Source organism: Mobula hypostoma, chromosome 10 (assembly GCF_963921235.1).
Source record: "Mobula hypostoma chromosome 10, sMobHyp1.1, whole genome shotgun sequence".
Classification (NCBI taxonomy): domain Eukaryota; kingdom Metazoa; phylum Chordata; class Chondrichthyes; order Myliobatiformes; family Myliobatidae; genus Mobula; species Mobula hypostoma.
Window position 1 is genome coordinate 76,810,272 of NC_086106.1, and position 72,089 is coordinate 76,882,360.

Genomic DNA, 72,089 nt, shown 5'->3' on the forward strand with positions numbered 1-72,089 from the left:
TGCATCCTATCAATGTCTCTCTGCAATCTTCAACAATCCTCTACACTATCCACAACACCACCAACCTTTGTGTCATCTGCAAACTTGCTAACCCACCCTGCTACCCCCACATCCAGGTTGTTAATAAAAATCACGAAAAGTAGAGGTCCCAGAACCGATCCTTGTGAGACACCACTAGTCACAACCCTCCAAACTGAATGTACTCCCTCCACCACAACCCTCTGCTTTCTGCAGACAAGCCAATTCTGAATTCACCTGGCCAAACTTCCCTGGATCCCATGCCTTCTGACTTTCTGAATAAGCCTACCGTGTGGAACCTTGTCAAATGCCTTACTAAAATCCATGTAGATCACATCCACTGCACTACCCTCATCTATGATGAGGGTAGCAACCTGGTCACCTCCTCAAAGAACTCTATCAGGCTTGTTAGACACAATCTGCCCTTCACAAAGCCATGCTGACTGTCCCTGATCAGACCATGATTCTCTAAATGCCTATAGATCCTATCTCTAAGAATCTTTTCCAACAGCTTTCCCACCACAGACATAAGGCTCACTGGTCTATAATTACCCGGACTATCCCTACTACCTTTTTTGAACAAGGGGACAACATTCGCCTCCCTCCAATCCTCCGGTACCATTCTCATGGACAACGAGGACATAAAGATCCTAGCCAGAGGCTCAGCAATCTCTTCCCTCGCCTCGTGGAACAGCTTGGGGAATATTCTGTCAGGCCCCGGGGACTTATCCATCCTAATGTATTTTAACAACTCCAACACCTCCTCTCCCTTAATATCAACATGCTCCAGAACATCAACCTCACTCATATTGTCCTCACCATCATCAAGTTCCCTCTCATTGAGGACCTCACTCACTTCCACAGCCTCCAGGCACATCTTCTCACCTTTATTTCTAATTGGTCCTACCTTCACTCCTGTCATCCTTGTAATGAGGTAGCAGTACCTTTATCCTGATAACAGCAGTGAGAAGAGACCGTGGCCTGGATGGTGGACATCCTTGATGATGGATGCTTCTTTCCTGTGACAGTGCATCATTGTGCATGGAACTAGAATATTTATAACTCTCCTAATTATATCTTTCCCATTATATATTATAAATACTTTTGTGTAGGGATGAACATTTGAGTTTAAAAGAATAACAGTTTGGAATTATTCATTGTGATTGTACTGGAGCTTGGATAAGGTCCAGACATCACCTCAGCATCTCAAGAAACCAAGCATGTATATACTAAAAAGCATTCTCTCATTTACATGAAGAGCTAGATAAGTATTTTAATATATTTACTTTAAAAATGTGAAACAGTGAGGCATTTGCATTTAATGTGGCCAACCTTTGAACACTTTTGCAGTGCTCCCAGGAGAACTTCTGCATGCCCAGTGGAAGGAATCCTTGGTGGTAAAGCATTGCTGTAGCAGAAGATTATTCTAAAGGGATTATATGGAAAGGAAGGAAAGGTATGTCGCATCCAGAGTTTCTCCGGTTAGCGGATGATTTCCCTCCACACCTCTCTGATGTAGTGGGGAACTGCGTACGAGGCAAGTTACAGCAGTGGTTTGCCATTGCCTTTTGCCAGGTGAGTTTCCAAAGACATCACCAGCTTGTAACCCAGCACGGATGGAAAGCATGCAGGGCAGCCAGCTGGATTCGAACTCGGGACCTTTCATCCCGAAGTCCGACACTGATGCCACTATGCCACCAGCCAAGTCAGAGGGATTATATAGAGTGACTAAACCAAGCCACATTGATTAAAAGGAGAAAATCTAACAGTTAGAACTGGGTAAGACATTGTTAAATGTTGTCAATTATATAAAACTTTCTAAATGTTTCCAATATATTCCAGAACACTGAAAATAAAATAGTTTAAAAAACTATAAAAAAGGAATGAAAAGTTGTAAATATACTCCAAATGTTTAACTACATGTAATCTCCTATACACGTTTTAATAGCTTAAATTTACAATCCATTAGAAATTTAAATGTATTTGCTTAAAAAGATTAAAAGGTGTCTTTTACAACTGAATCTGACTAAATTAACATTAGGATAAGAACTGTTTCTTGAGGGCCATGTTTGCCAGCGATAAAAAACAGTTGATCGTTTTCTTCCCTATGGGAGATTTTTGATGAGATTGGAAAATACAAATGGCTTTGCTTCAGTTCCCACTCCCACACTGAACTGAATGAAGAACCTGGTGACAGAGCACTGCTGTCTAGCCAGCAGTGAACTACTAGATATCCACACAGAATTCTGTTATTGCTGCTGCTTGAATCTGTCAAAGTTCATGGCCAACAGGAATTTCCACAAAATCCAGGTTACCACTATTGAGATCAGCAACTGGAATCCAAACTAGGAACAGAGTAAAATATTTTAAATTTGTGTAGCAGCTGCATAATTTTAAAACGTGTTATGAATTCCTGTCTTCTAATCAAGCCTCAGAGTTAGAATTTCTCTTCTTCGGCAAAACAATTTTAATTTCCTTTACAAAGAGACAGAATCGCTTAACTTTATAGCCAACCATCCTTGAAAGGACGTACAATGAGGAATATTCTATATTTGTCCAGCAGCTTGTCCATGAGTGGGAAGGATGCACACTGATATCCTAAATGTTTTAAAATTTGAAATGCCCTCTTTGAAATGCGGCCAAACATATGTGAAAATCTCCAGTGAGTGCAACATAAAAGTATTGGTGTTGATTCAGGAAGGAAAATGGAAGAGGATCAGATGAACACCCCAGTAGAAAATACATTTGTTTAATGGCTTATTTGAAAGATGATGTTTTCAATACTTTTAGACAGTGCAGAGTTCATTTAGTTCTGTGTTGAAATCAATCCATAGTCCCTGATTCAGTGGCATAAATGGGGATCAAGTATCGTTAGAATTTTTTTATACCTCTGACAGTCTGTTCCCACTGTAATAAATGAGATCCATGTAGATATTGTATAAAACAGAAAATTCTGAACACATAAGTTGTTCCATAGTTCTAATCTCAATCTTTTATTGTCATCAGATTGAGGACATTAATTCTGAGGTGGGAAGATTGTAGTTTTGTCCTGCCCACAAAACACCTCTGTTAGGTTTTATTTTTGACTTCAAGGTGGCTGCACAATAGAATTAGACCAGGCTAATTTGCAACAGAGACCAAATTTTATTGAGATTAATTGAATGGCTAAAACGCAGGTGAATCTAGATTGGCAAAGAATTAATCTAATATTTAAATAATGAAGAAATAGGAACATGGAATTCCAAAGAGATTTAAGGTTGATACAGATTCATTTAAAATTGTGCAGTAAAATACAAAAAAATTCTGAAGAGGTCTAATCAAAAAAATTTGATGGGATTTTAACATCTGAAACTCATTTCTGAATATAAAACTGAGGAAGTTTTCCTAGAGCTTTAGAGAGCTATATGAGATAACAGCTGGAGTACTGTTGATAATTCTAAACATTTTATAAAAATACATTGATCATATCATTACCATGGAGAAATTACAGAAACTGGCCTTGTATTTTCTTTATAGTAATGAAGATAAGACTGTGTAATAATTGCTGTTGATAGGATTTTGAAAGGTGTCTGAATAACAAATGGAAATAAACTTCATTTCATTGATGATAGAGCCTAGAACTAGCTGACTTAATTTAAAACATAGTGGCAAAATGTAAAACTGTCTCAATGCTTGTTCAATAGTTTACAGTCCGAGAATGTGAAATATTTGATAAACTAGGATGTGGTAGATAAAGCTAAGATACAAATCGTTTATTCTTCCATTGATAGAGGAAGAGATCTGCTTCTTTTCCTCCTTTCTTACTGAACTTATCACAATTAGTTCTGATCTTTAGGATCTTTTACAAAGAAAGATTGAGATACCAGTGAATGTTTAGATAACTTACTTTAACATTGCACTTTGTGCAAAAGGTCGCATCTTCCTATTAAACACATTAGGCAAGACACAAAGAATATAAATTCAATAAACAAAGACATGGAAAAGCATAAAACAGTATCGTGTCGTATATAAAAGTAGAAACTGAACTTGAGAGTGATAATGGATCAGGGTCTCTCAGACCTGTATCCAGCATCTGACAACACTTATAAAAACAAAATTGTTACAGGTATTGATTACTCTGTTGCATAATTTGTCAGATACTTTCTAGATATGCCACAGAGAAGAAAATGTAATGCGTTGACTGACAACTTTCCTTCCTATCTATTCATGCTGAAAAATGTTCAAAAAAGTATGGACTTCAAATGACAGTGACAATTGTTCCAATACAAATAATACCAAATGAGTTAAGAATCCAGTTCATCAGAAAAGCTACAGAATTTTTTTTAGTTGTTGGCTTGAGGTCTGGTCTTTAGTGCTTGGAGTGCTTTTCTGTAGAGATCTATAAGGATAAACAAAGGAAACACATTGATTAGGAGACAGTGTACACAAGATTATGGAATGCTTTGTATCCTTTGAATAGTTAAAAATAAAATTTACACCAGAATTTTGTGCATACTTATTTCAACAAAAAAACAGAATCAGTTTTAAAGTTACAAAACAGTCGATTGTCCCCTGAGTTACATGTTGTTTGAGTGACAGTAATTACTTATGTCCAGGATATTAGGCACCATATAGGAACATCAGAATCAGATTTAATATCACAGGCATATGTTGTGAAATTTGATGTTTTGTCGCAGTAGTATCTTAAAATATATAATAATAATAAACTAAAAATTACAATATGAAGTCTACATATATATACAGTATATATAAATGAAATTAAATAAGTTGTGCATAAAGAGAGGAAAAAACATTGAGGTAGTATTCATGGATTGATTGTCTGTTGATAAATCTCATGGTGGAGGGGAAGAAGTTGCTGCTGAAATATTGGGTGTGTGACTATGTGTCTTTGTGTCTTCGGGCTTCAGAATCTCCTTTCTGATGGTAGCTTTGAGAGGAGGGTATGTCCTAGGTGATGGGGGGGGGCCTTAATGATTGATGTCACCTTTTTGAGGCATCACCTCTAAATACTCATATTCAGAGTTTACATTTTGTGGCAGATTGTGGTTTGTATATGGTTATTGTTTAAGAAAGGATTCCTGAATGTTTCTGCTGTGATCTCCTGGATTATAATACAGAGGTAGTTGATGCCAGCCACAGTTGGTTTCTGTTATATCTAATATGGATGATGTAAAGATAGAAGGTGTCCTACCCTTCAAATGAGGTTTAATATTCATAACAAACTTTGTGACATGAAAAAATAGATGTTTTCCTTTTCTCTTATTGGTCCAAAAGGTTCAGGAGTTTTTCTGCCCAATACAGGGGTGATTTAAGAGCAAGAAACTGCTAATTGGTTGTTTGATTTGCATTTTATTGCATTTTGTTTCATTTAGCCTGTTAATCCAATTAGCTGTCACGTTAATTCTCCATGTTATTTCCATTGCTTCAACATTGCCCGACATGAGCTCATGAAATATTTCAATAATGTATCTCACCTTTTGTCTAGGTACATTACAGAAATTGGGATTCAGAATTTAATTTAACAAATTCATTATTTTGTCTCTCCTCCACAGATGTGGCTTGATTTTGATTCTGTAAATTACAATTTTCCTTACAGTCTCCAACTCTCAGTGTTAGAACAAAAATGTTACCTTGACAATTTTAGCCTCATTCTATCACAATTTGTTATGTTCTTATTTTAAATATTGAACCACTCTTAAAATGCAGTGGTTTTTTAAAAATCAAAATTAGTATTGCTGAGGTAACCAACTGTTTATGACTGAACATTTTTGTGGTCAATTATTTAGACCACATGATCTTCAAATACATAAAGTTGCATGTATTTTCACTGTTAAGGTAAAACATATGATGGCACTTCACAAAATCATAGAGATTGGAAAGCTGACAAAAAAGAATGATAAATGGTATAATTTTAAAATACAATCCATAAAGGGGAACTAGAAAGTCTGAAATAGTTAAAGAGCAATTTCCAAACATTGTTAAGCAAAATGCTAAAGAGAAGTATATAGAGCAAGGAGAAAAGACGGGCAATGCAATTGGGTAGTCTGTTGGGACTGCAAAGTGCTTGCAACTGTAGTCTTGGCCGCTAGCTGGTTGTGGTCATTGACAATATTTTGATCACAATGAGTTTTTAGTGGATCAGTGCATGCTCACTGAGGTCAGTATCACTCTTGAGCATCAAGCAGTTCTCTGTAGCTGATTAAATATCGACAGTGAATAGTGAGAGTTTACTTACAATGACACAAAACTTAGCTGCTCGGCCCATTGGCTCCCTTCCATCTTTCAAAAGAGCTATAGAACCACATCAGTCCTATTCCCAATCGCTTCACATCCCTATAACACTGCCTTTTACACGTTCTCACATACTTACCTACTCTCATTTCATTCTTCTGCCACTGAAGGGATAACTTACTGTAGCCAATCTTTGGAATGGCGGGGGGGGGGGAGACCTGAGCAGCTGGCAGAGTCCCACATGATCATGGGAAGAACATGCAAACTCTACATAGATCAAATGTAAGGTCAAGGACAAACGTAGGTCAGTGGAAGGGTAGCGGACCAGTAACATTAACTTTGATTCTCTGGGCATACTGACTAATCTGCTGAATGCTGCAAGTAGATTTAGTTTTCATTTCAGAATTTCAGTATCTGCAGTTTTTTTGATCTGATACGAAGACAGCTTTCACTAGAAGACACAAGTAAGAGATAAGACTTCAGAGAAGATTGAACAAATAACTTATTAAAACCTAGATTACATTTGGAACATGGAAGGCAATGCCTGAGGGTGGTGTTGCAGAGAGTCCCACAACATTGAAGAACTATCTAAATGAGTAGTTCAATTGCCAAGACATATCAATGGTCAGCATGGATGTGCCGGTCTATAAGAACTGTTTCAGTGACTTTAATTTCAACTGCCTTGTTCAAATCTCGCTGACCTTGCTGGTCAACGTAATAAAGCCCTAGCAATGTTAGGGGCAAATACTTCACTGAAGACCCAATAGAAGAATTTGACTTACTTTTAAGGTTGGACAGATGTAAATCATAACTGCAATGTTCAAACCAGATACAGTTACCTGCTACATGAATGATAGATTACAGGTAATTCCTTGTGTTGCTTTGTGCCACAAAACAACAAATTTCACAACATCTGTCAATGATAGTAAACCTGATTCTGATTCTAACTGTGGACTTCCTATGAACAATAAATCACATTATAAATTCAGGACTCAAATAGTACTGTTCAGAAATTTTATGACTTTTACACAACACTGATCTCTAAGTAGCTCTTTTAATGCTTCAAAATATACAGTGAAAATGCAGTTAGCCAACATTCATGAAGTGAACACTAACCATTGTTGGCACTTCAGAGATAGCACATGGTTTGATATTAAGATATTGCAGAGGAATTCTGAAGCTGATATCAGGTGAACTGGTATGCCTTGTTCACTGACACCTATCATGTCCAGCAGGTACTTGATCTTGTCATGTTCATAACTTAAGCCTGTGTATGTGAATTTAATTCTTACACACGAGATGGTAAGAATGAAGGTAGTGCTGTTGGACGAGGCGTTAATAAGGAGGTCATGGTATAGGATGTATAAGGGGCAGTTCTGAATGAGATAAAGCCTAATGAATGTGAGCCAATAGAGGAAAATTGGGGAGGAATTGAATCTATAGATGGGAAAGGTTTGGAGTGGTAGACATGTGTACCAAGAAACGATTCAACGATGAACTTTGTTGCACTACATTACAGGATTATTAGAACCACTTGCCTAAGATCAGCAATTTCAGGAAAACATAGTATCACTCATTTCCAAATTAAGCAACATATTTGCCAACTAAATCTTTAAGAAGGCATTATCACAGGAAAGGTACATATTAATGATTAAAATTCTAATAAACCATTGGGGAGTAACTTACGAAGCTCCTAAATCCCAATAAACCTAACTAGTATGTCCTGGATTTCAACTCTTACTTAGAATCACAAAATGGGTTCTTAAACTTCTGTAGGCTTAACCAGAATGATTAGAGTCCTCATGGATACACGGGATTCACTTTCTGCTGCTTATGTACTAGGCATTTATATCAAACTACTGTACTGGAGTTTTGAGCATGTGGTGGGTCCTTACCCAGAGGTGCTGTTAAATCCACATTTCTGGAAAAGTTGTCTTCCGAGTCAGCTGAGTTGATCTTGTTTGTGCATTTCTTCTTTAATTTCTTTCCTTTATTTTTCTTTTCAGAATCTAAATCAAATTTTTTTAAAAAACCGAAATCACATCATTTTCCATTACCTCAAATCGGAATTGAACAAATGACATGGAACATACTTTTTTCCTCCAGTTTTTTTCAAACACTTTCAGACATAATTAAAATAATTGTATCTTATCATCCATTAGTTTCAAATAGCTCCTAACCTTCATGAATTCATTCAATTTACAGTACATTCCCTCTCAGATGTTATTTTAAGCCCTTAATGTATAATTGAGTGGAAATATATAGAACCATCCTGTTAGAAATATGTTATGAGCCTCTGAATAGAATGATGCTATTAAACTAGAATTATGAACACTTACAACATCAATATAGATTTTCACTATTAAGTTGATTATTTGTCCACACTCTACGCTGAAATTTAAATGGAACAACAAGCAAGCAGGAAACTTCCAAAAGAAAAGGAAATAGTTTTATCTTATCTATCTGTCTATTTATTTATTTAGCTGGTTAGTTAGTGATACAGGCCTTCGAGCAATATCGCTCCAGCAAACCCTGAATGCACCGATTAACCCTAACCTAATCATGTGACAGTTTACAAGGACCGATTAATGCACCCGGCAGTTCTTTGGACGACAGGAGGAAACTGAAGCACCATGGGGGGGGGGCAGCGGCAGGGGATGTACAGACTCCTTATAGATGATGCTGGAATTAAACTCTGAACTCCAAACATCCCGAGCTGTAATAGTGTCATGCTACTGTGGCACCCAAGCTATCAAGATATCTTTACACTCACGTATTGAGGGTGGATAGGAGGGCTCAATAAATACAGACAAACAACAATGAACATAAACTTCCTCAAAGTCAGTGACAGCAATCAACAGGTTCCATATCCTAAATGTGCTGCGTCTACTTGCTACCTGCTTTCTACTCTGCGGTTATACAAGTTATAAGCATCCCTTCTAAAAATGCTTGGGGTCAGCAGTATTTCAGAATTTGGAATATTGACATCTATATAATGAGACACCCTGTGTATGGGATGCAAGTCTAAACATAAAATCCATTCACATTACATATACAGCTTATGCACAGCTTGTGAGAAGCCAACAGAGTGAACAGTCGACAGCTGGAGCACAGTCTGACATGATGGAGCTGAGTTCTCAACAGACTATTAGATTTGAATGACTGCCCCTTAATGAGTCGATTACTGTGTTCCAGTACTGTAATTGACTTCATATCTGTCACTGATTTCAAACAGCCGATCGTTCCACAACAACTATGGAAGGGAGCAGTGTCGTTTTATCTGATACTTTTAACAATTTTGTGTATGAAACAATTACCTTCAATTTTCAGTTTGTCATGATAGACCTTTGCTTGTTTCATGATCAGCGTACCGTTAGTAACATATGTTAACTCCAGCATTGACAAATCCACTCTTTCTGTACATAATTGAGATATTCATTTTTCATTTTACACAGTGTTTTTCTATTTCTTATTATTTCAGTTTGTTACATATGTGAGGTCACTTGTCAGAATGGTCTGCAGAGCACAAAGACCTTGCATTACCTGGGAGCCTTCTCAGCACATTGTGGAATTTTCTATTTGTGACATGATATCAGCACTCAAAATCATTTTAGATTTTGGGTTTTTTTTCAGAGTTTGGAATTTTGGACAAGGGGTACTCTACCTATACCTGACAAGTCATTTTATTTGATTACTCAATTTATTAATTTGATTTCAGCAACAACTTGCAATAACTCCTTAAGCACAGGAAAATCTCCTAAATTGCTTCAGAGGAATGGAATAATAAATATCAATCTGAAGATAAAGATTCATGTGGAGGTCTCAGAGGGAGGTTTGAAGAACAGGTGAGAGGGATGTAAAAGGAGAGAATTTTGAGAAGGCATGGTTGAAATCATGACCACTATCGCTGAGCTAAAAAACTGCAAATTGCACAAGAGGAGTAGCAGGATAATGGAGAAAGACCATGGATAGTTTGGAAAACACTCATCGTAATGTTAAAGTCCTAAGACTGGTGGATCAACCTTAATATTTCTAGTTTAATGTTGTGAGCCAATACATCATTAATAATTGATTGGGACTTGGTGTCAGGTAGAATATGGGCAGCAGATCTTCAGAAGCACTCAAATTAATGAAGAGCAGGGAACTGGGGAGCATTGAGATAAGTCATGTGGGTATAACAAAAACATGGATAATGGTTTCAGCAGAGACAAGCTGAGGGTGGGAAGGAGTAGATATTATTGACCTCTTGTAATGAATGTACCACATACTGATGTTTCATTCTGAAACCTTCACCAAGAAAAGGGATGGAAAAATGGATAAGTATTTTTGAGGGGGATAAACAATAAATATGCCATCCCATCTTTATTGGAAATAGCAATTATGGAAATTTTCCTGGCTGTGACTGAGCAGGTGGCAGTGGAACTGGGTAAGAACAGAATGATTCAGATGGAAGATGGACCATTAGCATGAAAGGAGGATAGAGTGATCAACTATGCCAATATCTGCAGAAAGACTGAGCAACATGAGGAAAGATAGTGCAGCAAGTTTGCGCATCTTCATAGAGAATGCCATTTGTGGCCTTGGTTAAGGATGGATTTTTTAATGCTTCTACACAAAGAAAACTACAAGTAAAAAAAAATTAATAAATCAGTATCAGGCAGGCTTACATTACAAACTGCCTCACATTTCCAATGGATCAAACTGTTGCTCATTCTGGAAAATAGTTTCAAATCAGTCTTATTGTATAGTATTATATGCTGTAAGCTTTGCTCACTGAAATCAGTTTGATTTAATGGAGTGATCTCAAAAGCTTTTATTTAGTATTTCTTATACCAAAGGGAAATTTCTTGTATCAAATGTCTTCCTGCAGATATTGGCATAGTTGATCACATTATGATCCTCTCATGCCAATGTTCCCTTTTCCATCTGAATGGCTTTGCTATTTTATAAAATGAATTTCTCGTTGCATTTCTGATCTTCATCAAGAGAGGAATATGATTATACCTTTAGCAGCTTCTGTGTTCACAGAGCATGTAATCAGTGTGTTTTTTTCTGCTTGCTGAGAACTAGCCAACTGATGAGCATTTCCATCATCTCCCTCACTCCTCTCTTTGCAGGATCCAAGAGTATTGTTAATTGTGTCTGAGGAAGAAGTGTTTCCGCCAAACGGCCTCTGTCTTTGAGACAAACGCAAACTGCTGCCAGAGGACTTGATTTTCTTCTTTCTTTTCTTGGTCACGAAAGCATTCTTGATTTTTTCTTCATTCTGTTGCAATGGCAATGGAGAATTATGCAGAATTGTGGTTTAACAGTGGCTTCAGCAGAGGGATATATCCCAGTTAACGTGCAGCTGAGAGGTGGCAATACTTAACTTAGAATCATGAATTTACATGACATCTATGTATATCAAAGTGACCGGGAAAATATCAATATAACTGGAAATAAATTAAACCTGAATTTCTATATAAATTATTGGTTAGGAAGTTATGATTTTTTTCAGGTTTGTAACATCAATTCAAATTTCAAGTCCAAAGTACATTTATTATCAAAGTAAGCATACAGTACACAACCTTGAAACTTGTCTTCTTGCAGGCAGCCACAAAACAAAGAAACACAAAAGAACCCATTGAAAAAACCCACACAACAAAGACTATCAAACACCCAATGTGTGTAAAAAAGAACAGATCGTGCAAACAGTAAAAAAGTAAACAAATAACACAAAGAACATTAACAGCAGAGTCTCCGAACGTGACACGACAGCCCCGGAGCCATTTCGGAGCTGAAGTGAGCGAAGCCGGTCCAGGAGCCTGATGGTTGCAGGCTATAGCCCGGAGCCATTTCAGAGCTGAAATGAATGCTGATGGTTGGAGGCCACAACTGCAGAGTCAGTTCAGCGCCAGTCTATCGTGAGGTTAATTTTAATGCAAGGAGTATCATAAACAAAGTGGATGAACTTAGAAGGTGGATCAATACATGGAACTGTGACGTTGTGGCCATTACAGAGACTTGGATGTCTCAGGAGCAGGAATGGCTGCTGAGTGCGCCAGGCTTTAGATGTTTCAAAAAGAACAGAGAGGGAGACAAAAGAGGTGGGGGCATGGCATTGCTAATCAGCGATAGTGTCACGGCTGCAGAAAAAGAGAAAGTCATGGAGGATGTTCTACTGAGTCAGAGTGGGTGGAAGTCAGAAACAGGAAAGGGATAATAACTCCACTGGCTGTTTTTTATAGGTCCCCTCCAATAGTAACAGGGATATCAAGGAGCAGATAGGGAGGCAGATTCTGGAATGATGCAATAATAATAGGGTTGTTGTGATGGGAGATTTTAACTTTTCTAATATTAGAACATAGAAACATAGAAAACTTACAGCACAATACAGGCCCTTCAGCCCACAATGCTGTGCTGAACATGTACTTTTTTTAGAAATTACCTAGGGTTACCCTTTACCCTCTATTTTCCTAAGCTCCATGTACCTATCCTTGTAAATCTCCCCTGCACCCTTTCTATAGTTTCCAATTAGGGATAGGGATTTGGAATAGTCAGCATGACTTTGTCAAGGGCAGGTCATGCCTTACGAGCCTGATTGAACTGTTTGAGGATGTAACAAAACACATTGATGAAAGTAGAGCAGTGGATGTAGTGTATATGGATTTCAGTAAGGCATTTGATAAGGTTCCCCATTCAAGGCTCCTTCAGAAAGTAAAGAGGCATGGGATCCAAGGAGACCTTAGTTTGTGGATCCAGAATTGGCTTGCTCACAGAAGGCAAATGGTGGTTGTAGATGGTTCCTATTTTGCATGGAGGTCAGTAACCAGAGGTGTTCCGCAGGGATCCGTTCTGGGACCCCTCCTCTTTGTGATTTTTATAAATGACCTGGATGAAGAAGTAGAAGGTGGGTTAGTAAGTTCGCTGATGACACAAAGGTTGTGGGTGTTATGGAGGTTACAGAGGGACATCGATAGGATTAAGAACTGGGCTGAGAAGTGGAAGATGGACTTCAACCCAGATAAGTGTGAAGTGGTTCATTTTGGTAGGTCCAATTTGAAGACAGAATATAATATTATTGGTAAGACTCTTGGCAGTGTGGAGCACCCGAGAGATCTTGGGGTCCGAGTTGATAGGACACTCTAAGCTGCTGCGTATGTTGACAGTGTTGTTAAGCAGGCGTATGGTGTGTTGGTATTCATCAACCATAGGATTGAGTTCAAGAGCTGTGAGGTAATGTTACAGCTATATAAGACCTTGGTCAGACCCCACTTGGAGTACTGTGTTCAGTTCTGGTCACCTCAGTACAGGAAGGATGTGGATACTATAGAGAGAGTGCAGAGGAGATTTACAAGGATGTTGCCTGGATTAGAGGGCGTATCTTATGAGAATAGGTTGAGTGAACTTGGCCTTTTCTCCTTGGAACGACAAGGGATGATAGGTGACCTGATAGAGGTGTATAAGATGATGACAGGCATCGATTGTGTGGATAGCCAGAGGCTTTTTCCCAGGCTGAAATGGCTAACATGAGGGGGCATAGTTTTAAGGTGCTTCGAAATAGGTACTGAGGGGATGTCAGGGGTAAGTTTCTCACACAGAGAGTGGCGGGTGCGTGGAATGCACTACTAGCAGCGGTGATGGAAGCGGATACAATAGGGTCTTTTAAGAGCCTCTTACATGGAGCTAGAAAAATAGAGGGCAATGCACTAGGCAAATTCTTGGCAGTCTCTAGAGTAGGTTACACGGTCAGCACAAAATTGTGGGCCGAAGGGCCTGTAATATGCTGTAAATTTCTATGTTCTATGTTCTAGCTCTCGTAAATCCAGTCTTAAGCTGCTTCCCAGCCACCTTATAACTGTCTAGAACCCTGTCTGATCCATGCTTCATAAACCTTAAGTATGCTTCTTTCCTCTTCTTGACCTGCTGTTCCACATGTTTTGTCAACCACAATTCCCTCACCCTACCATCCCTTCCCTCCCTCAGTGGGACAATCCTCTCCAGAATCCCATGTAACTGGTCCCTAAGCAACTTCCACTTCCCATTGTGCACCTCTCTCAGAAAAACTGTTCCCTATTTACCCTCCAAAGTTCCTGCCTAATAGCATCATAATTCCCCCTTTTCCAATTCAATACTTTCCCATACCATATATTCAGAGAGCTGTCTCCGAAGTGCTCACTCTCTAAAGAGGTCTTTCACCTGACCTGGTTCGTTGCTTATTCCCAGATTCTGTCTGTCCTCACCTCCATGTATTGTGACAGATTGCTCCTTTCCTGTTTCTGACCTGCCCTTGTCAAGCGCCTATTAATGCAAACAACCTCAATCTCCGCAGAAAGTCCTCTTCTTTTTTTTAAAATCTGGTGCTAAAATCCACAAGTAACTATCGTCACAATCTCAGTCTCTGAAGAAGTCCCGAAGGTCCCACTTGCTTTGGCACTGCCAGCTTGAACCAGGTTTATGATCTATAACTGCGAGGAAACCAAAACCAGATATCCTAAATGCAACAGGGAGTTGAAGGGAAACTTCTTTATCCAAAAAGGATTACAGCATGGAATTTGCTACACAGAAATACTTGAGAGTTGCTGAAGGGAGAAGCATACAGAAGGTATTGTTGATGAGATGAGACGTATCATTAACATTGGCCTGCACCTGTTGAACTGAATAGTCTGTTACTGACTTGTACATTCTATGTAAACTGGTTAACTAAATTAATGTAACAGACTAAGCACATAGACATCAAACTGACACAGGGCCAGATCATGCTGATGGCTTCCTGGCTGACTGGGGTGGCTGCACCTTGTGGGTATCGGTGTTCCTTACATCTGTGCTTATGCATTGCAATATAGAAACCAAGATGTGCTGAACATCACATGCCGAAACATCTGACTTCTTGTACCACCGCTGGACTCATTACCAGAGACATTGAATAAGCTTCATGACACGAATCAATTAACTATACTATATGGAAAAATGAAATACTTACATCAATTGGTAAATAATCTTTTAAAACACTTTTCATACCTCAGCATTGATGACATTATTTATACGCTTAAGTGAGTTAATTTTTGTGTGTGGTGTGGCTTCAGGATCTTTCAGATGTCTACTCTTTTGCTTCTCCAGGCCAACTTTGGTGTGTCTTTTTCTATAAAACAGAAGACTTATTGCTTAACTGCTTATTACACGAACGTACCTAAGAGATAGCTGTATAACTCAAGCCAGTAAAAGCCCTGGAATAATTACTATGCATTATGTATTTTGTAAAGCCAGATAAGTGGTTGCTCCAGGATAAAACTATATGATGTACTTTTCAGATTTTCACTTTCTCAGCTCATGTCTTCTACACCAAACAGCATAGAAGGCATTTTTTTTCACAACTTTTACTTCCAATAGTTTCTGGTCTGAGATGTTTTACAGTGAAGATCACTTTTGTATGTGTACGTCCTGACTCAAAACCATCTAAAAAAGGACTGGATAGATAGGGAGAGGGCCACTCTACTTCCATCACATATGTATACCTCTGCTTTACAGCACTCCCCAGGGTTCTGCCATTCACTGTGAAAGTCCTACTTGGATCTGTCTTTCCAAAATATAACACTTAACCTTTTGTCACTTATCAGCCCACTTACCCAGCCGATAAAGATCCTGCTATCACTGTTGATGACCATCTTCACTACCTATGAAGATCATTTTAGTATCACTTGCAAACCTACAAATATTCTCATCCAATTCATTGATATAGATGACAAGTAACAATGGGACTATCACTGACTCCTGAGGCACACCACCAATCATGTTTCTCTAGCCTGCAAAACAACCTTCCACCATCACTCTCTGCTTCCTACCACCAGGGCAACTGTTACTCATTTATTAGCTCTCTTTTGATCCTATGTGATCTAAATTTCCATAGCAGCTTATCATGCAAAAACTGATCTTACTGCCTTACTGGCGCCCATGTAGATTATGTCTACTCTTCTGTCCTCATCAATCTTCATGGTTGCTTCTTCAAAAAACTTAATAAAGTTCATGAGACATGATCTCCCATGCACAAAGCTGTGCTGACTATCCCTATCCCTAATCAACCCTGTGCATGTATATCTTATCCCTCAGAATCCCCTCTGCAAACTTCATTACAAAGTGGGAACAATTAAGTTAAAACATGTAGAATTGGGCCCAGTTTCTTCAACTCATTTGTTTTTCTTAATTTCTTAATATATTTTTATCTGTTAATTATAGAACTATTGGACAAGGAGAGCATGGTTTTGTGATTGGTTGGGATGGCAGTTCATGCCATGAAACCAACAGCAAAATATCCCTTCAGAATTTGCAACTCTATCCACTGGAAACTTCAATCTCCTTTCATCTGTGTGTGTCAATTAATAAAAAGTCCCTTTGCGTCAGAAGTTGTTATTGTCTTACTGATTCTCAGTGACATTTTCTGACAATTCCAAGTGGCAGCCTACACAGTCACAGATTTTTTGGGCAGCAGATAAACCATGGTGCCAGCATCCCTTACTATAATGAACCCTTACACCTGACTCACATAAGGTCAACACCTGTGATATATTTAGTTTTATAATAATAGCTTTTATTCAACTTGTTATTCATTTCTAAATGAAGGGTTGTCATCCCTACAAAAGCCATTGAAGGTAGCAATCAGATTATATTTGTTAGTAGATGTCCTTATAAAACGGAACAAAAAGAACAGCAAATGCGAAGTGGTAAAAGGTCATTCTTAATTCCCTGAGCATGCATCTGAGTCACACGGATTAAACTCAAATGGAGTACTTTTCTGAACAATGGCTCATAGTTTATACAGTAGATTTTCTACAAAGCCCAAGCAAAGCTAATATAGGGTAATCCAGCAAATCCTACTCCTGCTTGTTAATGCAATATGCAATGCAGCAAAAATAAGATGTACTATTCATGCAAGTAAAATATTGAGTTTCCAGGGTCTATTTTCGGTATTTTCTAACTCCTTTTCAAGGATGTGAAAACTTGCCTACGGAGTGGTGACCAGCAGATGGAGCTGTCTAACAACAGTCTAGAAAAACACTGCCTAGAATACAAACCACACCTTGAGGGGTCAAATCAGTCTCACTGACAGCCGGTTGTTTTGTAGGGAACCACTGGCTATTGGTCACTCATAGTTGTAGCTTACCTGCTCTGACAAACACAGAACTCTGAGATGGTCAGACCGCACTTGGAATATTGAGAACCATTTTGGGCCCCTTATCTAAGAAAGGATGTGCTGGCATTGGAGAGGGACTAGAGGAGGTTCCATGATCCAGGGAAAGAAAGGGTCAACATAACTGTATGATGAATGTTTGATGGCTCTGGTGCTGAACTCACGAGAGTTAGAAGAATGAGAGGAGATCTTTTTGAGACCAAAAATATTGAAAGGCCTAGAGGATGTCTTTTACTGGGGACAAATCTAGGCCAAGAGGGCACAGCCTCGGAATACAAGTATGTCCCTTTGGAACAGAGATGAGGAGGAATTTCTCAGCCAGAGGGTGGTGAATTTGTGGAATTCATTGCCACAGACAGCTGTAGAGGCCAAGTCATTGGGTATACTCATAGTGGAGGTTGATAGAATCTTGATTAGTAGGGATGTCAAAGGTAATGGAGAAAAGGCTGGAGAATGGAGTTGAGAGGGATAATAAGTCAGTCATGATGGATTGATGGACCAGACTCAACGAGCTGAATGAACTAATTTTGCTCATACTATATGTCTTGTGGTCTTAGGGTCAGAAGTGGCACATTTGACCTCTTGCTCTGAGTTAGAAGGAAGTTTGGGATGTTGGAATCAAGCCCGCTCAGTGTTATGCTAAAGCTGGCTGGTAGAGATGGCAACCTCATTATCATCTGAATGATCCAATGGAGAAAGACAAGTGCCAGTAAGCCTTACTGTATTTTAATGTCTAATCGTTTTAGTACTGTATTCAGGAATTTTAACTTTTTATTTTTAATTCATTTTTTAAATTGCATAGGTGTATCTGTATTTTGCATTATATATATGATTATGTCAGATGTCAGGTTATTCCAGGAGGAGAGCTTCACAGTGGATTGACATCCACCCATTGCTTGGAGCCGGCGCTGCATTAGGAAACTGCTACCAGCTGAAGAAAGTCAGTTCATTCAGCCCTCTGTATCCAGAGAAGCTACAGTATGTCCAAATGGGCAGCAGGCCAAGGATTCAGCACGATCTGGCCCATTGACCTTTATTTTTAATAAAATTATAACAAACTACTATAAATTTACATGCTATTTTTGAGTTTTAGTGAATTAATACTGCAGTATTTATGTTTTTTGGTAAGTGAAACCGTTGCACAGAAACTTTAGTTCTATTCTGAAAACTAATGGTTTTCACTTTACCACTCAGAAGGTTAGCCTCAACTTTTCCACCCTTTCCAGTTATTGGCCTTGCCTAATACCTGGTGCTTATACATATAATCATACTCTGTATATACTCCATGAATCCTGTAGAGATGTTGAGGGGAGGCGAAAGGAATGAAATAGGGTAAAACCGGAGTGGCCATGGGGATAAACTGTAAACAAGGTTAATGAATGAATAGAGGAAGGTAACAGGTGAAAACAGAGATAGAAGAGCTTAGACACAGATGCAAATTGGATATGTTCTCCCCTTCCAGAGAGAAGGAACTGGAAATTGAATTGGAAATGGTTTACCATTGTCACACGTAACAAGGTAGAGTGAACAGCTTGTCTTGCGTACCGTTCATACAGATCAATTCATCACACAGTGCATCAAGGTGGTGCATGAGAAAAACAATAACAGAGTGCAGAATAAAGTGTTACAGCTATAGAGAAAGTGCAGTGCAGGTAAACAATGAGGGCCAAAATAATAATGAGGTAGATTATGAAAAGGGGAGAAAAAACAAGCGGAGTTAATATTGGACATGGATGACTGACACAGACCAAGAAATCAAGTTACTGGAAGTTTTAACTTGAACCTCTAACTCCCCTCTACATTGTTAACAAAACCCTAGACTCTCTCTCATCCATTACCCACATTTGTGCTTTAATCTCATCCCCCAACCCCCCCCGAAACAGACTGAGAATAGAGTTTCCTAGTCCTCAGTTTGCACACCAGCAGACTCTGTATTCAACAGACCATTCTCTGCGACTTCAGCCAGCTCCAAGAAACTTAAATTCTCAATACAACCTTCTGCTAGGATCTCCAACCTCTCTTTCTCTTCCCAAAGCTGCTAAATATTACTAGTGTTTTATGCTTTTGTTATAAGTTTCCAGCATCTGCAATTTTTCAATCTATTTTCATCTATCTATAACTTGAACTCAGATTGGCTTTTTTCCCCTTCATTTTGTTCTCTCTCTGGCAATGGAGGACATGCCCAGCGTGACCTGCTGGGTATATCCTCCTGCTCTGCATTTTTAAATCACATTTCTTTTTTTATCTATGTTCTTTTGTCTATGTTGTTACCCTTTAACTTCTTATGTTCACTCACTGACCAGAACACCTTGCTTATGGCATATTCCTGTAGGATTTAGCCTATCAGAGCCATTCCTCTCACTCATCCTCCCTGCAGCTGTACAAGCTTCAATAGAGTCTCTGACCTGAAACATTGCCTCCTTGCCTTCCCATAGGTGTGGCCTGAGCTAGAAAGCACTTCCTGCTTTTGCTGTTGTTATTGACTTACGGCACCTGCAGTTTTTATAAATTTAAATTGAAAATATTATTTCTTAGACATTAGCCCCTAGGAATTAATACGACTAAGTATACTACATTTGCGAAGTACCTTCCAATTGCTTGAATAGAACTGAACTTCAGAGACAAATCGCAAGTACAATAGCTGCATATTATGTATTTAGTGGTCACCAAACAGAAATAAATTTCTGGACACGTGTAGATGTGGGGTGAAGAAGCCTCTGTGAAGTCAGTAGGAATGAACAATTTTCGCATCTTCTATTCAGAAAGTTGAAGGATTTGCATGTATATAATGTCTTTTTAAATCCCAGAACATCAGAAAGTGCTTTGGGCAATATTTAGTCACTGGTATAACATAACAAACCATGTTGTAACCAGATTCTTGGCACACATTTAAGAAATGTACAGAAAAACAAACCCTGGAATGATTGGTGAACGCAGCAGGCCAGGCAGCATCTATAGGAGGTACAGTCGATGTTTCAGGCCGAGACCCTTCGTCAGGACTAACTGAAAGAAGAGATAGTAGGAGATTTGAAACTGGGAGGGGAGGGGGAGATCTGAAATGATAGGAGAAGACAGGAGGGGGAGGGATGGAGCTAAGAGCTGGACAGTTGATTGGCAAAAGGGATACGAGAGGATCATGGGACGGGAGGCCTAGGGAGAAAGAAAGGGGGAGGGGGGAAGCCCGGAGGATGGGCAAGGAGTATAGTGAGAGGGACAGAGGGAGAAAAAGAGAGAGGAAAAAGAATATATATATATATATATATATAATAATAAATAAACAACGGATGGTGTACAAAGGGGAGGTGGGGCATTAACGGAAGTTAGAGAAGTCAATATTCACGCCATCAGGTTGGAGGCTACCCAGATGGAATATAAGGTGTTGTTCCTCCAACCTGAGTGTGGCTTCATCTTGACCGTAGAGGAGGCCTTCCAGGTGAGGCGACTCTTCACCTGTGAGACGGCTGGGGTGATATACTGCGTCCGGTGCTCCGGATGCGGTCTTCTATATATTAGCAAGACCCGACACAGGCTGGGAGACCGTTTCGCTGAACACCTACGCTCTGTCTGCCAGAGAAAGCAGGATCTCCCAGTGGCCACACATTTTAATTCCATGTCCCATCCCCATTCTGACATGTCTATCCACAGCCTCCTCAAGATGTCAAGATGAAACCACACTCAGGTTGGAGGAACAACACCTTATATTCCGTCTGGGTAGCCTCCAACCTGATGGCATGAACATTGACTTCTCAAACTTCCGCTAAGGCCCCACCTCCCCTTCATACACCATCCGTTATTTATTTATTATTATTGTGTGTGTATATATATTTTTTTCTCTCTCTCTCTTTTTCTCCCTCTGTCCCTCTCACTATACTCCTTGCCCATCCTCCAGGCTTCCCCCCTCCCCCTTTCTTTCTCCCTAGGCCACCTGTCCCATGATCCTCTCATATCCCTTTCGCCAATCAACTTTCCAGCTCTTAGCTCCAGCCCTCCCCCTCCCATCTTCTCCTATCATTTTGGATCTCCCTCTCACCCTCCCACTTTCAAATCTCTTACAATCTCTTCTTTCAGTTAGTCCTGACGAAGGGTCTCGGCCTGAAATGTCAACTGTACCTCTTCCTAGAGATGCTGCCTGGCCTGCTGCATTCACCAGCAATTTTTATGTGTGTTGCTTGAAATTCCAGCATCTGCAGATTTCCTCGTATTTGCCCTGGAATGATTCCTGGGAAGGAGGATTTCGGTTATATGCAAAGTCTGTGATTATTCCCTTCAGAGCAACAAAACTTCATTGCACAAATCCATGAAGTGTGTAGAAACGTAAATAAAAAGAAGTTGCTTCCACTGGAGGAAGGAGATATAGATTTTAAGTGATTGGCAAAAAAAAACATGAAGGAAATAAGTGGAAAATCTCTTTACACAACTAGCATCTTTGACGGAAAATGAACGTTGGTGGAACCCCCTAGAAATAATGATGACTTTCAAAAAGGAATTGGAGAAGTATGAGATGGGAGAAAATAAAATAAGGTTTACAGGAATAAAGACAAGAAAAAAGTATTTTTCTACAAAAAAAAGGGCAAATTGTCAGTGGAAGACTGTTGAGACACAATGGCATCCCACAAATATGATTGAAACAAATGACCAAATTACTTGGTGTTTCTCAACATACATCAAGGAATAAATGTAGGTCAGAATGGTAAGAGAACACTCCTGGTCTTTAAATAATGCAGTGAGATCTTTTATTTCCATCTGAGAGGGCACATAGCACCACAATTTAATATTTTATCTGAAAGCCTGTACATTACTCTTTCAGTACAGCACTGAACTACTAACTTTTTAAGTTGCCCTTTAGTCTCTAGTGCAGGAAATGAATGCTTACCCTTCCAAATGAAAGGTGAAAGAGCTCTATCTATGTCATGGTTAATTCAAAGACTCTTACCTTTCTCTTTGTATCCTGCATATTGACTGCTCTCCCTCTTGGTGTTCTTTTACTTTGCTCTTCGATGGTGTTGTATCCTGGAGCACTCTTTTGCACAAACTGGTGTAATCTTTGGCAATTGCACGTAGAAGCCAACGAAGCCCTTTCAGAATGGTCTTGTCAAGTCTTTTTTCAGCATAGTCCAGGGTAGCTGAACATGGTTCCTTTAGAAATATTATAGTCACAAAGAATTCATTAACAATGGATTCCAGTTAATTGGGACAGCCGCTTGTTTGGGATAACTCTTGAAGAAATAAAACTAATTGAGAAGAAAGCTGGATTCCCTTCATTTATTTGGGACACAATGCCGCTTAATTGCGACTGTTGCTGAACAGTTTCTATCTAGCGTCAGTTGCGTGCATTTGTGTGGTTGTTGGACATTTCACCGTGCTTATGTCATGGTCCGGTCCATGAAGTCCATATTCTGGTTCATGGTCCGGTCCAACGACCCTTGCTCCAGGTTTTCCTGTCTACCCTGTTTCTGTTCTTGTTGAGCTCTAACTGAGGCAGCTGATGCTCGTTGGGGCTGGCTGCATAAATACCTTCAGAGACCAGGGCGTGGCGGCTGGATTGTTCTGTCATAGGGTGGTGGCTGGTAATGGACCCAAGTGCAAGACACAGAAGTACTAGGGACAGGACTAGGATACAGGGTGAGGGCAAGGACATGGACGCAAAAACTAGGAACCAGGAACAGGACTGGACAAGACAGCTAGGAGCCCGGGCTTGGACTCTGAGCCAGAGACTGGACAAGGACCCAGTACCTGGGTCTTGCATCTGGCTCGGACCCCAGAACTAGGCAAGGACGAGGCTTGGCTGGCAGGCAGAACGAGGCTGGAGTCTTCAGGCTTGAGGCTAGAGACTAGAGGCGAGGCTTGGCAGGAAGACTCCAGCCTCCTGCCTCCTGCCAAGCCTCGCCTCAAGTCTCTAGCCTGTAGCCTCAAGCCTGAAGACTCCAGCCTCCTGCCTCCTGCCAAGCCTCGCCTCTAGCCTCAAGCCTGAAGACTCCAGCCTCGTTCTGCCTGCCAGCCAAGCCTCGTCCTTGCCTAATTCTGGAGTCCAAGCCAGAGGCAAGACCCAGGTACTAGGTCCTTGTCCAGTCTCTGGCTTGGAGTCCAAGCCCGGGCTCCTAGCTCTCTTGTCCAGTCCTGTTCCTGGTTCCCGGTTTTCATGTCCATGTCCTTGCCCTCACCCTGTATCCTAGTCCTGTCCCTAGTACTTCAGTGTCTGTGTCTTGCACTTGGGTCTGTTCCCAGCGACCTCCTTATGACAGCTTAGAGTGAACAGTTCCTAAAAAGCATAAGTTCCATGTGTTTGAGTTCAAAAAGCAGTGATTTTTGTGACTGATAGCTGGTTAGAAATAAGCAGTAAGACAATGTGAAGCTGCTTTTTAACTGTGGTTTCAAGTATTGAGGTTTGGAGATACCAAAAATGGCTGGGTGTGAAAATGAAACGATTTCACTACTTGACCAAGTTAGGAACTATGAAGACTTTGAAGGTATTGACAATCATCTTGAATGTTACAATGGAAATGAAGATTTGGAGGATGCAAACATCAAAATAACTATCTACACTAGATGACTGCACTGATTTTGTCTAGTTACAGTCAATCAAAATAACATGGCAGCATACATTGGATGAATTCCTCCATCAAAAACTATTAGGACTGTATAATACTGTAGTAGTATGGGCAATGTTCTAAATTGTTCTGTATTTCATTTAAATACATAATTTCTTACTCAGTTAAATGGTGGTTTGTCCTTTTTACACCTTTTTAACTATTTCCATGAAACTTTGGGTAATTGGGGCAGCTGCTTAATTGGGCCAAAATGTACTGGTCCCAATGTGTCCCAATTAACCAGAATCCACTTTATTATGGTTTTGAGGTTGAAGGTTAGCTCTCAATAGGACAAGTTAGGTCATGCCATAATAAACAGTTCATCTAATAGCATCGATAATACTAATCAATAAGCCAGGAAGTTAAGGCATATTGGAAGTTCAAGGTTAGTGAGGGGTTCAGTCACCTCTTAAATATTTACATACGTAGTTTGTTTTGCTGATTTAGCAATCTTAGTTCTGTTAGCCTGGCCCTGGACTGAAAAAGAGAAACATTTTATAAAGATTAACATTGGGACTAGGCACAAATTAAAAAAAAACAGAGTTTGGCTGGGGATAATGATACTTAGACCAAACCTTTAACTACATTGCAGCAAGTCAATGAAATACCTAGAAAAATAAATCTGGTCTGGTAAGTTAACCAATCGGACATAAGCTTGATTTGGTGGTGAGCTGTTTTTTCAGATTAGATGCCCATGACTAGTGGTGTGCTGCAAGGATTAATGCTGAGACCTCTGTTGTTTGTCAATATGTTAATGATTTGGATGATACATGATTAGTAACTTGGCAGATGGCCTCAAAATTAGTGGTTTGGTGAACAGTGAAAAATGTTGTCTGAAATTACAACATATGGTTCAAATGGGAAAAGTGGGCAGATGGAATTTCACACAGACAAATGTGAAGAGATGCATGCTGAGAAGGTAAACCAGGGCAAGACACATACAGTGAATGTCAAGGCCATTCATTTTTATTTCTTAGTTCTACCCATAAAGCCTCACTAGTCTAGACAGTACATTATTTGTCATCTATACCAATGATCTGTATGATGATGTGGTAAACCGGATCAGCAAATTCCAGGATGACACCAAGATTGGGGGCTTTGGTGGACAGCAAGGAAGACTATCAAAGCTTGCAGCAGGATGTCAACCAGCTGGAAGGGTGGGCTGAAAAATGGCAGATGGAATTTAATGCGGACAAGTGTGAGGACCAACAAGGTAGGCTTTATATGGTGAGCGGTAGGGCACTGAACAGATCCATAATCCCTTGAAAGTGGCGTCACAGGTAGATAGGATTGTAAAGAAAGCTTCTGGCACATTGGCCTTCATAATGAGGCCCAATTTGTGTACACTTTTGGTTACCTACCTACAGGAAAGGTGTAAGTAAAACTGAAAGGGTGCAGAAAAAGATTTACAAGAATATTGTTGGGACTTGAGAATCTGAGTTATAGGGAAAGGTTGAATAGGCTAGGACTTTATTCCTTAGAACAAAGAAGATTGAAGGGAGATTTGATATAGGTATACAAAATTATGAGGTGTATAATAGGGTAATGCAAGCAGGCTTTTTTCCACTAAGTTTGGGTGAGACAAGATCATGGGTTAAGGGTGAAAGGTGAAAAGTTTTAGAGGAGCATGAGGGTGAACTCCTTCACTCAGAACGAGCTGCCAGTGGAAGTGGTGGATGCAGGGTTGATTTCAACATTTAAAAGAAATTTAGGTAGGTACAGGGATGGGAAGGGTATAGAGAGCAGTGATCCAGGCACAGGTCGATAGAACTAGGCAGATTAATGGTTCACACTGACTAGATGGGCCAGGGGGCCTGTTTCTGTGTTCTATGACTCAATAACTGTGGAGAGTGGTGTTAAACAGAGAGATCGAAGGATATGAGTACATAGTTCCCTGGAGGTGGCAACACTGATGAAGAATTGATGAAGAAGTACTTGTTTGTCTTCATCAGTAGAGACATCTGGTACAAGAATTCAGACATCATGTTACAGTTGTATTGGCTAGGCTGCACTTGTAGTATTGTGTGCAGTTCTGGTTCCTACTTAACAGGAATTATGTGTTTAAGCTAGAGAGGGTGCAGAAAAGATTCACAAGAATGTTACCTGGACAGGAGGGCTTGATTTATAAGGTGATATAGGACAGGGTGCAGCTTTGATTTCTCTGGAGCAAAGGAGCCTAAGAAGTAGTATTATAGAGGTATATAAAGTCATGAGGGGCATAGATGAGATGGACAGCCAGTCCTTTCCCCAGGGTATTGGTGTGTAAAACTAGATGGCACAGGTTTAAGGTGAGGGAGAAGGGTTAAAGTGGATCAGAGGGGCAAATTTTCCACACAAAGAGTTCTTGTATCTGGAGTTGACAAAGAAGTTGTGGATGCAGAAATAATTGAACATTTAAGAGATACCTCCACTGCTAGTTGAATGAGCAAGGTACAGAGCAATAAGGAAGGAAAGAGTGTTCAGGAAAGATTGGCATGAAAGTACATTTGTGATGGGCTGAAAGGTCTGTTTCTATGCTCTGTGTCTCTGTACCTGTCCCATGTGGGTCCATGGGCTAAAGAAAGTCCATCAATGAGAGAGGTGAGGGGTTAAGGGTGCAGTGATATCACGCGCAATGATGTGCCAGTACATGATTGGACAGAGCACTGAGCATGTGTGGGTCAGAATATTCCAGTACGTGGCTGGGTTAAGACATATTTGTTTATTACTGTAAATGAAAGTTCTCTAATTCTTCCAGAATATGATTCTTTACTGTTAACCCGCAGTACATTTAAATAGAAGAAATATAACATGGTGTCAGAAGTGCTTCTGGAAGAATAATACGGGAGAATCGAGAATTGAAGATAATTGGAAAAAAAAACAAGAAAAAAGATTGCACTGCAAACGGTAATATGGAAGGTTTACTACCTCCACCAAAACTTCAGCTGACTGGCAATGTAGCTGAGAATTGGAGGATCTTCAAGCAACAGTTTGAACTGTACCTGTCGGCAAGCAATTATGAAGAGAAATCAGATAAAACCAAAGCTGTGCTTCTGCTCCATATAATCGGGAGTGAAGCGGTAGAGGTATATAATATTTTTTGTCTTTGAAGATGGAGGTAATTTCAATTTAAAGTCGATAATGAAAGAGACACTGAGAGAATATGAGATTCAGTCTAATCACCGGCTAGAGCAAGAACACTCATGGCGGGCACAGTATAAGGAAGAAGTGAAAGCACAAGTAACAGAATTGAGAAGTTTTATTGAAATGATGAAGTCTCAGCATAAAAAAGAGACTACACAAGTAATGAATGAATTAGATGAAGAAAAGAAGATTCGTATTTCATTACAAGTGGAAGTGGAAGGGATTAAGAAAGATACAGTCCAAACAGAAGGAGGGAAGCAGATTGTTGAGGAAGATAGCGTGAACTGCTTACTTGAAATTCCAGATTCTAACTAGGAGGCACGTGAGAGTATACCAAAAAGTTTAGTTGAGATACATAGAGAAAAGCTTAAAGCAGAAAAGAAGAAGAAAAAGAAAAGCACAAGAAGAGTCATGGATCAGATAGCGAAGAGCCAACTTCAGAGTTTCAGTTTTGTTCAGATTTGTTTATTGGTTGTTATTTATCTTCCTTTGTTATGTTGTTATTTGTCTTCCTTTTTAAGGAAAGGAAGATGTGATTCTTCAGAGATTCAGTTAACTGATGCAGACGAGACAAAACATGTAAATAATAACAAGGAAACACAAGATCTGTGTGTACCACTTAGAAAGTCTACTCGTGTTTGTAAGCCCACAGAGAGACTGACAGAGACTTGTTCAATTATGTCTTTGCTTTGATTAATGTTGTTAATTGTTTTTCTTTTTAAGGAAAGGAAGATGTGGCGATATCACGTGCAATGATGTGCTGGGACATGATTGGACAGAGCACTGAGCATGAGTGGGATTGCCGGAATGTTCCAGCACATGGCTGGATTAAGAAGTGTTTGTTTATTACTGTAAATGAAATTTCTCTAATTCTTCCAGAATATGATTCTTTACTGTTAACCCATGGTACGTTTAAATAGAAGAAATATAACAGAGGGTGGGACAGTCTATTAACCCTAAACTCGATGATAAAAACTGCCGGTGCAACACAACCTATGAGTAAAAGAGAGTGTTCCTCTTGCAGTGAGCCTGCAGACAGAACGCCCTCATCACCTCAGGAACTACTGAGAAAGATGCATTTCCTGCAAATCACTGAGACCAAAATGATCTACCTAACAAGGTGCTTATTCAATGTGAAATGTGCTAATCAGTTCCACATGTTATAAGCAATACACACTAAATGCTGGAGGAACTCAGCAGGCCAGGCAGCATCTGTGGAAAAGAGTACAGTCGACGTTTTGAGCCAAGATCCTTCAGCAGGACCTGAAGTTATAGTTTGCATTTATGTTGCTCAGCTCTTACCATACTATAATGCTATTCATCACTTTTGAGTAAAATTGCTGATATTATTCTTCATCCAATTAAGTGTTCAGTGATCTTTCTGGGGTTAAAAATCTTACAATGTTCCTCTTGGTTAAAAGGACATAGCAGTAACTTGGGGGGAGGGGGCTTCCTGGGGTATCAGTTTGCAGCTCTTGCATTTAGAAAATAACCTCATTATTTTGAGTTAAGTGTTGTCTTCCCATTACTTAGCCCTTCTCACTGTTATGCCAAATAGCTTTACTTTTAGGATCTGCTAATGCCTCACTGAAGAAAGCTACCAATACAAACAGTCTGCAGTAGCAACTCCATTGTCTCATTTCCCTAAGCATCTTACTTCTAGATGACACCCCGAATAACAAAAGCATGAGAAGTTCTCCTTCGCAGGTTAGGGCCATCAAGCGCAGATGCCATCAGAAGATCTTGCATATTTGAAATTTTGCTGCAATCTTTGCCAAGACACCAATTTCATTCCCTCTGGCAAATGCCTTAATGAGGAGTATGTGAACCAGTCCTAGTCCCCATTAAGTAACTGGATTCAAAGGGACAGAATTCAACCAAATCAAGGTTTTCATACAAGTCTAGCCGCCATAAATCATGTCTTTGCAAACATGAGGCTGAACATTATGTATTATTCATTTCATTGAATTTTTGATTGGAAATGTACATTACTAATTGCAGTGGACTAGCTGAAATGACATTTTAAAATAAAGGATTTATTATATCCTTATTTAAGATCAAATTTATGTTCAGAATAACTTTGAGGTTAAACCAGGGGTTCCCAACCTTTTTTATGCCATGGACCCCTACCATTAACCGGGGGGTTCGTGGACCCCAGGTTGGGACCACTGGGTTAGAAACATAACATAGAAACAGGATCTTTGGCCCATCGAGTCCATGCTACTCATTATGTTAATCCTACATTAAATCCGTTTCTCAGTATCCCCACATTCTCAGGATCTTTATTGATAGTGGTTTTGTTACTTTTTGTGTTCCCAGTTTTCACACAAGTGTAATGAATAGAAAATACTTTTGCTAAACTGCTAACTGAACAACAATGTTAGTGCTTCAGATTGTATTCAGTTCATACCTAATCATAGGTAGTAATGGTAAGAGTGAAGTACAATCTGCAATCTTAAATAGAAACCATTATTGCGGAAAATATGTGAATATATTTGGACAAATTAATTTGACCAGTATTTCTATAAGTAGCAAGCAAAAATGTTCAAATAAATTTTTCATAAAAATACTTTTTATTGGCACCTATGATCTTTTTTGTTGCATTACACAACATTACTGGAAGTTAATCTTTAGTTCCTGGAAATACTGCAACAATTTTGAAAGGTTGCCAAGACTAGCGGTGGAAATCCTAGAGAAATATCACTGACATCACGTTCTGCAGTTCTTCAGATTATCTGCTCCAGGTGTGGTGGTCTATCCGGAGAAGCCTACGAAAAATCACTCTTTGGTCCTCATTGCCGTTAAGTTTGAAGATCAATGTAATGCAGATATCTATTACTGAGCTCAGTAAGCTGTTGAATAAACTAGATATTGTTAATGTAGGGTATAAGCTGCTGGCATGTACTTAATGCAAGTATTTTTTAAAGTCTTGTCAGTCTTAATACAGAATAAATAAATACAGAAGAGTCAACAATCTGGAGGTTTCCAATCTTGAACAACAGGAGCATGGTACCTGGAAACAGTTATAGATCAGTTCCTGTTCCCTTATCCCTACCACAGGATTTTTGCTGTGGGATAATGTTCATTTCAAGCAAACTGTTTGCTAAAACATCACATGAGTGCTCCCAGTTCAAACTCTCACCCACCCCTTCCCCGTTACACAAACCCCACCCTCAGCAACTGACTGCCTCCAGCTTAATTCTTGATTTTCTGCTTCAATTGTAGTTGGTGACTCTCTGCCTACCCTGTTGAACACATTGTCTTTGAACACTGAAACAGCACTTGGATGGTATGTTCTACCTGCATTAAGCCCAGAGATAATGTGTCTGCATGGGCTCAGCTGCCACATCCAATCACTACTTTTTTTCAGTAATCATGAATCGTGTGCTTAACACACGTATAAGATCATTTAGAACTCCCATACAGGGCTGCCAGAAAAGAGAGAAAACAGGATCTGGTACAGGACCCCACACAGGTGGATTCTCTATTGGATCCTAACGTAGCAAGAAGGTACCAATTCTTATGTCTCTTAGATTAGCAGATTCATTGCTAATTTCTGTTAGGCCAGTGCCTCAACAATGGTCCAAGATAAGAACTACAGTGTCCCTCATTCTCTAATAGATGTATTGCACCTCATATTTGATGACCTAGAAAAAAAGGTCTTCCATTGTTACTTTAGAGGTAGCATTAGATGAATGAGAAAGATAATGAAAAGACCAGTGCCTCTTCAATGAAATAGAAACTTGATGAAACTTACAATATGACAGACGGATTTATTTTCATTAGCCAGTTTCCCTAGGGACATCTGTTCAATAATGTCAAACTCTGGTAGGGCCTCAGCTTTATCCTGCTTGTTTGCAAGTCTGAATAAAAAAAAACATAAAAAATTCCTTAAAGTGAGACAATGCACAATAAGTGAAGATTTAAGGCTACAGAAAGCATGTGATACTTTACCTGAAGGTATGAACTTTGTATAGAATCTATCCTCGTCCGTACAAATTAAAGTCTGCTGATGAATTCTGACTCCCTTTTACAGTTGTGACGAGAATACACATAAAATTAAGATGTTTGCTGGCCTGGGTTAGCATCAGTGACATCAGCAAGTGGTCTGCCACCTGCCCTCAGGGGAAGGAGAGATAAGGAACAATGGGGCAGCGTCTGGAGATGTGTAATGAAGGGACGGGAGAGAGAGCTGTCTGGAGCGGCTCCCCCTTTGAACCCTGAACTGTTTGAAGTGGTGGACAGGCGATGCCCCAGCAGGGGGATAAAAAGGGACAGGTTCGCTAAGGCAGGACACACGCCACCCGAGGTAACGAGACCCTGGAAGCGGTACACCTCTCACAAGTCGGTGGGAAGTATCAGACAACGGCCAGGGTGGAAAGGTACGATCAGCAGGAACCCGGTGTGTGTCCGCCCTTGCCTGGGTGCCGGGTTCACTGCAGAGGATCGACCGCATCTGGAGGAGGGGTCACAGTCGGTGACCTCAGGTGACATCACCAAGGACCTGCCCAAAAGCTGCTTGTGAGCCATATCGTCGGTCTGTGAGTGAAGCCGTGTCTGAATGATCAGTTGTTCCTGTTCTCTCTCTCTCTTCCCCCACGTTGTCCATCGCCATGGCAACGATTACTGCGAACTGAACTACTAAACTGGACTGAACTTTGAGTCACTTTGAAATTTGGTCATTTACCCCTAGACAACGATAGAGCTTGATTGATGCTGTTATCTTAATTCTGTGCACATGTGTGTTTATCATCGCTGAACTGTTGCATTTATTATCCTTTCGATTACTGTGTTGCTTGTTTCTTTAATAAAACTTTCTTAGTTCTAGTACTCCAGACTCCAACTGAGTGATCCATTTCTGCTGGTTTGGCAGCCCAGTTACAGGGTACGTAACACAGTGTTAGTTATAGCAGAGGCATAGATGTGCAACTTGTGCATTCACAATATTGGAAAAAAATTGGCAATGGAACATAAAGCATTTAACAGTCAATAAATTGTCAGAGTAACTGCGAGTTCCAATTCCAATCTCTTAATGAAAGCTGATTTGCCAATTGGGTGACAGATCATTGGTCCAAATTGCAAAACTGTTGAGTAAAAAGCTCTGAGTTGAGCCAATTGCCACATGGAAGCTCTTGACATATCATAATGAACTAACTTTTCAAATGGAGAAATTCATGGTGAATCATAAGCAACCATGATCAGGCATGGATTAAGTTTCTGTGAATTCAGTAGTAATAGGGGATATCTTCCTACTGTTTGTGAAAAACATTAGGATCATGGATGATCACAGAACATAAACCATGGATTATAGGACAGCATCCATAATTTTGCTTCTCTAAATGGGTTTGAGAGCAAGTTTTCTTTCCAACCTCACCAGTACGTATCTCGCAATTACCTCAGACCTATGTTATCATTCAGGTGTTGAAGGGTATCAATATTTCAACAACTATTAAAAGACCTTGACTGATAATTATAAACACAAAGGATTCTGCAGATGCTGAAAATCTTGAGAAAAATGCACAAAATGTTGAAGGAACTTGGCAAGTCAGGCAGAATCTATGGAGGAGAATAAACTATTGACATTTTAGGCTGAGACCGTTCGTTGGCTGATTAACTTGATCAGGCTGGTTATTCACAGTGTTATCTTTTGGAATATTAAGGAGAAATCCTCATCTTATAAAGTTGCATGATCCTCCTGCACTTCAGCTCACTGGGTATTGAAAGCAGCATTCAAATTGGGTGCTATTAATCTTGCCTTTCCTGACCTCAGCAAAAAGAGTTCAGTGACGAACATTATAGCTGACATCTAGACATTGTGAATATACTTTGCAATTTGTAAAGTTTCTTTCTTTATATAATAAGAGCATGATGCAAGTAAGGCAGAGGACAAAAAGATTTTACATCTATCTAAAAAAGGGACCTGCTATGGTGTCACAAATTCCAGAACTCAAAGCTCTTTACAGTCAATGAATTTCTTTTTGAAGTGTAGCCAAAACTGCATGAAAGCTAATTGCTAATTCATGTATATTTTTGAATTTTGCATAAAAAAACGTAAGCATCAGACACACCCATCTCACTGATATTTCCAAGTATATACCTGGGAATGGAAGTTTGTGTTCAGTCACTTTTCCCAGACACACAAAATGGTAGTGGCTGAATATTGTACTGTACTCCATTTCTGAAAGTAGTCACACAATTTGAGTTTGCTCTTTCCAGTGAAGGGGTGACCACAATGACAACACAGAATGCAGTTTACTGGATTGGAAGGAGTACAAATACTCGACTATGGAAGGACTGCATTCCATTGTCCCAGTTCCTTCATAAGAACATAAAACATAGGAGCATAGTTAGACCTTTCAGCTCATTGAGTCTACTCTGGATTTGATCACGGCTGATTTATTTTCCCTTTCAACCCCATTCTCCTATCTTCTCCCCATTACCTTTGAAGTCCTTACTTATCAAGAACCTATCAAACTCCGCATTAAATATACCCAATGCACTGGGTTTCACAGTTGTCTGTGGCAATGGATTCCATGGATTCACTGTCTACTGGCTAAAGAAATACCTTCTCATCTTTTTCTAAAGGGATGTCCTTCTATTCTGAGACTGTGCCATCTGGTTCCATACTATATGATTATTGGAAACATGCTCTCCACATCAATTTTATCTAGGTCTTTCAATATTTGGTAGGTCGGTAGGTTTTAATGAGCCCCACATCCACATTCTTCAAAACCCAAGTGCGTCGAGGCCCTGAACCATCAAATATTCCTCATACATTAAATCTCCATCAAAGCAGTATTGTGGACAATATTCAGTAAGCCTGTCATAAACTGATGGAGAGGTGGTAGAGGAACATTAATATATCTAGATTACAGATTATAGAACAGTACAGCACAGGAGCAGGCCCATGATGTCTGCCAAACAAGATGTCGGATTAAACGAATTAGTTTCCGCCTGTAGATGATCTATATCCTTTCCTTCCCCTACTCCCAGTATATTCACGTGTCTGTCTAACAATGCCTTAATCACCCATGTGCTATCTGCTTCCAAAGCTGCTTCTGGCAGTCCATTCAAGGCACCTAGCACCCTCTGTGTATGAAAAAATGCCCTTCAAATCTCCTTTAAACTTCCCCTTTCTCACCTTAAATGCAGGTTTTCTAGTTCTGACATTTCTATCCTTGGAAAAAGTTGCTAAATGCTTATGCTATCACTATCTCACATAATCTTAAAAATTTCGATCAGGTCTCCCCTCAGCTTTGGACATTGTAAAGAAAACAATAGAAGTTTGTCCAACTTCTCTTCAGAACTCATACTCTCTAATCCAGGCTGAATCCTGGTAGACCTCTTCTGCAGCCTTTGCAACATCTCCACATCCTTCTTTTAATGGGGTGACCAAAAGTGCACCCAATACTCCAGTTGTGGTCTCCTAAATTCCAAATGCCCAACCAATGAAGACAAGCATACCATATGTTTTCTTTACTACCCTATCTACTTGCATGGCCACTTTCTGGGAACTGTGGACTTGGACTCCAAGATCCTTTTCCATCAGTGCTGTTAAGGGCCCCGTCGTTATCTGCATACCTTTCTTTACATTAACCCCATGAAGTGCAACCTCACATTTTCTTGCATTAAACACCATCTGCCATTTCTCCACCCATATTTGTAACTAATCTATATTCTGCTGCTTCTTTTGACAGTTCTCTATAATATCCACATCTCCATCAATCTTTGTGTCATCGTCATACTCACAAACTCACGAAGTCATTCAGCAGCCCCAGCACCAATCCCCGTGGAACACCACTGGTCACGGAATAACCTCCTTCCCCAATACCCTCTGTCTTCAATGGACAGGTCAATTCTGAATATTAACCGTCAACTTACTGTGGATCACATTCTCAGCCTACGATGAGAGGTGTCAGAAAATGTGGCCTCAATATACATTTTAATGATGTCACAAATACTGTAAATGACATCTGGTCATTACATGTTGATTCAATTTATTTTGTCAAGTCACAAAAAAAAGAAAAGCTTTGCCAAATACCGCTTCAACAATCCAACAATGTTTACCATTGATTCCTTTTTGGACTTACATAAGGACAGGTTTCCCAGACACCTTTTCATGGTTCATTACTTCTGACAGGGTTTTTCGAGCTTCATCCATTCGTTTCGTATCCGAGGAGTCAATGATGAAAATAAGACCATGTACTGCAGAGTAATAATTCTTCCAGGTTTTGCATATTTTCTCACCACCATTAAGGTCAAATATCGTCACATTAAACCGATCTACCATGAGATCAGTCCTGGAAAAACCGCCATTTGGATGAATAAGATAAGGAGATTCTGTTGGGGAAAAGAATACCAATTCACATAACATTTATCCATTCTGCAGAAATTTCTGGGAGTGAGTGTTTCTTTCTACTCCTTCCCAAATCAGGTCAATTCATGCAGGAGTTAGATTTTTGACAAGCAGACTTAATACCATCATAATACAAATGGAATGGAGCTGTTCACGTTCCACTTCATTTCTTTGTAATAATAACAAACTACTTAGAAAGTAAGTAAAATAAAACTTTTAATTTAATGATTACACTAGGGATGACTATCATCGGCTGAAGCCAAAGTTTGTATAATACTGTCAGACAAAGGTAAAGTGACAGCAAAATGACACATCATGAAATACGCAGCCCTACACCATTGTTAAAGAAAATATGAACAAATACAAAATCAGTTTAAAACGATCCCAGCCAGGGATGAAATCACATCAATTTGTATGTTTATTTTCTCTAACATCAGGCCACCATATTAACTGGAGAGTATTATTCACCATGAATACTGAAATGGGAATTTTCATGAACAAACACTGATTGGAGCAAGTGCCCTCTGGTCAGATTGTAACATATCCAATTTTTCTGATTACACAAAGCTAGGCGGGAATGTAAACTGTGAACAAAAAAGAAATAATAATGTTGCAAAATCATATGGACCTAGTTAATGGGTAAGAATGTTTGAAATGAAATGTAATCCATTTTGGTAAATTGATTTTACATAGCTGAGATCAAAACCCTACTCCTTGTGATGTCCTGCCAGTCACAGCCTACAAAGATGTCTGTTATCTAAATGTTAGCCAGTTCTTAATCCATAATTATTATCGTGCTCCTAATTTCAGGAACACCAAATTTATATAATAATCTTTTTTTGTGGACTCTTTCACTGCTAGTTCAAGCCTTAATGGTTTAGCAAATGTTATTCTAAATTTTTAATTTTAATTTATTTATTGAGATATAGTGTGGAATACAGCCCTTCGAGCTGTGCCGTTTAGCAGTCCCCCAATTTAATCCTAGCCTAATCACAGGACAATCTTCAATTACCAGTTGATCTACCAACTGATACACATTTGGACTGTGGGAGGAAACTGGAGCACCTGGAGGAAACCCACGCAGACACAGCGAGAACATACAAATACAAATTCCTTAAAGGATTGAACCTTGGTTGCTGCAACTGTGAAGCTTTGTGTTAACCACTACACTACTTTTAGATTTTTACATATCTACTGTAGATTCTAGCATTTTCTCTGCAAGTAATGTCAGGTTTTCAGGGCTATAGTTGACATTTGCTCTGTCTCATTTCTGGAATAGCAGAACTAAACTTGCTACCTTCTGAGCTGTAGAGATCATTCTGAAATTTAGAGAATTATCTTAGTTAAAACCCATTACATCATTGTCTCTATTGTAACCTCTTCTAAAACGCTAGGTCCAGGGAATTAGTTGGCTTTGACTTGCATTACTTTTACAGTCATATTTCTGCCAAAGTAGATACATATGTTTTTTTTTATCTTATTCTCTGTAGAAACTTGGTTTGCCACTATTCTGTAGTTTCAATTGTGTCCTCAATCTTGGCGAATTATGTAATCAGTACGTTTAAAGCCTCAGCCAGGCTTTCATTGCCCCATCTAGTTTCACTTCTTTGTCCATAAAGGCGCAATATTTATCTTTCACTAATCTTTAGTTTTTAATCCAGCTGTTCTCATATTTTATTTTGTCTTGAGTAAACTCCTGAAGATTTTTCTTTAGAAATAGGACTGTTGAATAGATCAGACTGAATACAGCCCGCTATCCGGAGTGAATGTTCACAATTTGTACTCATCTCTCTGCCTGCCAGCACATGGGCCCTGCTGATACAGAGGGGTGAACAACCTTACCTTGTGCAACAGGCAAGTGTCCAGTGAGGCATAGCAAGCACCTAGGGGCGAGCCTTAGCCAACAATGTCCCGGGAATGCCCTAGCAACCTTTGACAGGAACTGAGGCTAAATCTGGAGCCTGACAAATCTTCACAACAACTTTTAATTGTCAGTGATACCCAGACAAAGCTGTAAAAATTTGCTCAAAGTAATTAAATAATAAAAAGTAAAAACAAAAACAAATTAATTAATTTAAATCATAATGCTCTAAGAAATACTTAACAAATGAAAATAAAAATAACTATCTACAGAATAAATAAATGAACTTAACTTTATCCGTATAATCTCCGGGTTGGATACTGTAACTTCATTCAAGTTAATGAGGACATCAATCCTATTCCAGTCTGATGAACGTATATAGGAGAGGCATCATGCCGTAGACAATGGGCTCCTCTACTACACTCAACATGGAGTCCAAATGTGCTGCGATTTGTAACTCAATGAATTTTACTGCAGTCATTACAGCGTACCCGGGAGTAATTGAGTGGTGGTGAGAGTGACGGGGGTGGGGGTATGAAAGTGGATGAGGAGGAGTCAGAAGATCAAGGTTAATGAGGGAGTCAAATGGTGAGAGAACTGGGGTTGTGTTCTGAATTTGAGGCCAAGGAGCGATGTTGGACCACAAAGTCAGGAGCAAGTTAACAGTTCAGTGAGGACCGTGAACTGAGCCGTGGAACTGGAAAACAGGAAAAGAACGGCTGATGGTATTTGCAAGGGTTCAAAAAAGAGTCAACTTAAAGTATTTTAGAGATTTTCACTTTTCAGACAAATTTATTCTGGGAAGTCTCCTTTAAATTGCAGAACAGCAGGTTGCTATGCAAACCTGTTTGGGTTGTGGATGCCCAGTGATAGGCACGCATCAGAACAATATGAGCTAATTTCTGCTGGCAATCCCCAAATTGATTTTCATTGAAAATTATATCATTACATCTGAATCCAGCATGGAAATTTACTCATGTGTGTAAGCACAATTTACAACATTAAGTGCTCAGCTTCTTTTCCAGAGAGGCACATTCAATCTGTAAATCATCAATATTGTGTTTCTCTCATGAAAACGTTGACTTTCATAAGTGTAGCTCTTAGAAAGGCAATGCCGAATGACCAAACTTTTAGCCACGTAAGCTTTAAGATTTCGACAGATCTAGCTAAGCTGGAAGTTATGGTTTAGCTAGCTTGTTTTTTTTTCCAATTTGTAGATGGACCTGCCTGTTTCCCTGCTTTCTCAATGAGATGACGTTATTTCACAGAAACCCCAGTTGACATCCAGGACCTTCCTGCTGAAATTGTAGATTCCTGCTGATAAGTTTGGACTTGTTTGATCATGAGGTGGCTTGCTGCTGATCAATATTTCTTTGAGGGTTTCATAATCCATTTCTCGGGATCTGGGTATCACTGATAAGGCACACAGTGTTTGCCCAACTACTGAGAGTGCACTGGTGAACCAACTTCTTGAAGTGTTGCAGTGTTGACCATGATATATTTCAAAATTAGGTAGGAAACCTACAGGTAATGACTGTTTTGTGCCCCATAAATATGTTGTAAGAATGGGACACAGGCAATCCCTCTCAAATCAGCTTCAGTACATTTTAGATTTTAGAATGAATAAAATATTTTCAGTATAAATATAAGATATATTTCCCAAAAGCATTAGCATCAATATTATAAAGACTGGTACAAATCTATCTTGATTTATCATACTCCTATATCTCTGTGCTTTTCCTGTTATTTCTTTCCAGTTTAAATTCCAAACCCACGTTTATAATTGGAACAGTCAATTCAAATATATCATACTGCAATTATAAGCTATTTTAAGTTGCTATAAAATCCTCTGTGGCATATCAGAAAATGCTGCATCAGCAGCTGGTACCTGTCAAGTATTTCCACTCTTTAGTCTCATGTCAACATTTAAAATGGAAATGGATTATGCACACTTATCACATTGTAATTATATTCAGAGTTGGTTGAGGCACTGCAGCATTTAAAATGATGACTTAATTATAACTGCGCACCCTAGTTCAATTATTCCTTAGTTCTTAACCCTACTTCATCTCAAGCTACTCTTAGTTCTGCCTTCTCATGTGTGAAACCAAAAGCTATTTAACAGAAGTCCAGTAAAATTCCTGTACATGTCCTGCATTCATGCACCCATTGTGTGAGTGGGCCAGTGAAAGAATTGAAATCTGAATCTTTGACTTGAGAAGCTTCAGCGGGGAGGCACAGGTGAGTAGCAGGTAAGAACAGGTCAGGGTTTTTTCAGGAGTTAAATAAAAAGACACCACATTTCAACTAATTCCATAAAGTAAGGATGCAGGATCAGGTGACGTGTAGCTGCATGATTTGGGAGCTAGTGGACCTTGCTGTGGTTTTTGGTGACCACATCTGGGATGGGGAGAGTTACCAGACACTGCAGTTCATGAAGCAGCCATAACTTAAATGTGTGGCTCAAGGACTGGTATGGGAGAAGTGGGTTTTAATTCTTGGAACATTAGCAGCAGCGTTGGGGAGAGAGAGAGCTCTTCTGATTGTGAAGGGCTCCACCTCAACTATACTGGAACCAGGATCCTGGTGAATTGCATAACCAGGGCTGAATTTTAAACTAAATAGTAGGGGAGAGGTGTGGGTGGCGGGGTGGGGGGGGGGGTTGTTCAATAGCTTGGAAAAATATGGATGAAGTAAAGCTAAAGGATAGTGCAGGGGAGGTTACTGAAGTCTCCAGAATAAAGAATAAGTAAGTTTTGAAAGGGATAAGAACTTGACTTTGGACAACATGGAGACAAAATTGAGAAGGGTCATGAGATACAGAACTAAAGGTGTTATATTTAAATACATACTGTATACAAAATGATGTGGATGAGCTTATAGCAAAGCTAGGAATTGACAGGTATGACATTGTGGGTATCAGAAAATTGTGGTTGAAAGACGTTCACAGCTGGATGCTAAACATCCAAGGATACGCATCCTATCAAAAAGAGACACAGGTGAACAGAGGGAGTGTGGTGGCTCTGTTGGTAAAAATGAAATCATATCCATAGAAGGAAGTGACATAGGATTAGAAGGAAGTGACATGGGATCAGAAGGAAGTGACATGTGATCAGAAGATGTAGAAGCCTTGTGGACAGAGTTAAGACAATGACCTTGGTGGGAGATGTATACAGCCCATCGAATAATAGCCAGGATGTGAGGTACAAATTACAATGGGCAATTGGAAAGTCATGTCAAAGGTGAAATGTTATGATGGTCATGGGAGATCTCAATATGCAGGTAGATTGGGAAATCCAGATTGAAACTAGATCCCTAGAGAAGGAATTTGTAGACTGCCTACAGATTGGCTTTTTAGAGCAGCTGTGGTCAAGCCCACAAGGGAAGAGCCAAGTTTGAATTTGATGCATTGCAGTGAACCAGTTTTGATTAGGGTGTTTAAGTTAAAAGACTCCTTAGAACGTAGTGATCATAATATGATACAATTCACCCTGCAATTTGAGAGGGAGAAGCTAAAATCAGATGTATCAGTATCACCATTGAGTAAAGGTCACTACAGAGGTATGAGAGAAGACCTGGCCAAACATGACTGGAAGATACACAGCAGGGATGAGGGTAGAGCAGCATTGGCTGGAGATGCTGGGAATAATTCAGAAGACACAGGATTAGTTCATCCCAAAGAACAAATTCTTACCATGGAAGGCTTTGGAGGTCAAGCAATTGGTTATAGTAAACGTGGAGGTTGCTGGGTTCTTGATTAGTAAGGGTGTCAAAGGTTATGGGGAGAAGGCAGGAGAATGGGATTCAGAGAGGTAATAAGTTAGCCTTGGTGGAATGGTGGTTCAGACTTGATGAGCCAAATAGCCCAATTCTGCTCCTATGTCTAAGAAGAAACATTCTAAAAGGAGGATGAGGTAACTATGGACACAGGAAAAGAGAGGACATATAATATAACAAAAACTAGTGGGAAGCTAGAGGACTGGGAAGCTTTAAAAAAACACCAGAAGGCATCTAAAAGAGCCATATGGAGAGAAAAGATGAAATATGAAGGTAAGTTAGCCAATAATAAGAAAAGGTTTCTGAAGTTTATTTCAGATATACAGTATAAAGAGTAAAAGAGAGGCGAGAGTGGATATTGGACCAATGGAAAATGATGCTGGAGAGGTAGTAATGGGAACATAGAAATGGTGGATGTACTGAATAAGGATCAGTCTTCACTGAGGAAGACACCAGTAACTTGCTAGAAATTTGAGGAGACAGAAGTGAGCAAAGTCACTATCACTTGTGGAGAAGGTGCTTAGGAAGCTGAAAGGTCTGAAGGTAAATAAATCACCTGGGCCAGGTGGACTACACCCTAGGGTTCTGAAAAAGGTAACTGAAGGCATTAGTAGTGATCTTTCAAGAATCCCTAGATTCTGAGATGGTTCCGGAGAACTGGAAATACACAGATGTCCTTATACACTTGAAAAAGAGGGAGGCAAACAATAGGAAATTATAGGCCAGTTCACCTGACTTCAGTGGTTTCAGGGTACTTGGAGTCACATGATAAAATAGACCAAAGTCAGCATCGTTTCCTTGAGGGAAAATCTTGCCTGGCAAACCTGTAGGAATTCTTTAATTAACGTATAGAATAAACAAAGGAAAGCCAGTGGACGTTCTTTTCCTGAATTTTCAGAAAATGATTGACAAGATGCTGCATATGAGGCTGCTAAACAAGGTAGAAACCATGGTATTACAGGAAAGATACTAGCATGGATAGAGAACTGGCTGACTGTCAGAAGGCAAAGAATGGAATAAAGGGGGCCTTTTCAGGTTGGCTGCCAGTGACTAGTGGAGCTCTGCAGGAGTCAGTCTTGAGACAACTTCTTTTCATGTTATATGTCAATGATTTGGAAGATGGAGTTGATGGCTTTGTGGCCAAGGTTGCTGATGATACAAAGGTAAGTGGAGGAGCAGGTAATGTTGAAGAAGCAGGGAGTCTACAGAAGGACTTGGACAGATTAGGAGGATGGGCAAAGAAGTGACGGATGGAATACAGTGTAGGGAAATGTATGGGCATGCACTTTGATAGAATGAATAAAGGCATAGACTAGTTTCTAAAACGGGGATCGAATTCAGAAATTGCAGGGGTAAAGGAACTTGGGAGTCCTAGTATAGGATTCTCTAAAGGTTGAGTCAGTGGTAAGGAGGGTAAACACAATGTTAGCATTCATTTTAAGAGGATTGGAATGTACAAAAAGGATGTATTACTGAGGCTTTATAAGGCATTTGTTGAATGCTTGATGGCTCTGGGACTATGCTCACTGGCGTTTAAAAAGATGACGGGATCTCAATGAAACCTACCAAATATTGGAAGGCCTAGTTAGAGTGGACATAGACAGGATGTTTTCAATTGTGGTAACATGTAGTACCAGAAGGCACAGCTTCAGAATAGAAGGACATCCTTTTTGAACAGAGATGAAGAGGAATTTCTTTAACTAAAGTGTGGTGAATCTGTGGAATTTCCTTTCCATACATGGCTGTGGAGGCCAAGTTATTGGGTATACTTAAAGCAGAGGTAGATAGATTCATGATTAGTAAGAGCTTTGAAGATTATGGGGAGAAGAAGGGAGAATGGGGTTGAAAGGGAAAATCAGTCATGATCACATGACAAAGCAGACTCGATACTTGTACGTCTTATGGTCTTAATACAAATATTGTAGTACTATATGTAGATAAAAAGGTGCTCCATCCAACTATGGTTCCAGCATTGCTCTCCTAAGATTTTTTAATTTAATGAAACAAATATTTGACAAGGGTGCTCCCCTCGCAGAAGATATCCATACATCCAAAACTTTCATCTCCAAAAATTTAGTGGTCCAGACCCATATTTCCTATAATACTAAATGCACTTTCCAGGTTTCTACTCTTGCGTGGGTTTTAATCTGCTTATAATAGTACATTAATTTTGTCAATCAATTTTAATTTTAATTAATTAATTAACATGCCCTTGAACCAAGATTTCTGTGCATGAGACAACAGGGACAGAAATTAAAAACTGTAATTATACAGTATGCCTCTCCCAGTCAGATCTTCAGGCAGGAATTCCTTTACCTTTCTGTATCCCTTTGAGTATTGAAGTTTTCCCTGCACTACTTAGTCCGAGGATCAGGAGAGTGACATTCCTAAAACAAAGATGAAGAATGTGTAGAGATGGGTGCCAGAAACATACCAGAAAATTAATACACACAACATACCAAATGTGACTGCTATGAATGACTTGTCACTGTGCTGAATCAGAGCTGGAATTTATCCCAAAATCAGTTATTTTTCTCTGCTCAAAAGCATTTGCATGCCAGCTACTGAGATTTAGTTATAACCTTGCAGTAGTAATAAGTGCCATTGTTCTCTGCCTTTTAAACTCTGTCAATGTCCATTAGCTTAGATGCCAAGAGCAATACAAAAGCACTTTGCACAATCATTACTATTTTATTCTTCCCTCCTCCTTACATGGCCTAATGTGCATACATGAAGCAGAGCTCATTTTTTACTGCACGCTGCTATCCACTAATGCATCAGCATTCAGTGGTAATGTGCTATTTCCACTTTGTCTTAAATCAGATATTGATAGATGTACAGATCACACCAGTTCTATGTGATAGACATTTACAAGCACCCCTTTAAATTATACAGTTTATCATGTTGGCATAGAGATCAATTTGAGTAATACTTGATTTATACACAAATCCTCATGCAGAGCTGGTTTTCACAGCGTCAGAGCCTAGCAATATAGCGTAGAATCTTCAGGTTGTTTGCATTGGCATCAACTTTAATCCGAAAACTCAGAATAAATACTGGAAATATTGCTCCAACAATCGTCCCATGCCTAAGCCCACACATTTGCATACACTTCCCCTCCTTCCCAATTTCTGCAAGTGCAGAAATTGCCGGGGCCGTTGCAGAAATAGTTAAATCATCTTTAGCAACAGGTGAGGTACCAGAGGATTGGAGGATAGACAATGTTATTCCGCTGTTCTAGAAAGCCTCTCATAATAAACCAGGAAAGTGTAGGCCAGTGAGCCTGATATCAGTAGGTGGAAAGTTATTGGAAAGTATTCTGAGGGACTGGATATATGAGTACTTGAATAGACGTAGACTGAGAAGGATAGTTACATGGTTTTGTGTGTGGCAGATCATGTCTAATGAATCTTATACAGTTTTTTGAGGAAGTTTCCAGGAAAGATGATGAAGGGAAGGCAGTGGATGTTGTCTACATGTAAGGCATTTGATAAGGCCCCGCATGGGAGGTTGGTCAAGAAGGTTCAGTTGCTCGGCATTCAGGTAGTAAACTGGATTAGACATTGGCTTTGTGGGAGAAGCCAGAGAGTGGTAGTACATGGCTGCCTCTCTGACTGGAGGCCTGGGACTATTGGAGTGCCACAGGGATTGGTGCTGGGTCTATTGTTGTTTGTCATCTTTATCAACGATCTGAATGATTATGTGATTAACTGGATCCTCAGATTTGCAGATGACACCAACATTGGGGGTGTAGTGGCCAGTGGGGAAGACTATCACGGCCTGCAGCAGGATCTGGACCAGCTGAAGAAATGGACTGAAAGATGGCAGATGGAATTTAATGCAGACAAGTGCTAAGTGTTGCGCTTCTGTAGGACCAGCCAGGGTAGGTCTTGCCCAGTGAACGGTAGGGCACTGAGGAGTGTGGTAGAACAAAGGGATCTGGGAATACAGGTACATAATTTGTTGAAAATGGCATCACAGGAAAATAGGGTTGTAAAGAAAGCTCTTGGCACATTGGTCTTCATAATTCAAAGTATTGAGTACAGGAGGTGGGATATTTTCTTGTATTTGTATAAGACATTAGTGAGATCTAATTTGGAGTGTTGTGTTCAGTTTTGGTCACCTGCCTACAGGAAAGATGTAAATAAGGTTGAAAGAGTACAGAGAAAATTTACAAGGATGTTGCTGGGTCTGGAGGACCTGATTTTGTAAGGAAAGCTTGAATATATTAGTACTCTATTCCTTGAAACATAAAAGACTGTGAGGAGATTTGACAGAGGTATGCAAATTATGAGTGGTATAGATAGGGTAAATGCAAGCAGGCTTTTTCCACTAAAGTTGGGTGGGACTACAACCAGAGGTCATGGGTTAAGGGTGAAAAGTGACATGGACTAGATGGGCCAAGGGGCCTGTTTCAGTGCTGTACTTTTCTATGGCTCTATAACTATAACCCAGCTCCTTTGTGTATCAATCCCCTATCTCCATGTGCAAAAGGTGAATCAAGTTGCTTTTCTTCTAATTAAAAATGATAAAATCAATGTACTACATAAATAGTTTGTCTTTTTTAAAAGATAAAGATTAGCTTTATTTATCACATGTACATCAAAACATGCAGAGAAATGTGTCATTTTTGTCAAAATCAAATCAGCGAGGATTGTGCTGGGCTGCCCACAAATCTCACCATACTTCTGGAGAGAACAGGTCCACAACTCACTCACTATGTGTCTTTGGACTGTGGGAGGAAACCGGAGCACCCGGAGGAAACCCACATGGTCATGGGGAGAACGTACAAACTCCTTACTGACCGCGGCAAGATTTGAACCCAGGTCTTACAGCTGGTGCTGCAAAGTGATTGTGTTAACCACTACCTACCTTGCCCAGGCCATTACAATTGAGCTTTTCCTTAATATTTCTCACAACCAAAATCAAGATCTGATCATAGCCCCCATTCATAGATCCTGAATTTCTGGTATAATATTCAGCATTATAATTTTCCAAGTGTAGTTAGTTCCCAGTCTCAGGACAGACAATTCCACTACACATGAAGGTCAGTCCCTAAGCTGCTCTGAAAAGCAGCACGCAGGGACTTCACATCAGGTTCTTAACGCTTTGAAGTGTGGGGAAAATGGAAGTGAAAGAACATGTAAAATGACATCACTGTCCCATTCTCCAATGACATTACTGTCTGTATCTTGTTTTACGGCGGTTGGTATCCAGCTTAATGGTGCATTACCACCACCCTCTGCTCCGGAATGTGCACTAGACATATATTCTAAATCCCTTCACCCAATCACGCACACACACACACAAACCTACACTTTACCCTCCCATCTTTGACCATCCTAGTATCCTATTCCTGTTTATCCGTCATATCCTATAAAAAACCCCTGTACCCTTTAAAAACGCTAAAAATACCCGGACGTGCTCTCTCACCCATGCCCAGCAACCCTTTTAATGTGAATTCCTGCACCCCCAACTCCCTTAATTTAATTCTCATCATCTCTTTCTGTATCCCATACTTCCTCCAACACAAAACTACATGTTCTACTGACTCCTCTTCCTGACATTCCTCACACAATCCTGTCTGGTGTTTCTCTATCATTTTCAATGTTTTGTTTAACGCACAATGCCCCAGCCTTAACCTAGTCCACACAGTTTCCTCTCTTCTGTTTCTATTACCTACCCTAGTACTTGCAACACTCTTTTGTATTTGATATAAATGCCTCTCTCAATGACATTAGTTGTGAGATATTTCTTTTTAAATCATCAAGACAGTTACAACTCACCTTATTGGCTCTTGAACTTTCTGAGCCCAGGTGCAGCAGTTTGCAATTAGACTGAACATGACGTGGAATCAGTGTGAGATGGAGGCCAGCTGCATCATCTTAAGTTGATCAACTGGCTGATCGATTTACATCCCTTAGATTCAGGAGCAAAAGGAAAATCAAATCAGGATAAAGAGCTGAATCCAAATTCAAACAACATAGCAGCTAAGACTTTTCTCTATTTATGGGTATCTTTTTCACATTGTATTATTTTGTCTCTCCCTCCTCCTGGGATTTTAATCCCACATTACCAAATGAGTCCACTGCTGGGTAGTCTTCTGTCTGAAAGATGCTTGCGTCACCTCAGTGTCTCATAGAACAGATGTTAAATCCTGCGGGAGATGGTGCTTTTAAACCCCAGTGTAAGCTCAATGGGAGCTCTAGATGAAGCTCGCCTCTGAACTAACCCCTTGTAAGCGCAAGTAAAACTTTGCAAGATTTATTCTCAGAACATAATGTCCCTTAAAAATGCTTATACAGAAATTTGATTATGTGGCACTTTTTTGTTTCAGTGCCATGTAATTCAAAATTGATTCAGAATGGAATAAATTGTATTAGCAGTTGTTTCTGGATGAAATTCGGTCTCTTGCTAAACTGGACCAGATACTTCAGATTGCAGTATGTGTCAGTATGCCTGATATTTTCCCAGGATTAGACATGCACCAGGAGCAAAGCGTGCCTAGTTTTTGATTAATTGGCACTTGAAAGGGACACCTTGCTACAGGCACCTCACAGACCAACCCAGAGCTGACTAGGAAATGCAGAAAATGCCTGTCAAAAGTGTTTATCGGATGTTTTTTTCATTATGTCTCCCGGGCAGGAGAGATAAAAATAAATGTCAATGATGATCTAATGCCAGGAGAGGGCATGATGTACATGGACCTCTGATGAGCAAGGCCTTTGGAAGCTCAGGTTTTCTAATGTTGTAGTAACAGTGGGATATGAGCTTCTGCAGGACGATGAACAGCTACGTTGTTCCAGCTGTTCTGCTCTCTCCCTTTACAGGTGAAGATCGCAAAAAAAGTCTCAACCTTGCAGCCTCCTGCCGTCAGGCATTATTCTCAGCTTGTTTTGCTCACCTAAGCTTTACAGAGCTTTACATCAGCTCTGTACTCAAAAAGGAGTGACTTCATTTACATTGATTTCATTCAAAGAAGATGACATCCTGGGCAGTTGAATTTGTCAGTATTCATGGCTTCCTGAAATGACAGGGAGCCATTCATGTTTCTATTAACAGTACCTGGAATAAGCTGGATTTCTTCATTAACAGAAAGGGTTTCGACTTCCAAAATGTATAGATAATCATGGATCATGAGAAGAGTTTTATGATGGTCGGTGTGGGATGTTCCTGAGAGTTCTAATAGTTGTATTGTCCTTAGCACAATTCTAGCAGCAGGCACTTCACTAGGGGTTGAGTTCTGAACAATAGTTGGTACTGTCTATCTCCATGGTTTATGGTCCATGGTATATGAAGAAAATAAGATTTAGCTGTCTTCATCACTCAGGGTTGTATTGCAGTACAGAGCCAACTGGTGTGGATATGTAATGTGTTGCATGCTGCCAAATATTTATTTGGCTTTTTACATTATTACTTCATTTGCTGATAGATGGCAACTTTCTTAATGGACTCTGTCTTCTGCACAATATACATATTTCACAGAGGAGCTCCATACAGGAAGTGCGACCAGTGGTCAAAAGTGTTCACAGTTTGGCATGTTAACCATTAGTAATGGTGAATATTCACTCAGTGCAGTTAGGGGTGAAGTATATCCCAAATACTGATCAGATTGAAAGATAACCTTCCAACTAATTAAACTTTTCACTCATTCATTGTTGAGAAATCCCTCATGGAATTCCAAGTGACATTGATTTGAAGCCATATGCCAAGTGATGATAGGTGGCATAGTGGTGCCTCTAGTAGAGTCACTATTCAGGTACTGTCTCTGTGAAGTTTGCATGTTCTTTCTCTGACCAGGTGAGTTTCTTCCAGATGCTCTGCTTTACCACCCCCCATCCCAAAAACGTTTAGTGTTGTAGGTTAATTGCCCCACTGTGAATTGCCACTAATGTGTAGGTGAGTGGTAGAATTGGGGGAACTGATAAGGATAGGGGGAGAATAAAATAAGGATTAATATAGGATTAGAAAAATGGAAAGATAGAAAACTTACAGCACAATACAGGCCCTTCGGCCCACAAAGCTGTGCCGAACATGTTGTTACCTTAGAACCTCCTAGGCTTACCCATAGCCCTCTATTTTTCTCAGTTCCTTGTACCTATCCAGGAGTCTCTTAAAAGACCCTATTGTTTCCGTCTCCACTGCCGCCGGCAGCCCATTCCATGCACTCACCACTGTCTGCGTAAAAATCTTACCCCTGACATCTCCTCTGTACTTCTTCCAAGCACCGTAAAACTGTGCCCTCTCACGTTAGCCATTCCAGCCCTGGGAAAAAGCCTCTGACTATCCACATGATCAATGCCTCTCATCATCTTATACACCTCTATCAAGTCACCTTTCATCCTCCGTCGCTCCAAAGAGAAAAGGCTGAGTTCACACAACCTATTCTCATAAGGTATGCTCCCCAATCCAAGCAACATCCTTGTAAATCTCTTCTGCACCTTTTCTATGCTTTCCACGTCCTTCCTGTAGTGAGGCGACCAGAACTGAGCACAGTACTCCAACTGGGGTCTGGCCAGGGTCCTGTATAGCTGAAACATTACCTCTCAGCTCCTAAACTCAATCCCATGGTTGATGAAGGCCAATGCATCATATGCCTTCTTAACCACAGAGTCAACCTGCGTAGAAGCTTTGAATGTCCTATGGACTCGGACCCCAAGATCCCTCTGATCCTCCACACTGCCAGGAGTCTTACCATGATATACTCTGTCATCATATTTGACCTACCAAAGTGAACCACCTCACACTTATCTGGGTTGAACTCCATCTGCCACTTCTCAAGCCCAGTTTTGCATCCTATTAATGTCCCGCTGTAATCTCTGACAGCCCTCCACACTATTCACAACGCCTCCAACCTTTGTGTCATCAGCAAATTTACTAAACCATCCCTCCACTTCCTCATCCAGGTCATTTATAAAAATCACAAAGAGTAGGGGTCCCAGAACAGATCCCTGAGGCACACCACTGGTCACCGACCTCCATGCAGAATATGACTCGTCTACAGCCACTCTTTTCCTTCTGTGGGCAAGCTAGTTCTGGATCCACAAAGCAATGTCCCCTTGGATCCCATGCCTCCTTACTTTCTCAATGAGTCTTGCATGGGGTACCTTATCAAATGCCTTGCTGAAATCCATATACACGGCTCTACCTTCATCAATGTGTTTAGTCACATCCTCAAAAACTTCAATTAGGCTCGTAAAGCACGACCTGCCTTTGACAAAGCCATGCTGACTATTCCTAGTTATACTATACCTCTCCAAATTTTCATAAATCCTGCCTCTCAGGATCTTCTCCATCAACTTACCAACCACTGAAGTAAGAGTATGTGAGAAACAGAGCACTTGGTAAATGCACTCCTTACACACGTGCATTCATACACACACACACACACACATGCACGCACTCATTGCCTTATCGATATGCTATCGTTGTGCTGAGTGTATGCACCTCAATGTCTTCCCCAGTATATTCTCATAGTGGGTCTTAAACCGAGCTGATGCACTTGGGTTGGCTTTATGGTGACTTTCCCACAGTGGAATATTTAATTTCTTTAGTAATGGGTATGTGTAGAGGTAATTTGTATACTGCATTTAAGATAGATATTTCCGTTTATTTTGTAATATGATTGTAACTATGTTGTGGGGTGCATTTTATTCTAATTCATATATAGTTTTAAGTTAACTTTGTGGGTGATGAAAGATGGCATGTTCTAGTGGCTAAAAAAAAGCTCTCAATATGGGAGAGAGAGATCGGGGCTGCCAGGGGATCACACTGCACAAAATAGTATGGGGCTATTTATTGAGTTTTCTGGTAGATATCTTTTTGTAAATATTGGCAGTTTGCTTTTCACTATTTTCACCAAGTTTTGTAAGTTGATTTTTTTCACCTCCTAATATACACACTTTACCTAAAGTGCTAAGCAACTCCAACTATTTTTCCTTTGGTCATAACGCACATATCCAACAGAGTAAGTGAGTGGTTGATGTGAGCTCAGTGGGCTAAGTGTCTGTTTCCGTGCTGAATCTCCATGATACGAGTTTATTCTAAGACACATATTGGGAAAGAATTGATTAAATCTTTATGACTGACATATCACATTTCACACCTGCTCCAACAATTAGAAGTGAATACTATGGTGTCACATTTCCCACCAACACTACTTCACTTGTTCCCTGCCACTTTTCATTCTTCACATAGAGGAACACTCCTAAAGAAAACAGGCATTGAGTAGACATTTCATTGCACATCCTGCTTAGTTGAGTTGCCTTAATGACTATTAATAGCACTCATATCTACGGTGATGAAGTGCTTTGACAGGTTGGTCATGGCTAGAATCAACTCCTACCTCAGCAAGGTCCTGGACCCACTGCAACTTGCCTAATGCCACAATAGGTCTACGGCAGACGCAGTCTGAATGGCTGTTCACATTGCCTTAGACCAATTTGAATATTGCTAGAATCTTTAAAAACATTCAAATAAATCAGAATCAAATTATAAATAAATGAAAAATTATGATGTTTATCTACAAAGTTAAACATTCTACTCCTTCCCCAGTTGAGTATTTACAGGTGGGTGTTAATTGGCCAGTGTTTGCATGATGGTATCACTCTTTGGTTGCAGTTGGGCTGCAGGAAGATGACTTTCCTTTTTGGTTCACACAGATGTTCTTGATGGATAATGAGAAGAGTGCCCAGGGTGAACAAGTTGAGCCTGTTAACCCCTGTAACCTGACAGAGAGGTCTGCGATGACTGATTGTGCGCTACAGGTGAGTATGTGGCCTGGATGATCATTGTGTGAGTTGAATTGCTGTCCTCATGAGGGAAGAATGTCCGGATAGTGCTCACCTGGTGATCACTAAAGGGCCTCACTGGGGCAAACTTCCAGCACTCAGATCACATTGCCATCATTTTAACCTTTGGCTTCAAGGCTGATTTTGACCCTAGGTCATAGATCACTGATATCTCGGCCCTGCTGTCTTCATTGCCATCCACCATCCCATCAAAGCAGCACTCTGCTCATGATGACGAGGTGTGTGGATGCCTTAGCTCCTGCAGAAAAAAAAAAGTGAGCTCCTGTGTTCTCTCCTCAGGTGGCAAGGTACTATACTTTTGTCATGCACAGTATTTCTGCTCGAGCCAAAGAGTGACCTTCTACAACTTCCTGTTCACAAGCTGGATTCCTTTGCTGCTGTGGAACTGTGCTGCTAGTAGAAGGGATTTCATAGTTAACCATTTCAAAATCTCATGCTCTCTCTTCCTCTACAGCCATGTTGTGTGTTACTGCTTTCTGGCTGCCAAGTGGACTGTGCCTTTAAGAACTGATGCTCATCTGATTACTGGGTAAGGAAACAGCTGCATTTGTGCTTGATACAGCCTGTTCTACCAGGAATTGCATCAGCTGCATCTAGCAATTCTTTCTGGGTGAAAAATGTGTTAATGCTGGTGTACACACAAAATGCTGGTGGAACACAGCAGGCCAGGCAGCATCCATAGGAAGAAGCACAGTCGACATTTCAGGCCAAGACCCTGTGTCCGGACGAAGGGTCTCGGCCTGAAACGTCGACTGTGCTTCTTCCCATGGATGCTGTCTGGCCTGCTGCGTTCCACCAGCATTTTGTGTGTGTTACTTGAATTTCCAGCACCTGCAAATTTCCTTGTTAATGCTGGTGTAGATCAATTTCTCAATTATTGTGTCAAGGAAGCAAATTGCTGTTTGTGCCCCACACAATGCTACAGCACATCAAAAATAGATTCAATCCAATTTTTAGGCACCCAGGTTCAAAAGTCAGCTGCCTCAGATTACCCATCATATCAAAAATATCTGGTGCTTTTTCTCAATTAAAAACAATTATAGATATTAAGATTACAAGAGACCAAAAATCGAGGTTTAATTTATAGTAAAGCTTTTCCTTTTCTGTTGTAAAATATATTATTTACCAAACATGAAAAAAATACAAGTTGAACAGAGGGAAACGTTTGTGTGCTTTGATATAATGTTACAATTTCAAAGCTCAGTAAATCATAAAATTAACCACATCCAGATATTAATAGATTTTTGGGCTCTAATGGAATCAAAGTATTTGGGATTCTGATGGAAATTCAGAGTTGATGTCCTAATTTACTGAAAGGCATAGCAGCTTGCAGGCTGTGTAGCCTACCTGTTGTTAATTATGTTCTATGTTAATATGCAATGAACTACTTCATGGTAAAACCCATGTTGGTTTTGGCAAGTAAGCCTTTCTTTTGAAAAGGGTTTCGTCCTACTAATGACAATGAATAAGCAACTAGTTTTTTTTTGGTCCTATTGGTTGCCTATTAAGTAAGAGCTGTTGAAGTGAAAACAAGTGTACAAACATGTGTTATTCTTTGGGGAAAGGCAAAGAGGTAATTAAATGAGTTACCAAGCATCATGTAGTGGCACTGTTTTCACCCTCTTGGCACAGAACTATCAGGAAATTCTTTTTTAAATTAATTATTCCATTATACCAAAACCCCTGAATTTAACCATTATTCAACTATATCTAATATAAAGCGTAAAATCCCGGGATCTTTCTCAGAACAATTAGAATTTTCTATTTATAAATTAAAGGAAGCTAAATTGTAGCTTACTTTTAAACTTAGTAAGAGAGAATTGCTTTTGCTTTAGGATCAATTTAACTCACCTACTCTCGTAAACTGTTTCTGTACGGTTAACCACATTCAAGGCAGGTCATCGCTGATGTTTATTTTAACCCGAGCAAAAGATGATCAACTTAAACATTGGAATATTCAAAGTGATTGGATTCATTCATTATTTGGAACATTGCAGGAGTAATCCTGTTGTCTGTCAGTCTGAAATTGTTCACTGTAACTCTGCTGACTATAATCCGGATTTTTATAATTCCCCCTGTTAATCCCACTGGGGGAGGGTAAAAAGGAAATTGTACAAAGTAGGACACACACACTCTTGTTCTTTTTCTTTCCCTGCTTGCCAAATTTAACAGGAAGTTTCCATTGTTTGCAGATTAATTGATTAAAAAAAATTGCCAAATATGGCTGCTAATAAACTATATAGAGAACTCTGGGAACTTCTATAGATATTTCGCTTTGTGTTAGGGTCAGGGAAGTGCCTGATTCTTAGGTTAGGATATGTTATTGTTTAGCATTAACACATTTTTCACCCAATGCTGTTGGAAAAGACTGAGCATGTGTTCAGACAATTTTCTCAGTTATTTATGGATATTCATGGCTTCACTAACACTACTTACACTCCACAGCAATAGGAACAAATAAATCTCTAATTTTAAATCAACGCACACAAAATGCTGGTGGAATGCAGCAGGCCAGACAGCATCCATAGGAAGAAGCACAGTCAACGTTTCAGGCCGAGACCCTTCGTCAGGACTGACTGAAACTGCCTTCAATAAAAAAAACGCACACAAAGACTGACAATTAACCAGTGGGCAAAAGAAGACAATTTGTACAAAAAATGGGAAAATAAATAAATAAGTGAACAAACAAACATATAAATAAGACTGAGAGCTTAAATTGTAGAGTCCTTGAAAGTGTGCCTTCAGATTACAGAATCAGTTCAGGGTCGAGGTGAGTGTGATTATTCACACTTGTTTGGGAGCCTGATAGTTGAAGGGTAATAATTGCTTCTGAACCAGATGGTGTGAGAGTACCCAAGCCTCCTGTACTTCCTTCCCTTTTGCAGCAGTGATAAGAAAGCCCGGCCTGGTTGGTGAACGTCCTTGATGATGGATGCTGCTTTCTAGCGGCAGTGCACCTTGTAGATGTGATTAATAATGAGGAGGGCTTTGCCTGTAATGGACTGGACTGTATCCACTACTCTTCGTAGGCTTTTCTGTTCTTGGGCATTTACACTTCTACACTAGGCCATGATGCAAGTGGTCAGGATACTCTCCACTGTGCATCTGTAGAAGTTTGTCAAAGTTTTAGATGATGTGCTGAATCCGTGCAAACTTCTGAGAAAACGGAGATGCCGTTGTGCCTTCTTTATAATGGCTCTTACGTGCTGGTTCCAGGACAGATATTGCCAAGGAATTTAAAGTTATTGACTCTCTCAACCTCTGATTCCCTAATGAGGGCTGATGCATGAACCTTGGGTTTCTTCCTCCTGAAGTCAATAATCAGCTCTTTGGTCTTGCTGGCTTTGAGTGAGAGGTCATTATTGTGACACCATTCAACTAGATTTTCAATCTCCCACCTATATGCTGATTCATCACCACCTTTGATTCAGCCACCAACAGTGGTACCATCAGCAAACTTAAATATGGCATAGCAACTGTACTTACCCCCACAGTCAAAAGGGCAAGACAAGTAGAGCAGGGAGCTAAGCACTAGCCTTGGGCTGCACCTATACTGATGGTGATTGTTGAGGAGATGTTATTGTCAATCCACAAGACCATAAGATATAGGACCAAATTTCGGCCATTTGGCTCACCAGCTCTGCTCTGCCACTTCATCATGACTGATCCAATTTTCCTCAGCCCCAATCTCCTGCCTTCTCTCCACATCCCTTCATGCCCTGACCTATCAAGAATCTATCAACCTCTGCCTTAAATGTACATAAAGATTTGGCCTCCACGGCTGCCTGTGGCAAAGAATTCTGCAGATTCACCACTCTCCAGCTGAAGAAATACCTCCTCATCTCAGTTCTAACAAGATCTCCCTCTATTCTGAGGCTGTGTCCTCTGGTCTTAGACTCTCCCATCAGAGGAAATATCCTCTCCACATCCACTCAATCAAGGCCTTTCACCATTTGATAGGTTTCAATGAGGTCACTCCTTGTTCTTCTGAATTCTAGTGAATACAGGCCCAGAGCCATCATACGCTCTTCAATGCTGGAGTCATTTTTGTGAACCTCCTTCTTGAACTCTTGTGAAGTCTCAACATTGCATCCTTGCTTTTATATACTAGTGATCTTGAAATGAATGCTAACATTGCATTTGCATTCCTCACCACAGACTCAACCTGCAAATTAGGGAACCCTGCACAAGTACTCCCAAGTCCCTTTGCGCCTCAGTTTTTTGTATTTCCTCTCCTATTAGAAAATAGTCAATTCTTTCATTTCTTCCATCAAATTGCATGACCATACACTTCCCGACACTGTATTCCATCTGCTATTATTTGCCCATTCTAATCTGCTTAAGTCTTTCTGTGGCCTCTTTACTTCCTCAAAGCTATCTGCCTCTCCACCTGTTTTCATATAGTCCGCAAACTTTGCAACAAAGCCATCAATTCCATTATCCAAATTATTGATGTATAACATAAAAAGAATCGGTCCCAACACAGACCTCTGTAGAAAACCACTAGACACCAGCAGCCAACTAGAAAAGGCTTCCTTTATTCCCACTCTTTGCCTCCCGCCAATCAGCCACTGCTTTATCCATTCTTGAATCTTTCCTGTAATACCAAGGGCTTGTAGCTTGTTAAGCAGTCTTATGAGTGGTATCCTGTCTGAAAATCCAACTGCAAAACATCGATTGATTTTCCTTTGTCTATCCTGCTTGTTATTTCTTCAAAAAATTCCAATAGATTTGTCAGGCAAGATTTTCCTTTGAGGAAACTATGGTGATTATGGTCTATTTTATTATGTGCCACCAAATACCCTGAGACCTTATCTTTAACAATTGACTCCAACATATTCCCAACCAGTGTGGTCAGACTAACTGGCCTATAGTTTCCTTTTGCCTGCCTCTCTCTCTTCTTGAAGAGTGGAGTGACATTTGCAATTTTCCAGTCTTCCGGAACCATTTCAGAATCTAGTGATCCTTGAAAGATCATTACAAATCCTTCTACAATTTCTTCAGCCACGTCTTTCAGAATCCTAGGGTGTACAATATCTGGTCCAGGTGACTTCAGACCTTTCAGTTTCCCAAGAACCTTCTCTCTAGTTATGGTAACTTCACATACTTCATGCCTCTGACTCTTGAAACTTCCACCTACTGCTAGTGTCTTCCATAGTGAAGACTGATGCAAAATACTTACTCAGATCATATTCCATTTCCTTGTCCCTTATTTCTACCTCTCCAGCATTGTTTTCCAGCAGTCTGATATCCACTCTCGCCTCTGTTTGACACTTTATATATCTGAAGAAACTTTTGGTGCCCTCTTTAATATTATTGGCTAACTTACTTTCATATTCCATCTTTACCTTTTTAATGACCTTTTTTGTAGCCTTCTGTTGGTATTTAAAAGCTTCCCAATCCTCTAACTTCCTAGTAATTTTTGCTTTATTATATGCCCTCTCTTTAGTGTTTATGTTGGCTTTGACTTCTCTTGTTAGCCATGTTGTATCATCTAGCCTTTAGAATACTTCTTGTTCTTTGGGATGCATATATCCTGTGTCACCTGAATTGCTTTCAGAAATTCCAACCATTGCTGCTCTGCCATCATCCCTGCCAGTGTTCTTTTCTAATCAATTCTGACCAGCTCTTCTCTCATGCCTCTGTAATTCCCTTTACTCCACTGTAATACTGTCATACATTTGACTTTAGTTTCTCAATCCATACTGACTGAGGTCTACAAATGAAGAAATCGAGCACCCAGTTGCACAAAGGAGTATCAAGGCCCAGGTCTTGGAGCTAGCTTGTGTAGAAAGAGAAAATAGAACTTGTATTTTAAGTAACACGCACAGAATGCTGGTGGAACTCAGTACAACAGGCAGCATCAATGGAAATTAATAAACAGTTGACATTTCAGACCGAGTTTCTTCTTCAGGACTGGGAAGGAAGGGGGAAGGCAACAGAATAGAAAGGTGTGGAGTGGGGAAGGAGGATAGCTGGAAGCTGATAGGTGAAGCCAGGTGGGTAGGAAAGATAAAGGGTCGGAGAGGAGAGTGGACCATAGGAGAAAGGGAAGGAGGAAGGGACCTCATTGGATGTGTTAGGCAGGTGAGAAGAGGTAAGAGGCCAGAGTGGGGAATAGAAGAAGACAGGAGGGGGAGGGAAATTCTTTTTTTATGGGAAGGAGAAATCGGTATTTTTCCCATCAGGTTGGAGGTTACCCAGGTGAAATATAAGATGTCGTTCCTCCACACTGAGGGTGGTCTCATCATGGCACAAGAGGAGGCCATGGACCAACGAGTCAGAATGGGAATGGGAATGGGAATTAAAATGTTTGCATTCTGGGAACTTCTGTTTTTGGCGGATGGAGCAGAGGTGCTAGATGAAATGGTCCCCCAACTTACGGTAGGTCTCACTAATGTAGAGCAGGCCGCATTGGGAGCACCGGACACAATAGACGACACCAGTGGATATGCAGCTGAAGTATTTCCTACCCTGGAAGGACTGTTTGGGACCCTGAATGGAGCTGAGGGAGGAGGTGAATGGGCAGGTGTAGTGCTTTAGCTGTTTGCAGGGATAGAGCCGCGAGGGAGATTAGTGGGGAAGGATAAACTGACAAGAAAAAATCACAGAAGGAGCAATCCCTGTGGAAAGTAAGGGGGCGGGGAGGTATTTTTGGTGATGGGATCCCTTTGGAGATGATGGAAGTTGTGAAGAATAATGTTTTGAGATGACGTCTTTCATCACAACATTTAGTCACTTCTAATGATAGGTCATGTTAATTGGAAAGCAAAATATTGCAGAAGCTTGAAATCTGAAATAAAAACAGAAAATGCTGAATATGTTCAGCTAAACAGGCTGCAATGTAGAGAGTGAAGCAGAATTATCACTTAATGTTGATGATCTTTCTCCTAAACATGAAACTCTTTCCTTCTTCAAACCTGACATGCTCCGCATTTCTAGTATTTTCTATTTCACATTTTAAGATCCATGTTTTAATAATTTAACATTCACTTAACCGGGTTCTTCAATAATTTTCTTGGAGGTATAGGCCGACCTAGCCTTCTAACGGATGGTGTTTTTAACTTGTTAACTACCTCAGTACTGATGTGGCCAGTCTGCATTGACAAGGGTAGATCATCGAACAAAGGATGTCTGTTCTGTCTTTGCCTAAATCTTGGTTCTGCAAAAACTCATCTTTGTTGCTTGGTTCCAATGAAAGTAAACTTGTCCCTGCCAAAAAAAGCTCCCTTAGAGAGCAAAAATGAGGAATTAAAGATATTAATATAAAATAAATAAAAACTAATCCATTCAGTAGTTTCATCCAATGAACTCCAGTCTGATTCAGAGTGTCTGTTCAGAAAATTGAGAAAGAGTAACGGTAGTAGAACAGATTAAGGATATTGGTTATAATAACACTTGTTCTTATCAGATATCATTTCTTTTCACTGATTTTCCACAAGAAAAACGTATCAGTAGTGGACTCACTGAAATGTCTGTTGGCCCTTCACAAATTGACTCAATGATGGAAGATCATATTGTTGCAAAAAAATGAACAAAGACATTTTGTATTGATTGGAATCTGTAACTTTTAAAACCGGAAGCAATGAAATAGAATAGGGGTAACTATAATTTATTTGACTACCGTATAAAGATGGCAATAAGAATTAAACAGTTTTCTTTTAATTCCCTTGGACAGTATGCCTCCACCCTGAAGTTTCCATTTACCTACTTCCATTATCAATTATTTGACTTTTATGAATTATATATAGATGAAAAATAATTAATAAGCCATGTCAAACTGTGAAAAATCCCCACTAGAGGGTGCCTTAAGGCAGTGAAATCAAATTTACAAACCTTTACCTTCCATCATTTCAAAAAGTCATTTCTCCCTTAGGGAGATTTTGCCTCCCACTGAACTACAAGCAATTTAGAGCAGCTTTATTAATTTCTGGGAAAATGAAGGTGATCCTTCTTTGTGCCCTTAACTCCTGGTGGAGTGGTCGGGGCGCTGTCATGACAAGCTTTGCACCAGTCTGTTCCATCTGTCACGGTTGTGTGCCAGAGCCTGGGTCACTGTAAATGTTTTCCTTGTCCATTCTTTAATGTTGTCCCTCCATCTTTTCCTCTGTCTACCTCTCCTTCTTTTCCCCTCCACAGTTCCTTGTAGAACTGTCCTTGCAAGGCCACTGGATCTTGTTATGTGGCCGTACCATCTCAGCTTTCTTTTCTTCACCATTGTGAGAAGGTCTTCATGGGGGCCAATGTGGTGCCGGATGGTCTTGCGGACCTGTTCGTTTGTGATGTGGTCCAAGTATGAGATGCCCAAGATGTTGCGATAACATCTCATTTCCAATGCCTGTATCTTCCTCTGTAGCTCTGCTGTGAGGGTCCATGTCTCACACGTGTACAGGAAGATGGAGAATACCAATGCACGCAGGAGTCTGATCTTCTACTTCATGGTGTCTTGAGTTATATTGTCTTGAGTTTTGATAATGCAGTCATTGTCTGTGCGGTTCTTGCCAGGACTTCCGTGTAGAATATTTACTTCATCACAAACACTTATAAATAATCTTCACTGGGAGGATTTAATTTCGTTCAAACCCACATTCAGATCTCATCAGCGATGCAATGTCGCCATCGCACCCTCTGTGTTCAACAAAGTTACTCTTTCTGAAAAACAAGATGGGCCAGCAATTAAATCTTTAGGTTGTTCAATGCTGTTTATTCAAGGGCTCCAGAAATAAATATGTCAAAAAAGGCTAAACAATGAAATATTTTAGCTCAGGTAAAAAAAATAGATGAAGAGTTATCCTTATGCCCAAGGGGACAGATGCAGAAATCTTAAGGAATGACAGCAGGCTTCTGTCACCTGTTAGTTCTTCAGAGTGAATGCACTCTCAGGAGTATATATGTAAATATGCAAACAGTAATCATTGGTGTGCAATTACTGGGCTGGGCTTTGAAAAAATCTGTCACATTTGTTGATTCAGTATAGTTTCCCCAAATTGTCCTCTATTCGTCGCAATCGGTGGTTGAGACATTTTCCTTTGCTTCATTACAAAAGTTGAGCGCATTGTCATATGCACAAGTACAACGAAAAACCTACTTGCAGCCACATCACAGGCACACAGCATCACAAGTACAAGATCAATATAAATCAAATAAATATTTCATAAAATTTTTACAAGAAAGAACCCAATTCAAACAAAATGAAAATTAATTGTAGTGCAAAGTGGTAAAAGAGGTCACAGTGTTTCTGTACTGAGGGAATGATTAGGGTTGTGCAAGTTGGTCCAAGAGCTGAATGGCCGAAAGGTAGTAGCTGTTCTTGAACTTGACAGTGTGGAACTTAAGACTTCTGTACATCCTGCCCATTGATAGATGCGAGAAGGTGGCATGCAGAATCTTTGATGATAGATGTTGCATTCTTGCTGCAGCACCTCATGTAGATACTAATGTTGCTGAGAAAGGATATACCAATAGTGTACTGGGTTGTGTCCCCTACTGACACAGCTTCTTATGTTCCTACACATTCGAATTACCATACCAGACCATGATGTAACTTGTCAGTACTTCATTGCTGTCTTGTAATACTGTACACAAACTACAAATTCGATTCAAATGATAAATAAACGTGCACTTCATATAAAAATATTCAGCTTTTGACCCCTTCACTAATATTATAAAAATCATTTTTCTTCATGCTCCAATCCTCCTTAATTGTTTTCTTTTCTCACCTCTTTGTGGATTAGCACAGTTTGACATGCTCACTGATTGCAATATCTATGGTGAGTTAAAGGGAGAATTTATTTCTAAGCATTATTTAAGTTCAACCATTAGATTTTCTTAACCTTCTATTTTTTATTTATAGTGCACAGAAATAGTATAAAGCGACACACATAAAATGCTGGAGGAACTGCAGTGCAGGCTGCATCTATGAAAAGGAGTAGTCAAAGACTTGAATCGAGACCCTTCATCAGGACTCGAAAGGAAGGGAGAAGAAGCCGGGATAAGAAGGTGGGGGCAGGGGAATGTGTACCAGCTTGCAGGTGATAGGTGGAACTAAGTGAAGGAGAAAATGGGTGGGTGGCGGGGGGAAGGAAATGAAGTGGGAATCTAGGGGGTGATAAGTAGAAGAATTTAGGGGCTGAAGGAGGAATCTGATAGGAGAGAAGAGTGGACCACAAGAGAAAGAAAAGGAGGAGGGGCACCAGAGGGAGGTGATGGACAGGGGAGTAGATGAGAAAGGGTAAGAGGGGAGCCAGAACAGGGAATGGAAACAGAGCGAAGAGGGGAGGGGGGAGAAATTACTGAAAGTTAGAGAAATTGATGTTCATGCCATCAAGTTGGAGCCACCCATATGGAATGTGAGGCGTTTCTCCTTCAACCTGGGAGACGCCTCATCTTTGAAGAAGAACAGGAATGGAAAGTAGAATTAAAATGAGCGATACCTGGAAAACCAACTATTTATTGCAAACAGTGTGAAGGTGCTCAATGAAGCAGTCCCCAGTTTATGTTGGGTCTCGCCAATGTAGAGAATGCTGCACCAGGAGCATCGGGTACAGTAGATGGCCCTGACAAAATCACAGGTGAACTGTCACTTTACCTGGAAAGATTGTTTGGAGCCCAGAATGGTGGTGAGGGAGGAGGTGTAGGAGCAGGTGTAGCACATATCTGGCAGGGTTAAGTGCCAGAAGGAAGATCAGTGGGGAGGGACAGATGGACAAGGGAGTCATATAGAAACTGGAGAACAGAGGAAGAAAGAACGATGTATTTACTGGTAGGATCCTGTTGAAGATGGCAGAGGTTACAGAGAATGATGGGCTGGATATGGATGTCGTGGGGTGGTAGGTAAGGGAGGGGGAGGAGGAGGGAATGTCGACTCAGACCATGAGAGGCCTGCGTCGGACATTTTCATGCCTTACAAGGTGCAGATTGGAAGTCTGTGTGGGGCGCCACTCCTCGCACAGCACTAGAGCAATGTGTGGTTAAGTGCCTTGCTCAAGGACACAAACACGCTGCCACAGCTGAGGCTCGAACTAGTGACCTTCAGATCACCAGATGAACGCCTTAACCACTTGGCCATGTGCCCAACACGTGGTAAGGACAAAGGGAAATCTATCCCTGTTATGGTGACAGGAAGATAGGGTGAGGACAGATGTCCAGGAAATGGAGGAGGTGTGGGTGAGGCAGCATTGATGGTAGAGGAAGGAAAACTCCTCACTTTAAAGAAGGAGCGCATCTCAGATGTTCTGGTTTGGAAACCTTCATTCTAAAAAAACATGCATTGCAGATGGAGAAACTGAGAAAAGGGAATAGCAATATTACAAGTGACAGAGTAGGAACTGTGCAGGTCTCTCAGGGTCATCTACTGTATCCAGTGCTCCCACTGTCACTTCCTCTACATTGGTGAGTGAGACCCAACGTAGGCTGGGGGACTGCTTTGTCAAGATCTTTGCTCCATCCACCACAAAAGATGTGTTTTTCCAGTGGCCACCCATTAATAGACAAAAGAGAGTCAGTAGACATTGCTTACTTGGATTTTCAGAAGGCCTTTGACAAAATGCCACACATGAAGCTGAGATAAGAGCCCATAGATTAAGAGCCCATAGTATTACAGGAAAGACACTAGCATGGATAGAAATTTGGCTGACTGGTAGGATGCAAAGAGAGCGAATATAGGGGCCATTTTCTGGTTAATTGCCAGTGACTAGTAGTATTTCACAAAGGTTGGTGTTGGGACTGCTTCTCTCCACATTATATGTCAATGATTTAGGAGAATGAGGGGGATCTCATTGTAATCTATTGAATATTGAAAGGCTTAGATAGAGCGGATGCGGAGAGGATTTTTCTTATAGTGGGGTAGTCTAGGACCAGAAGACGTAGCCTCAGAAAAGAGGGACGTCCATTTAGATTATAAATAAGGAGGGATTTCTTTAGCTAGACGGTAGTGAATCATTGCCACAGAAGGCTGTGCAGGCCAAGTTATTTGGTATATTTAAAGCGGAGGTTGATAGGCGCTTGATTTGTCAGGGTGTTGACAGTTATGGGGAGAAGGCAGGAGAACAGGGTTGAGAGAGATAATAAATCAACTGTGAGGAATTAGCAGATTAGACTCAATGGGATGAATGGCCAAATGCTGTTCCTATGTTTTTTGGTCTTATTTCTGCCTCCTATTCTGACATGTCTGTCCACGTCCTTCTCTATTGCCATGATAAGGCTTCTCTTAGGTTGGAGAAACAACACCTCATATTCCGTTAGGTAGTCCTCAACCTAATAGCATGAAGATTAGTAATTTCTCCCTTCTCCCTCTTCACTCTCTTTCAATTTCCATTCTAGCTCCATTCATACCCCTTCACTTCTCCGTTCCTGTCCATCCTCTCCTTCTGGTGTCTCTCTTCCTCCCCTTTCTCCATGGTTCACCATCCTCACCAGTGGATTCCTTTTTTTTAGCACTTTACCTCTTCCACCAATCACCCCTCAGCTTCTCACTTCATTCCTCCTGCCCCACCGACCTTGCGTTCACCTGGTTTGACCTATCACTTGTACTTCTTATTCTGGTTTCTTCCTCCTTCCTTTCCAGGCCTGATGAAGAGTCTCAGCCCAAAACTTCAACTGTTTATTCCTCACTATTAATGCTGCCTGATCTGCTGAGTTCCTCAAGCATTTTTGTGCGTTGCTCTGGATTTCCAAAATTTGCAGAAACTCTTGAGTTTAATATAAAGTGATAAAAGTCTTCTGGGTAATTATATAAACAGTTGGAACTAGTTAACTGAAATCAGTTGACTCAGAATCTGTTGGCCAAGAGTTTACAAATCTCTGAATTTGATATGATTTAGCCAGGTGTTTTGTGCTCATGATCCAGGGTGTGGATTTTGGTGAATTAAGTGATTTTATGAGGTAAGGTGCAGCTTTATATTTAAATAAATATATACAAGTATGTCAATTAAAGTTAGGCAGGCATGGCAGAGCTGGACAGTTCATGCGCTGCAGGTAGATAATGTGAAGGTCCACTTTTACTTGACTAGATCTTGTTTCAAGTTTTGCCACTGAAACTAAAATAGAAACAGTTAGATGGTTTCTATAATTTGGGCCACTCAAAATTGTTTTAGATCATCTTTGTACAACTTAGAGAAGTAAGCCTAAAAAAAAGGCAGTCTTTTACAGGTTGTGATGAAACAACACTTAATTCTAGCCAGAAATTATTGGATTATATCTATTATATTCAGTACAGAATGAAGTTAGGAACCTTTTTGAATCACCTTTACCCCAATGAACAAACAAAAATAACTATAGAACAGTCAATAAAGAAATAGATTTCAAAGATCCATTTGTGTCCTACACAGCTAATTTATACCCTAACAAATTTTAAATTGATGCTAATCGATATGTCAAATTCACGTGGCATCTTGCCAACAATCCGATGCCAGCAGTGGAAGGTGAACAATATGCATCTCACAAAGTTGCTCCATAATGTAATTGCAGGTATCAAAGAAAATTCATTGTGCTTGCAGTCATTCAGAGTCTAGACATGCAGATATCTCACTGGTTACTACAAAACAAGTCTTAAAATCCTTCACACCAAGCAGTAAAAGATACTAATTATATTGTTATAACACAAAAAATAAATACTGAGGTTCTCATAATGATAATTCTGAAAACTACCCTCCCTGTGGAGAAGGACAACAGCAGAGAGTGTAAATCATAGACAGCTCATCAGATTGATTAATTTTCTGTAATATCTTGGGACATATGAAGACAGAGGGTAGTAGTCAATGGGTCTTACTCTGACTGAAGGTCTGCAACATGGTGCTCTGCAGGGATCCATACTGGGAACTCCGCTAGAAATGAGTTTGAAGAAAATGTGGATGGGTGGTTTAGTAGGTTTGCATTTAACACAAAGCTTAGTGAAGTTGTGGATAGTATAGATTACCAAAGGATACAGCAGGATATGGAACAATTGCTGATATGCGTGGAGAAATACAGATAGAGTAATCAGGCAAGTGTCAGGTTCAAAGTTCAAATTTCAAAGTAAATTTATTACCATGTACAGCCCTTAGATTTGTTTTTTTGCGGGCATAGTTTGTGTGGAACTTTGTGAGATCAAATATGAAGGAAGAGAAAGCAGTTAATGGCAGGATCTTTAACAGCACTGATGTACAGAGAAATCTTGGGATACAAGTCCATGGCTTGTAGAAAGTGGCCAGACAACTCAAAAGGGTTGTAAAGAAGGCTCTTGGTATGCCTAACAATTCAGGCAGTGTCTATAGAAGGGAATAAACAGTTGACGTTTTGGGCTGAGACCTATCATCAGGACTGGAAAGGCAAAGGGCAGAATGAGAAGATGGGAAGGGGGTTGGAGTAGAAGCTGGCAGATGATAGGTGAGACCAGGTGAATTGTTGGGGGGGATGGTAAATTAGAATGCTGGGAGGTCATAAACACAAGAGACTTTCCAGAAGCTGGAAATTCAGAGCAACACACACAAAATGCTGGGGGAACTCAGCGGGTCAGACAGCAGCTATGGAAATGAATCAACAGTTGACATTTCATGCTAAGACCCTTCATCAGTTCTGGAAAGGAAGGAATGGGGGAGGGGATGATATAAAAAGCTGGGAAGTGATTGGTGGAAAAGGCAAAGGGCTGGAGAAGAAGGAATCTGATAGAACAGGAGAGTGGACCATGGTAGAAAGAGAAGGAGAAGGGTACCAAGGGGAGCTGATAGGCTGGTGAAGAAAAGAGGTAAGAGGCCAGCATGGAGAAATAGAAAAAGATGAACGGTGAAGGGGGAGAGGCAAAAATTACCAGAAACCATGGACCGATGTGTCGAAGTGGGGTAGAAGGTGAGACCCAATGTAAATTGGGGGAGCTGTTTTGTCAAGCACCTCCGCTCGTCTGCGAACAGTGTATTTCCTGGTGGCCAACCGTTTTAATTCCTATCCCCATTCCCACTCTGACCTGTTGGCTCATGGCCTCCTCTTTTGCCACAATGGGGCCACTCTTAGGATGGAAGAGCAACACTTCATATTCCATCTGGGCAGCCTGCAACCCGATAGCTTGAACATCAATTTCACCTTCTAGTAATAGTCCCAATTCCTTTCCCTCTTCTTCTATTCCCCACTCTATTCTCTTACCTCTTCTCCTCACCAGCCCATCACCTCCCCCTCATGCCCCTCCTCCTTCCATGGTCCCATGGTCCACTCACCCCGCCTATCAGATTCCTTCCCTTTGCATTTTTAAATTATCACCACTTAACTGCTTACTTAACACCCCTCCCCCACCCACCTGGCTCGTCCTCCTTCCCCTCCCACCACCTTCTTACTCTGGCATCTTCCCCCTTCCTTCTCAGTCCTGATGAAGGGTCTTGGTGAGAAGTGTTGACTGTTGATTCATTTCCATCAATGCTGCCTGACCTGCTGAGCTCCTCCAGCTGGGAGATGATGGGCGGAAGAGGACCAAAATCATGCATGTGAGTTCCTTGCACATTTTTCATGTTTTCTTCAATACTGATTTACTTAAATGTAGTTCACAGGCAAAACATGAAATAAGAATATATATAAAATTTGTTCAGCTGAAGCATATTGAGAGCAGAATTTGTACGGTAGTGTAGCAGTTCGGGCAACGCTGCTACAGCTTGGGGCATCAGAGTTCAGAGTTCAGTTCTGACACCATCTGTAAGGAGATTGTATGTCTTCCTGTGAATGCATGGGTTTCCTCTGGGTGCTTTGGTTTCCTCCCACATTCCAAAAATGTTAATTGCTTACTGTGAATAGTCCTGTGATTAGGCGAGGGTTAAATAAATGGTTTGCTGAGCGGTTCAGCTTGTTGGACCAGAAGAGCCCACTCCTGTCTGTATCCCAAAATCAACCAATCAACCAATCAATCAATAACTAAAAGACATGAGGTCATTTGGGCAATGTATTATTAGCATCTATTGGACTTTGCTGACATTTGATTCCTATCGAATTCCCCTAATGCGATGATACAGATTTCATAAAACTATGCACGGATGTCACAAGGTCTCTGTTGCATTTCTGACACTGTCTTATATTGATGGGCTTATCCTTCCTTAAAGTAGTTTCCTTGAATGATCAATGCAGTTATTCTTGCTAGTTTATTATTCAGTTAGTTTAGTAGATGAATAAAACAGGCCTGCTAAATTGAACCAGATTGACCAAGCAGGTGCAGGGCTCAGTTACCCATTTTCCCTGAATGAGTTGATTCCAGTAGATTCTGATAAAGTTTCTACAATTGATCTTAGTGCCACTGGTTCAAACAGACGATTGAAGTATTTGTGTGAATGTCAGGTGAGAACAGGATTCATCATAGTTGTGAATTCTCTCCCCCATTCAGTCGAAGACTTCCCAATCTTTGTGTAGAAGGAATGAATTCCCAGAGCAGAGGGTGATAAGCATAGTACTACACCCTAACATCAACAGCACTTCCTGAACAGAGCAGGGGACCTAAAAAGTACCAAAGTTAAAAATAAAATGCAAATAGTGGAAATCTGAAATAAGACACGAATGAGTGAGAAGTACTCAGAAGGCCAGTCAGCTTTTTTAGGATGGAGAAGCAAAGTTAATATCTCAAGTTGATCAAAATTGGAAAAAATAGGCATGATATGTTTTAAGTAAGTATAGGTATAGAGCATGGAAAATCAAAAGAAAGGTCTATGTAGAGTGGAAGGTAGGAGAGACTGAAGGACAAAAAGTTTGAAGATGTGAGCCAAAGGAAAGTGGTGAAGGAACAAGTAAAGAAATAAGAACAGAACTCAATGTAGTAATGGCCCAACAAAAATTAGAACATTGCTTATGATAAATTGTTGAAATTACATTTGAGTATTTTATTTTATTCATTCAAGGGATGTAGGGTTTCACAGGCTCGGTAGCATTTAATTGCTTGTCACTAACCAGCCTAGAGAAGGTGGTAGCAAGTTGCCTTCTTGAACCAGTGTAGTCCTTTTTTGAAGGTATACCCATAATGCTTTCAGGGAAAGAGTTCCATGGCTTTGAACCACAAAATATTTCCAAGTTAGGGTGACGTGTTGCTTGGAGGGAAACTGCCAGGTGATGGCGTTCCTGTGCTTTTGCTGCCCTTGTAATTCTAGCCGGTAGAGGTCATGGGTTTGGAAGGTACTGTCCAAGAAGTCCTTGTGTGTTGCTGCAGTAGATCCTGTAAATGCTACAAACTGCTGCTATTGTGCTTCGGTGGTGGAGTGAGTGAATAGTTGTGGAGAAGGTAGAAGGTTCCCACTCAAAATAGGAGGAGCTGTTTCTAAAGCTCACATTGAGGTGGTGAAGGGAAAAGATGTCAGAGTGGGAATGGGGTGGAGAACAAAGATGGGATACGTTCAGGGTCACTGTTGTGGATTAAAAGATGTTCCTCAGATCAGTAGCCCATCTGTGCTTGGTCTCCTCATTATTGAGGAGAGAATAACATGCATACTGAGTTTAATACACTAAAATGAAAAATGCAAAATTCTGATTTTAATCTAGAAAGGCTTCTGGGTCATAATTAGAAGGAAATGTGACGGTAAATGCTTAGTTATTTTATCTCCTGCTTTTCAACTAAAGGGAGCCTTAGGAAGTAGAGGAGTATCAGATGTAATTGAGAAAAGAACCAGGGTGGAACATGTTTTAAATGTTGAAAAGAAAGGAGAGGAAAGAGGATGATGTACAGTCATGCAGTCAGGTGATGCAGTCATGTTAGAGTTGGCAGAAATATATTCATTGTTATGGAGGCTGGTAGGATGGAAGTTGAGGACACTGTTGTAGCTTTGCCCTCAAGGAAAAGGGAGAAGCCTATATGTAGGCAATAGAAGGTTCAAATTTTAGGTCCCTGGAAAGCAAGATGGAGAGGAATCTTCAATTGAGGAAAAGGGAAAATATATCTGAAGCATTATATGGAAGGTATCATTGTCCAACTGAGATAATAGAACAGAATCTTTTAGAGAAGTGAGATGACAGGAAGGAAAATTTGGGTAGCTGTGGGCATCAGTGAGTTCATACTGGATAACAACTGAAAGCCTAACCATAGAAATGGAGCAAATAGAACCCACAAAACTGAAGGAAGAGGTTGGGTCATGTGAAAGAAGGTAGGATTGAAATTGGAAACTGTTATGTTTTGTAATTTCAAAACACTAAACTAACTGAAAAGAAATCAAGAGAGCCAGGATTACAAGTCTAACTTTATTTTCACTTTTAAGTGAGCCGCACATTTATGTCATAATAGCATCATGATGTATGCAATTCACGCATTTTGTACGTATAACCATAATGAATCATTTAAACAATAAAAATTCTTTATCAAACAATATATTTGCAATATTACTCAAATATTACTGATATATTAACTACACAACACTCCTGTCTGTTTAGCTATAAATTCCAACTCAACTTATATACACAATATACTATATGATACAAACACGAGAATATCTGCAGATGTTGGAAACCCAAAGCAACACACACAAAATGCTGGAGGAACTCAGCAGGCCAGGCAGCACCTCTGGAAAAGAGTAAACAGCCAATGTTTTGGGCCAAGAGAAGTCCATGAAAAGGGGTCTCAGCCCAAAATGTTGACTCTTTACTTTTTCCATCGCTGCTGCTTGGCCTGCTGAGATCCTCCAGCATTTTATGTGTGTTACACACTATATAATACAACTACTATATAGACCAGTGGTCCCCAACCACCGGTTCGCGGACCGGTACCGGGCCGCAAAGCATGTGCTGCCGGGCCGCGAGGAAATGATATGAGTCAACGGCACCTTTCCTCGTTCCCTGCCACGCACTGTTGAACTTGAACATAGGGTTACCAACTGTCCCGTATTTACCGGGACATCCCGTATATTGGGCTAAATTGGTTTGTCCAATACGGGACCACCCTTGTCCCATATTTCCCCCGCTAAGGTAGAGCGCTCCTATGAAACCTTTCGTGCCGAAATGGCATAAAGCGAAGAAGCAATTATCATTAATTTATATGGGAAAATTATTTGAGCGTTCCCAGACCCAAAAAATAACCTACCAAATCATACCAAATAACACATAAACCTAAAATAACACTAACATATAGTAAAAGCAGGAATGATATGGTAAATACACAGCCTATATAAAGTAGAAATCATGTATGTACAGTGTAGTTGGGAAGATTAAGCCAAACCGGATTTGTGGAAAAAATCGGCACGTATGTGCATGCGCACACGGGTGCCTGCGCAAGGCTTCATGGTCATGGTAGTCTTTCTCGGGGTAAACACAGGTGTCCGTATTTGACTGCTACTTTAGTCCCTTATTTGGGAGTGAGAAAGTTGGCAGCCCTAACTGTAAAAGACATGTTGAGGTGAGTTTTAAAACGCAAACAACAGGAATTCTGCAGATACTGGAAATTCAAGCAACACACATAAAAGTTGCTGGTGAATGCAGCAGGCCAGGCAGCATCTCTAGGAAGAGGTGCAGTCGACGTTTCAGGCCGAGACCCTTCATCAGGTGAGGTGAGGTGAGTTTAACCCTACTTAAACACCTCCCCGGTCAGCCGGTCCGCAAGAATATTGTCAATATTAAACTGGTCCGCTGTCCAAAAATGGTTGGGGACCCCTGATATAGACATCCACAGAATAGCAAATTTTAGATTGTCCCATCAGGCCGAAAGCTTTAATGACTGTGGAGGATTTCTTACTCTTGTACGATAACGTTTTTCCTGATAAGGGATATCATTCATAATGTGTGAGCACAGAATCTGACGTCCTTTACCTTTTGGAAAGCCACCTCACACTGCTTTGTTCATTGTTATTTCTTCCTGATTTGCAGTAATGAGTTCAAGGAGTGGTGCACAGTAGCCAGGTTTGGCAAGAACCAATAGTAATTGACAAACTCCTAAAAGACCACAACTGTGACATGTTCTTTGGCCTTGGGGAATCCACCACTGCTTGAATTTTCTCAGCCTGCTTGTGTAATTCTTGTGTGTCAATTGTGTGACAACTGTAAGTGATGCTTGGTTTAAAGAATTCACACTTATTGTGTTGTCCTCTGAGCCAATTATCTTCTATGTTTTTTAACACTGTCTTCCTTAGCGGTAACAATGATGTCATTCAGGTAACACTGAATGTGTGGACAGCCTTGCAACACCTGGTCCATGTCTTTCTGCCAGAGTGCAAGTGCAGATGTTACTCCAAAAATAAGACTA

General features: G+C 40.3%; 1 protein-coding gene and 1 long non-coding RNA gene across 3 annotated transcripts; one reads left to right on the forward strand and one right to left on the reverse strand.

The window, feature by feature from the left end:
- Nucleotides 1-4,340: 4,340 nt before the first annotated feature.
- LOC134352554 (ADP-ribosylation factor-like protein 13B) lies at nucleotides 4,341-46,965 on the reverse strand. Its single transcript, XM_063059810.1, has 9 exons — nucleotides 46,907-46,965; nucleotides 43,437-43,507; nucleotides 35,217-35,466; nucleotides 30,884-30,989; nucleotides 22,350-22,552; nucleotides 15,253-15,373; nucleotides 11,254-11,515; nucleotides 8,145-8,258; nucleotides 4,341-4,396 (listed from the first exon to the last, which is right to left on the reverse strand). Exons 1-9 carry the CDS (start codon nucleotides 46,963-46,965, stop codon nucleotides 4,341-4,343), a joined length of 1,242 nt encoding a protein of 413 aa, XP_062915880.1.
- On the forward strand, nucleotides 24,551-28,435 carry LOC134353333 (uncharacterized). 2 transcript variants are annotated; one of them, XR_010019585.1, is made up of 3 exons: nucleotides 24,551-24,633; nucleotides 26,769-27,068; nucleotides 27,850-28,435. It is a non-coding gene; the product is annotated as an uncharacterized LOC134353333 (long non-coding RNA). The 2 variants fall into 2 exon arrangements; XR_010019586.1 differs by lacking the exon at nucleotides 24,551-24,633 and adding an exon at nucleotides 24,726-24,922.
- Nucleotides 46,966-72,089: the final 25,124 nt, after the last annotated feature.

Bases quoted from the DNA above. Each gene is read 5' to 3' on its own strand.
- LOC134352554 (XM_063059810.1), bottom strand. From the start codon at position 46,965: ATGTTCAGTCTAATTGCAAACTGCTGCACCTGGGCTCAGAAAGTTCAA. The intron at 43,508-46,906 runs GTGAGTTGTAAC...TCTTTGTTTTAG, and splicing joins AAAGTTCAAGAGCCAATAAG to GAATGTCACTCTCCTGATCC. The intron at 8,259-11,253 runs GTATAATCATAT...AATTTGATTTAG, and splicing joins GAACACAGAAGCTGCTAAAG to ATTCTGAAAAGAAAAATAAA.